The 70,933-nt window shown below is 41.4% G+C and overlaps 5 protein-coding genes across 9 annotated transcripts in view; 4 read left to right on the top strand and 1 right to left on the bottom strand.

The window, feature by feature from the left end:
* myo7ba (myosin VIIBa) overlaps positions 1-6,076 on the top strand; it is a 33,234-nt gene extending 27,158 nt beyond the window's left edge. The window contains exons 44-48 of the mRNA XM_074636666.1: positions 623-808; positions 4,424-4,540; positions 4,753-4,836; positions 4,924-5,043; positions 5,144-6,076. Of these exons, the coding sequence (XP_074492767.1) occupies positions 623-808; positions 4,424-4,540; positions 4,753-4,836; positions 4,924-5,043; positions 5,144-5,239 (603 nt within the window). The 3' untranslated portion in view covers positions 5,240-6,076. The remainder of the gene's footprint in view (positions 1-622; positions 809-4,423; positions 4,541-4,752; positions 4,837-4,923; positions 5,044-5,143) is intronic.
* A 2,313-nt stretch (positions 6,077-8,389) lies between these two features.
* Positions 8,390-12,703, top strand: gpr17 (G protein-coupled receptor 17). Of its 2 annotated transcripts, none has more exons than XM_074636677.1 (2): positions 8,390-8,526; positions 11,540-12,703. In XM_074636677.1, the coding sequence occupies exon 2, from the start codon at positions 11,549-11,551 to the stop codon at positions 12,566-12,568; it is 1,020 nt and encodes a 339-aa protein (XP_074492778.1). In that variant the 5' UTR covers positions 8,390-8,526; positions 11,540-11,548; the 3' UTR covers positions 12,569-12,703. The 2 variants fall into 2 exon arrangements, with proteins under 2 accessions (XP_074492778.1, XP_074492779.1); XM_074636678.1 differs by having other exon boundaries at positions 8,482-8,516.
* Positions 12,704-17,082: 4,379 nt separating this feature from the next.
* inpp5d (inositol polyphosphate-5-phosphatase D) lies at positions 17,083-38,258 on the top strand. Of its 2 annotated transcripts, none has more exons than XM_074636668.1 (27): positions 17,083-17,502; positions 17,972-18,035; positions 21,401-21,536; positions 21,642-21,786; positions 22,959-23,084; positions 23,177-23,267; positions 23,353-23,430; positions 23,544-23,621; positions 23,729-23,852; positions 25,067-25,173; positions 25,560-25,662; positions 25,756-25,952; positions 26,031-26,148; positions 26,240-26,336; positions 28,595-28,733; positions 29,078-29,186; positions 29,328-29,416; positions 29,841-29,922; positions 33,858-33,947; positions 34,036-34,146; positions 34,242-34,321; positions 34,397-34,484; positions 35,519-35,665; positions 35,757-35,820; positions 35,906-36,109; positions 36,209-36,645; positions 36,739-38,258. In XM_074636668.1, exons 1-27 carry the CDS (start codon positions 17,363-17,365, stop codon positions 36,777-36,779), a joined length of 3,285 nt encoding a protein of 1,094 aa, XP_074492769.1. In that variant the 5' UTR covers positions 17,083-17,362; the 3' UTR covers positions 36,780-38,258. The 2 variants fall into 2 exon arrangements, with proteins under 2 accessions (XP_074492769.1, XP_074492768.1); XM_074636667.1 differs by having other exon boundaries at positions 36,721-38,258.
* A 1,306-nt stretch (positions 38,259-39,564) lies between these two features.
* Positions 39,565-42,132, top strand: smx5. Its single transcript, XM_074636679.1, has 5 exons — positions 39,565-39,709; positions 39,898-39,965; positions 40,351-40,381; positions 40,487-40,546; positions 41,602-42,132. Exons 1-5 carry the CDS (start codon positions 39,602-39,604, stop codon positions 41,725-41,727), a joined length of 393 nt encoding a protein of 130 aa, XP_074492780.1. The 5' UTR covers positions 39,565-39,601; the 3' UTR covers positions 41,728-42,132.
* Positions 42,133-45,576: 3,444 nt separating this feature from the next.
* bcl6aa (BCL6A transcription repressor a) lies at positions 45,577-64,082 on the bottom strand. 3 transcript variants are annotated; one of them, XM_074636651.1, is made up of 10 exons: positions 64,040-64,082; positions 54,434-54,526; positions 50,196-50,367; positions 49,876-50,097; positions 48,828-49,784; positions 48,360-48,541; positions 48,103-48,270; positions 47,885-48,015; positions 47,439-47,576; positions 45,577-46,861 (listed from the first exon to the last, which is right to left on the bottom strand). In XM_074636651.1, the coding sequence occupies exons 1-10, from the start codon at positions 64,065-64,067 to the stop codon at positions 46,718-46,720; spliced, it is 2,235 nt and encodes a 744-aa protein (XP_074492752.1). In that variant the 5' UTR covers positions 64,068-64,082; the 3' UTR covers positions 45,577-46,717. The 3 variants fall into 3 exon arrangements, with proteins under 3 accessions (XP_074492752.1, XP_074492753.1, XP_074492754.1); XM_074636652.1 differs by lacking the exons at positions 54,434-54,526; positions 64,040-64,082 and adding an exon at positions 52,670-52,793; XM_074636653.1 differs by lacking the exons at positions 54,434-54,526; positions 64,040-64,082 and adding an exon at positions 50,509-52,635.
* Positions 64,083-70,933: the final 6,851 nt, after the last annotated feature.

The raw sequence follows: 70,933 nt of genomic DNA, 5'->3' as shown, positions 1-70,933 counted from the left end.
TCAATGTAACATATTACGTCCACTAAAAGTGCTTGTTTTTGCCACTGACAGGCTCAGATTGTTATTAGAAGTGTCTGACAACATTATGGAAAGAACCCTACAGAGAAATGAAACGTTTCTCTTACCTTCCTCTTGATCCGGTCTGTTGGTTGGCTGCCACTCGTGTTTCCACCATGGATGTATTCCACTATTCCACCGTTGTCTTCCGGCAACACGTCACCTCGCCAGACTTCAGAAGGAGACTTTTTCTTGAGCTAGACTCTTTCCATAATGTCAGACACTTACAATAACAATCAGAGCCTGTAATGGCTAAAACAAGCACTTTTAGTGGACGTAAATGACGGTGCCAGCTTGCCCCAATAGCATCATATTGCAGCCGGTGAGCAGCTGCCGTCTGCAGCGCTCTCCCTCAATATTGGACCAGTTTCAGACATCGTTGTTGCTATCAGTCAGTTAGACACAAAAACATGGAGAAATAGGTTCCCCAGGTTGAAAAATACCAAAGTTACCCTTTAATGAACAATGTAGTCAAGAGCAACTTGATTTAAAGGTCAAATTTGGGCCCAAATCTGTTGGGAATTGCCACAATAGCAGACTTTATAAGATATCTTTCTATCTTCAGGAGCTACCAAAGTACCTGAGAGGCTATCATGTTTGCACCAAAGAGGAAATGGTCAACATTGCAGCTCTGCTCTTCAGGATAAAGGTCAACAATGACAACAGCCAGTTTGTCATGATTCCCAAGATGCTGAAGGAGCTGGTGCCCGCCGACCAACTGAAGGCCACGTCTGAAAATGAGTGGAAGAAGGTATGATGGGCTTTCATCTCAAGAATTCCCTTCAGTTGGATAGCTTAAAGCTGAAGTAGGCAGATTGGAGCAAATATGATTTTAAAAAGTTATTTTTATAAAACGGTCGCTATATCCTGACAGTAGAACATGAAACAGGTAACCTGAAAAAAATCATGTTCCTCTGTGTCCTCCTGGTGTCCTCCGGTGCTCCTAACGGCATCTGCAAGATTTCACAGACCGGAGGAAAACAAACAGTCAGAGCTGATCTGAGGTCTGCTGTCTAGCTGCTGTCTATGAGAGCCGGCTGTCAATCACTCGCAAACTCCAACCAAACGGTGAAACTAGGCAGCACTGATCAAATATGAATCAATATCATGTTACTGTAATGTCTATTTCTCTCAGAATCATCTCGTGTGCACGGTTTAGCTGTAAAATGAGAAATTTTGTGACCCGGAAGCCATGTTGAGATCTCTTGAAGGAACGCCAAGTACAGCCGGAGCACAGCCAATAGGAACGCTCTCTCTGAAATGACCTGTGATTGGTCAAAGTCTCCCGTCACAGGCTAGATGTTCTAAAGTCTAAAAACAGAGCCATGAGGAGGAGCAGAAGTCTAGTTTTCTCTCAGAACACTTGAATTACAATATGCTGAAAGGCTATTATGGAAGTTTTGCCCAATGATGCCAAAAATATACTGCCTACTGCAGCTTTAAAGGACACTTTGTTTTTCTTATTGTCAACACAAAACCAAAAATGCAACAGCCTCTCCTTCAATACTTTCCAACTTCTTTATCCTGTCTGTAACGCTCAGACCCCATTTGTTCTTCCTGAAGATGTAAATCTTTAACAGGAATCTACACAACTAGGCTAGCGGCTCATTGAGGCTGTACTTAAGGTAATACATACTTTGAGTGGAACCCTAACATCAGCATGCCAACACAATGAAAATATTAACATGCTGATGGCAGGTAATGTTCACCAAGTTCACCATCTTAGTTTAGCATTTTAGCATGCTAACATTTAGCATTGAGCACTAAACACAGAGTAACACTGAGGCTGATGGGAATATATTGAGTTTAGCAGGTATTTAGTCATTAAGTATTGAACAAAGTGAAATTTTGAGCTAATGATGGGGCTAGATCAAAAATCAGAGGATCACCAAAGTTATTACAATTCATCCTGAGGAGAACATGAAAAGAATTGTACGACAATCCATCCCATATATGTTGAGATTTTTCTCTCAGTACCAAAAATGTCAACCTCATGGCCGTGCTAGAAAAAATGTCAGTAGATCACCAAAGTTTCCTAAAGAGGATTCATCCTCTAAGGACCATGAATGTCTACAAAATTTCATAGCAATCAGTCCAATGGTTGCTGAGATATCAACCACTGACTGACTGACTGACTGACTGACTGACTGACTGACTGACTGACTGACAGACATTGTTATCCCACGCAGCTAGCATAGCTAAATACTGTGAATGAAACAAACTAGAGTAAATAAATAATGGGGACTCTTTTTAGTCATGGATTAAAGTTAAATTTCAGTATTTTTCAACCTGGACCCTATTTTCTATTTTTATGTTTGTGTGTCTAACTGACTATTAGGGACAATAATGTCTGAAATTGGTCCAGTATTGAGGGAGAGCGCTGTAGATGGCAGCTGCTCACAGGCCGCAATATGGTGCTATTGGGGCAAGCTGGCACCGTCATTTACATCCACTAAATGTGCTTGTTTTTACCATGACAGGCTCTGATTGTTTTTATAATTGTCTGACAACATTATGGAAAGAGTCTCGCTCAAGGAGAAGTTTCCTTCTGAAATCTGACGAGGTGACGCGTTGCCGGAAGACAACGGTGGAATAGTGGTATGCATCCAAGGTGGAAACACGAGTGTTTGTTGTATTGGAATACAGAGAGCGTAGTTTAGTGTTATCTAAAAGATTTTCAATGTCATGGCTGAATATTTAGATGATTTCCACCGTGTGGATGACCTCTTTGAATTCGATGGCTGCCCGTATTTATTTGAGCCAGAGTATACAGTTGTTCAGATTTCACAATGAGACTTCTCCTTGAGCGGAACTTGGACACAGTAACAAACAGACCGGATCAAGAGAAAGGTGAGAGAAACACGTAGCCAGCAAAAACCTTGTTTTCCTATGGTACGGCATGCCTGGCATGCACTCCTCTCTTGCGCCACACGTCTTGTGTTTCTAGCATTTTTTTAGATGCACATAAAGTTAAAATATTCTCTCCCACCGCTCGTCAATGTCACACTTGGCCCAGGCAGCCAATCAAATCAAGCAAGAGGTGGGCTTTGCTACTTTACCACTACCTCCCTGTTTTGCTGCTGGTATTGGTGGTAGGAACAGTGGAACAATGGCAAATGCAGACGAAAGGTCGATATTAGCAGTATTTAATTACAACAAACTACTGTATATGATTCAAGGTTATTTTTATTATTATTATTATTATGGCCAGTGCTAGACGTCTGCTTGAATCAATTTTTTTTCTCCGTAAATCACATTTGATCGCCCGGTTGCACCCGCGGCCCTGCACCACAGGCGCACAACACTATTTTTCCCCGACGCGCTTTTCCACGGCGTTTTTGAAGCAACGCCTCCCGATGTTATCAGGGTCTCAGGCTACATCCGCACTAGTACGTTATCCTTTGAAAATGAAAACGATCTTGGTCAAGACGAGTGTTTAGGGCCATTTCAGAATTTATCTCCATCCATACTACCACACCTGAAAACGCATGTCACATGACCATTCACGTACACAAACAGAATAATAGCTCGCATCCTGCGCATGTAGGCAGTAGTAGCATTATAAAATGCAGAATTTAACTGCACAACAGCTACTAGCAGTGACGACAAGGTCAGCAACGCTTGTAACACGTTTTCCATGTTGAAATGAACCACTGGCGGTCGAGGCTGATGTCGTTTGCGTTCTTCCGGAAAAAGTTCATGTGATAGGGCGTGACGAATCAGGGAAGAACACGTCATGACTGATGAGACCCATTCAAATAGTGAACGTCGGTGTCTGCGTCATCGTTTTCAAAGGTCTCTGAGGTTTCAAAGGTTCCGTCGGTCCAGACTAAAACGCAACCAGGAGTTTTTAAACTAAAAGGGGGTCAGCAGCGTTTTCAAACATCTCCGTTTTAGGGGCTCGAAAATGTCGGAGTAGTGTGGACGCTAGACATAAACGTAGCATAAGTTGTGAGATTTAAAAAAACAAAAACAAGTATTAGTGTGGATGTAGCCTCAGTCACCCAGGGCAACGGTGTGGCTCATTGATGTGTTTTGAATAGTTTTAATAATAGTAGTAATAATAGTTAACAATGGAGCTCTCCAGCACAGAAGAATAAGATACTTCAGACTTTGATACACAGACACTTATATAGAGTCAGACTTCATAAAGTCTCTATATCCCCAGGCTTATTCTTTAAATGTCTCATATGAACAATGTCACCATTATGCCATTCCTGTGATGCCTATCTCAGCTCTCTGAGAATATAGCCTGAAGGCTGTGGGGGTGTTGGAAAATCATTAACCTCATTAAAAGCAACGCAAATACTTCTACAATACAAGAGTGTGGTGTCATACTGTGGTGTATATCTTTTTGAATTTTCAGAGTATTCTCGCCTCTTATAACAAACATGCTGGCATGACTGTTGAAGAAGCTAAGGTGGCATTCCTGAAGGCAGTGTGCCGCTGGCCGACGTTCGGCTGTGCGTTCTTTGAAGTGAAGGTAAGGGCTGCAGTGACAGCAGCACAATCGGTGCTTTATCTCGCTATCTATAGTCCATTTGGTTGGGTCGGCGGCTCGTTTATCTGATGCCCTTCGCTCTCTGTTTCAGTCCCTCACAGCCTCTGTCACCATGGTGCACTAACTGCAAATCTGCAGAAAGCCATGCCTAAAGTGAAAGTTTTTCTAATTTTCCTTTCTAACTTTCTCTTCAGCAAACATCGGAGCCAAGTTTCCCAGATATTGTGCGAATAGCCATCAGCAAGCAAGGACTCACCATCATCCACCCTAAAACCAAGGTGAAAAAGCAATACAATGTATCATTAACAGTATTCCCTTTGACAATTTGCTCCTATTTATCACCATTTATTCTTTCTTTTGTAAAGGATGTGCTGGCAAATCACCCATTCAACCGCATCGCTAACTGGTGCAGTGGAAGCACCTACTTTCACATGACTATTGGCAGTTTAGTCAAGGGGAGCAAATTCCTTTGTGAAACGTCACTGGTAAGATCTATATAGACACATCAGCTTTAAGTAAGTGTCAGTACGTAGAAGTTTGTCCTTTTCATTTTCCTTTCTTTACCTCTGTGTCTTGTTATTAAAGGGTTACAAGATGGATGATCTTATAACCTCCTATGTCAACATGTACCTCAGAGAGAGGAGGGCAGTGCAAACCAGGAACCAGCGCTTCAACATCTGAGTAGCACGAGTGTGACGCAACTTTTGTCTGTAGCTGCAGATTCAAACCAACACACTCAACATGTAGTTCATACACACACACACACACAAACACACACACACACACACACACACAGAGGCAGAGCAGGAATAGTTCTGCTTTCAAAAGTGCGATCAACTTTATTTGTGCTCAGTGGAAAAAAAACATTGATTTATTGCATGGAAGAAAGTTGTTGTAGTTTTCTCTCATTTTATTTAAAGCTAATGTATTCAAGTAACATAATCCTAAGTGAAGAACCCACGTTCTAGGTAATGATAATTCTGTGCACACATTTCCTCCAGCTCTTAATTTATGGAGAAAAACATATGTGGTTCATGATCCACCAATATGAAACAGATTTACAAATGTGTATGATAAATTGTGAATGAATTATGGTTTCCATAAATGTTTCTTCCTATCCATAAATACCACCAAAGTTGAATATATTTACATATAGACAACCCAACTTGAATAAATGCCAGTATTCCACATAGTTCCAACTTTCTTTAATCTAATAACTTTTTATTTTCAAATACTTCCTGTGTTATATCGTTGTCTAAAAATATTATCCACATCTGGTTAACAAAATATTTACATATTTAGTTTTTGTTTGTTTAAGTTTAGTGGTATTTGTTTGTGGGTGGAAAAATTCAATTGTGGACACCATAATTTATTCACAAATCTCCATACCCATTCGTAAACCTTGTTTTTATTTGTAGTAACTACAATGGAAACTACCAGTAATTCCTCTCCATATTAATCTGCCTGCCTTAAAAACATTAAAGGTGCCTTGTGGAGTTTTCTTAAAAACAAATAAAAGTTATGCTTGTGGTTTTTCTCACCGAAATGTTCATTGCAATGTGCGCATGCGCAATAGTCACATCGTAGGACGTGCGATTCAATTCAATTCAATTTATTTTTATATAGCGTCAAATCACAACAGAAGTTATCTCAAGACGCTTTATATATAGAGCAGGTCTTAGACCGTACACCATAGTTTAGAGACCCAACAAGATCCACCAAGCGCACTGTGGCCAGGAAAAACTCCCCGATTAGTGGGAAGAAACCTGGAGCAGAACCGTGCTCTGGGTGGAAGGCCATCTGCCGAGACCGGCTGGGGGGTGGGGAGAGAGAGAGAGAGAGAGAGAGAAGCAGCTGTAATAACTAATACAAGTAGGACTGATAACACAAAACCAATAGTAGTGGATGTAAAAGAGTGATAGTACAACTATCGGAATTGATATCATTGGGTCGTCCTCAGACGGGCTTTCAAGCGGAGCTTCCAGCTGTCTCAGTCCATCATACATCTGGCTAGCTCGCCAGCACTGTCCAGCATCTCTCCTCAGTACGTCCATGTGTGTTAGTGTGGGACGTCCCTGTGATCGATGCACGTGCGTTGGTTCCCGCAGCATCAGCATGCTTGCTGGGAGTTCTTGATGTCTTTGGCAGTGACCGAGAAATGTTATTCTCCAGGCTTTTTTGCCGTGTCATCACCGTTCATATCTCTACAACCAATGTGTTTATGATTAATTGTTGACGAGAGCACAAAATTGTTTATCTAGCCTTTTTATTTTACTCTCAAGGTGCACCAGATTGATGCATTTAACTTTAAAATGTAGCCTACAACATTTAGGGTGAATAGAACTGTATTTTTTCTTATTGCAATTTATATATCGCGGTAAAGAAATATCGCAATGTCAGTTTTTCCAATATCGTACAGCCCTAGTGTGTATCCCTCAGGCATAACGTGTGTTGAATGCTTACTCATAAAACACCAAAGCCAAATTTTGTAAATTAAAAAAATCTGCCATGTTTGCTAGCTTGCAGCCTAATTCTTGACTTATTAGCACATTGCTATGTTTCTGTGCATGTTATCACTACCAACTGTGAGCTGGAGTAGCCTGAAACCGACGACATCACCTGCGTCACCTAAATGCTTGCGCGTGTACATGTGCATGCTACAAATAAAATAGGGATCCACTAGTGAAAACATAGCTCAGTAGTGCTAACAGTGGGCAAATACTCCACAGGGTACCTTAAATATGTCCGTCTTTAGAAAATGATTATGCTCTTCATGAAAAATGTATTGTTGAGAAATAATTTTTTTCTCCTAAAACTGTCAAATAAAACATTTTCCAAGTGGAAGCCGGTTGAAAATGTTTCGAGCATCTTATTTAGTCTGAGCAGCCGGGAGCCGCTCCTTCACAGCAGTAAGAAGAATGATACATTTATGATAGTAAGCACTTACACAAGGCAATGTTATTGCTTCGGGGTTACGAGACGCGCGACAGACAGAGCTGAGAAGCTGAACAAAAGCGGGGGCCTTCCCAATTAGCAGTTGGCAGTAGATTAACAGGGTAGTGATGTCAAAGCTTCTCCCCAGTCCCGCACAGATAGTGGCTCCATTCAAGTCTACAGAATAGCATTTGCATATCGATGATACAGAGCAGAGAAAGGGCCGATGTGTCTGACACACAGCTGTGATCTCCTTGTATGAAAGAAATATTATCCCCCCTCAGCCAGCGGGTACTCTCTCCACATCTGTCCGACGGCTATGTGACTGATTATTTTGGGCATTCCAATTCAAGATGCCCCCAGGAGGCAAGAGACCAACAAGGGCCTCTGTTTCCTTCAAGCATCCCCCCTTCCCTCCCCACTCTTGTTTTTCACTTGCTCTCCTATAGGGAATGGGGCCCTCTAGAACTAAACAGACCATCGACAAAAGATCATCTCTGAGACTTTAGTCATAAACTTCTAAATCAACAGCACAGTCCATCTTCTATCTGTCAGTGGGGGGTGTGTGGAGTTCACAGTAAAGGCGCCCGGTGCAACGCTAGGCCTCGTTTCCATGGAGTCATACCCAACGTCTCGTTGCAACTGAGGCATGCCATTCTTCTCCCCGCAGCTAAAATGTGCTGCTTATTCTGACTCAGGCTATTGTGGAGTGCACAAGTGGCTCTCTGAGGAGAAGGGGATGGAGAGAGAAAGGGTGGGGTCAAGGTTCAAACGAAAGGCTCCCATTGGGACTCCCTCTCTTATCAAATTTGTTGAGACACAAAAAGAGCTACAGTCTCATTCCTAAGAACATCTTGAGGGAGAGAAAAGGGGGTTATAGGACAGCATTCTTTGTGTCAGAGCTTCAGTTCTTCCAGAGCTCGCCGGTCGGACTCCCAGTCTTCACTCTGCTCCTGCGCTGATTGTCCAGCAGCTGAATTGTTCCTAAAGCAGCAAACCTTTTCTTCAAAAAGACCATTCACTGGTGAGCTCAGGTAAGTCTTCTATTTTACCTCAGATTTTGATTTTGATAACTTTATTAAAAAATTCCCTAAAAAGATTCCTTCTATTGTTTTCATAGTAAACACTGTATTTAAGTGTCACAAATGGTTGCAGTAAAACAATATATCCTTGATACTTTACTGTGCAATAGTAGTAAGTATTTATTCTGTCACTTTTGTCATGTAAACTTCAAAACAGCTCCGCATTTTGACCGATTTTTTGAGCTTTGACTCAAGATTCAAGAACTTCATTGTTGTTATGCAAGCATAACAAAATTGTGTTTGCCCTCAAATGGTGCATTGTATTTAAAAAAAGACTACACACAGATATTCAAAGAATACTGTAAATAAGGCAGGAATAAGGTAAAAGATTGGTAGTAAATATCAGCAATAAAAAGTGTAAAATAGAGCAGTATGAGTATAATAAAATAACTCTAAAATACAACTAGCAAGTGTGCAAACAGCAGCAGCAGCAAAAGTCCAGTAAGAGTGCAGTGTGCGGCACATCAATCTTGTCAGACTGAGGAGATGTCTGAGTTCAGTAGTGCCACAGCTTTTGGGAAGAAGCTGTTTTTCTGTCTATATGCTCGTGTTTGACAATCTACCATCTACATTTTAAGACTGGATCCTTCCAGTCAGTGAATACCAAGTGCACTCGCGTTTAATCCAATAACCAGATTTCACAGTTACTTTATTCTACTTGGTTTACTGTGACGGGTTTTAACAATAGAAGACTGTACACATTACAGCTGTCACAGTTTTGTCACAACAAATTGTCACCGACTAATCTCTGAAAAGGACCAACGCCAGGATGCTCCGTCTCCTCTCTGCCAACGCTCTTGCACAGATCTGCTTACCCAGATCAATGTGATGAAGGCATATTTCAGGTTTGCCTCTCTTTAGGATTATCCCTCGGGGATCCGTATTTATGGGAGCTTTTCCTTTGAGCTGTGCTGCTCCTGGTTTGTTATCCCCGCTGGGACTGCAACCCTTTTGTTTGGGGCTCCTGAGTCTGAGCCTTGGCTGAGAAATGTCCTCCGTTGTGGGTCTCACAGCTCCAGTCAGTGCAGGAGCGTAGCACACAGTGAAAAGAGCCACGCTGCTCCATGTGGCTGCTTCCTAATAGGCCAAAAGTCCAGACAGTGAGGTGGTGAAATGGTGAAAAGAGACAATCCCTTTCAGTTTTTGTTAAGGAGCCCTGCATTGGTGCAGCATCTCTTAACCACATTTCACTGTTTGGATTGTAGATTTGGGGACCCCCCCTTCAGCTATAGAAACATCTGTGGGATGACAAGTTCATCCCTGATACACATGTTTTCATGCTGTTCTTGGATCCTCCACAAATTACAAAGTGAAAGTTCAAGCCTTTTCTGGGATTAATTATTGCAGTTCACGCCCCAGTGATGTTTGTGTAGATGTTGGGCTAAAGCAGAAAAGGAGGAGATCAAAACAAAATGAGAGGAGTGGACAGTTGGAGCCTGCTGGAGTTGCCGGAGGGACGGAAGAGTGGGTGGTTATTTTTGAGGTGTGTCTAAATAGTCCTCTAAGATTGGGGAAAAAAAGTGAAATTCTTTGAGGAATGTTGGAAATGATATTTAAGTTATATTGAGTCTATTTCATACTCAAAAATTGTAACTGTCAATGAAGAGGGGAGACTCAAATATAGGCTACAGTATCCAAAAATTTGCATTTGAAGATAAGCTAGATATTTTTAAAGACATTTTTTTTTTTTTTTTTTTAACAACAGTATACTTATACAGATATAACGTGTTCTTTAGCTTGCTTCAGAGGTGTAATCGGCTGGGAGGGGAAATTTTTTTCTAATCCAACTCAGCAGGAAGTGAATAAATGTATTTACCAAATTGTGGAACTTTTAAAAAGAGATATTAACACATGGAGACATATTTTCAGACTCATATCTGCTATGCTAGCATTACAGTGGGTTTGAAATTCAACTCTGATTATATATAATTCTGTCACATTTCACATTGAATTTTAGACTAGAACGTTACATATATAGCAGCTATATACTGTATAGTAGCTTATTATCCAGCCCAGTTACACAGCAGTTTGTGAAATAGCCACTAAATTGAATGTTTTGATTCATGTACACAGACACAAATTAAACAATTTTCGTGATGGTCAGCACATAATCAAATGTAATTCACGTAAACCGGGAAGTATACAGAGTGGCGAACGCCGTGTAGGGAGGAGGTCAGGGTGAATGGGTGGGTCAATAAACACAGGACTTTCTCCCAGGAGACCAGTGTTCGTGTCCTGTGTAAAACCACAGGTCAAAGTTGATTTATTTGTCACGTAGCTTCCGTACTTAAGTTTCACCATGCACATCCGGTATTATTTAAACCCAAATCGCGATCATTTCCTACACCTAACTAAGTAGTTTTGGTACCTAAGCCCAACCAAGTCCCCAAGTTCCCCCAAGTTTCATGTAATACCTCTTTTTATATGCCCCTGAGAGTTTTCAATTCAGTCTCGATAAAAGAATTCTTGCTGACAAATCAGACTGAGGCCAGTAAATAGAAGAGTGAAGAAGTGATGACGCAGACTTCCTCAACTTAATAGTGTGCGAAGGAAGTCTCATACTTGTAGTGGTCAGAATTAAGTAATTATCCGCTCTGACGGCATGCACACATTAGCCAGGGACACTGACATCTATTGTTACCTTGTGAGACTGGCACTGTGACAAATACTGTCCCTGCCTATTGTGTGTGTGGGCGGGCAGGGAGTAGTGTGGACAGGGGTTGGGTTTCCTGTCACTGGGGTAGTTTGCTGTCTGAATACTAACAATGAACTATTTTAGAAATCAAAAGCACGTGTTTAGAAACGTCATGACTCAAATGGTCAGCCCATCTGTCAATGATTTAGTTTTGTCTATCCTGCAAAGAGACATATGTTGCTTTATTAAAATAGAAATCATTCCAAAGACGAGAATGTTTCTGAAAATTGCTTTTAAGATACATTTATAAAAAAAATTCTGTCTCCTCAGCCACCAAAAATGGAGTCTGCTACAACAGAGCTGCCTTCCCTGCTATCCAATCAGTCAGCAGAGAGCTGTGCGGCAGTGGATACAACGATTGAGAACACTCTGTTTGGATGCTTCTACATTCTGGTTTTCTTTCTGGCGCTGAACGGTAACAGCCTGGCTCTCTGGATCTTCTCTCACCAGCGGGGCGCTTCCTCTCCAGCTAACGTCTTCTTGATTCATCTGGCTGTGGCAGACTTATCGTACGTGATCATCCTCCCGCTGAGGGCCACCTACCACCTCACCGGAGGCCACTGGCCCTTCGGCGAGGTGCCCTGCAGACTGGCGGGCTTTTTGTTTTATGTCAACATGTACGCCAGCCTGTACTTCCTGGCCTGTGTGGCGGGGGATCGCTACCTGGCTGTGGTTCACGCTGTGAGGTCGCTGAAGGTTCGTCGCGTTCGCTACGCTCACATCATCAGCTTCTCTCTGTGGGCCCTGGTTACCGTCTCCATGGCGCCACTGCTAATCACCCACCAGACTGCAGAGGTGGACGGCGTGACGGTGTGTTTGCAGCTGTACAGAGAGAAGGCCTCACGCAACGCACTGATCTCACTAGCAGTGGCGTTCACCCCACCTTTCCTCGCCACCCTGTCCTGTTACCTGCTCATCATTCACAGCCTGCATCGGGGCTCCAGGTTAGAGCCGGCCATCAAGCTGAGGGCCCTGCGCACCATCGGTCTGGTCATGCTCATCTATGTAGTCTGTTTCCTGCCTTATCATATGAGCCGGGCCACTTTCATCCTGGGCTACAGCCAACCCGACATCTCCTGCCAGACACGCAGAGGCCTGAGCTTGGCCAACCGCCTCACCTCCTCCCTCACCTGCTTGAACGGTGCCATGGACCCACTGATCTACCTATTTGGAGCGGAGAAGTTCCGCGGCACTTTAATGCGATTGTTTTGCAAAGATCAGGCGGGGGTGTCAGGAGCCACCAGCGGAGAGTTAAAGGGAACACATGAGAGCTCTGTGAGTGCCAAGTCTGAGTTTTGAGGAAGAGTAATTTGAACCCGATCTGGAGCACTGTTTGATAGAGATGCATTTCCAACACAAACAAAAAATTGGTCTGTTAATTGACTGTTGCCTTTTCCTGACTGAAGATTGAAGGCTCATTCCACAATGTGGTTGATGTGCCACTGTTTTCCCCTTAGCTTGAATTCAAGGCCCAGTTCCAGTGTCCACCCTATGTCCTATTCACCCTCACAGACTTTAACTGACATACATCAGAACGGCACATACTGGTACTTCACAAAAAGTCATGATTTAGTTCCCCCTTTCGGAGGAAAGAAAACCGAAGACCCCATTGACTTCAGTGAAATTTGACTTATGTTTGGATTGTAATTTTGACAAATTAGTATGCATTCATCTCTTGTTATACAAATAATATTAAAATAATTATTTTGCCATCTTGCCTGAACCTGAGCGTTGGCGATACCTTAATAGATGAAGGCTGATCACCACCATGTCCCTTCAGTCTTCCCCCGTCCAACACAGTGGAGGATATTGCTTAGGCAGACTTCTATACATATCTGATGGAATCCCGTTAGGCTGAGTGTTCTCTGTGAATAACCAAGGTGTTAACAACCAACTGTTTGATCTATAGGCTGAGATTCAGTTGGAGACGACAGTCTGATGCTGCTGTAACGTTAATGTGTGACTGAATTACTGCAGCATCACGCTAACGTTAGCTAGCCATGCTAGTCACTGTCACCAGCATCATTTAGTGATTTAGCACACTGACTGTGAATATTCACGTATCGTATGAGACTCAGATGTCAGTGTGAAAGCCTCGTTAACCCGCTACACAACAGCTTTTCATCATTTCCTCTCCTGTGACGGCGAGTTTCTTTCCCCCAAACGAGAGCGCAGCCTCGGAGATGACACCATGCTGTTGTGGTCACTCACGCACGTGATCTGGACCGTGGCATCCTGTGTCCAGTTAAGTGTGAGACTCATATTCTTAATGTAATGAACCGAAGAAAATGTTCCCTGTTTAAAAGCAGAATTATACTTTTGTATCAAATCAGCATAGTGGGAAGGCACTATTACGCCATTATGAGACAAACAAGTAGTATACTTCCAAGAACATTCCTCCTGCCAACTTCTTCCATGTTTTGCTCACGTTTACTTTTTTTGGCTTCCGAAATTCCACCGTCATCGCCGTTGATTTTGAACACACTGGAGGTTATCCTCAGAAGGAAAGTCTGCAGAGTTGCAGACTCACGGAAAGTGTGCAACCATAATCAACATGAGAACCCTCAAACACTAGCCCTCGCCATCAAAGCCACCAAAGTCTGTAAGATTATGAGGCTTCAGCCGCCTGGAACCTCGACAAGAATTAAGTTGTTGAGTCTACTGTTACCACAAGCTTCGGATTTTTGTGTCAAACAACAAATGATGAAATATGTAAATAGTCAACTTTTAATGTATATTTCCTGTTACTGTTTTGTATCCTATGCCAAATGTGATAAATACTTATCTTTTAAAAAAAAACTGATCTAAGGTGTTCTTAGCTGTGCTAGCAGATCTGGGGATGGCAATGTTGGTTGGCCGGTCCACCACTTTGTACAGACTGAAGTACCTCAACAACTATTGGATAGATTGCCATGAAATTACAGATATCCATGATCACTAGATGTAGCGTCTTGAGATAACTCCTGTTGTGATTTGACGCTATATCAAAATAAATTGAATTGAATTGAATTGAACTAAACGATATATTGGAATAACTTTGGGGACTTTTTCTGTCACCAGTAGATCAAAATGTTACTTTTTTTCAATACTTTGGTTTATGACCAAATATTTGCAAACATATGTGTTAAGTGCTAATTAGCAAATGATGCATGCTAGCCCACTAAGATGGTGTGGATGGTATACGACTGCTTCATGCTCAAAAGTATAGCTGTAATGAGGCATTGTTTTTAGCCACACTAGAAGCTAATCTGTGCGGTATGTCGTTGGTCCACCACTTTGGTCCAGACTAAAGTATCTCTGGTACCAACATTCATGTTCCCCTCAGAATGAGTTGTAGTTGTATGACCAACATGTTCTCATCCCAACTTGTCACATATTGACGCTTTGTCAGGACACCTTGGCGTCACTTTCTATGACGCTCCACTACGGTCGCAGTAAACACGTGGTTAATGTTGTGAATTCAAATGAAAACACTTGCTTAGGTTTAGGAATAAACACAATGTTTTAGCTCAAAATTACTTCGTTTGTAATGTGAAAATGAAAATTAACGACTAACAACACATTGCCGATTTCACTCAGGACACAAACAGTGGTCTCCTGGATGAAAGCCCTGTGCTTGTTGGAACCATCCACCACCTCTCCCACCTGCCCTTTGTGTGTTTTTTTGCTCTTCAAACTACATCACTACACTCCCCGACCACTTACTCTGAGTGTTTGATATCGACCCAGATGAGTTTCCATTGTAGTTATTTGAAAGCCCAGTGTGTCTCATCAGAGACGGTTCAGGGCGGCTCAGAGGGTAGAGCGGGTCATCCACCAATCGGAAGGTCGGTGATTCGATCCCCGGCTGTCCGGCTGCTCTCGATGTGTCCTTAAGCAAGATACTTAACCCCAAATTGCTCCCAAAAGCATAGCCATCGGTGTGAATGAGTATTTAGATCAGATCCTGATGGGCAAAGTTGGCACCTTAGCAACCTCTGCCATCAGTGTATGAAATTGTGTGTGAATGCTGACATGTAGTGTGAAGAGCTTTGAGTGGTTGGAAGACTAGAAAAGCGCTGTATAAATGCAAGTCCATTTACCATTCAGACAGGAGATGGCGCACTGAGAGTCAGTTTCCTGTATCTGTGTCTTGCTGCTAGTCTTTAGGAGACTAGCAGCATGTCCTCAGTCTATTAACGCCAATGGGAGAAGTGAACTTGAACACAGATTATGACAGATTCTTTCACCCCATAGGGCGCTTTCACATGCCATAGTCCGTTTGTCTAGTCCGAATCACGTCATGATCACGCCCACTTAGGAGACAGGAAGTGTTTACCATTTTCAAACAATTGATGGAGCTTGTAATGCATCATCTTTGTTATAGAGCATCTTTCCTCTCATACAAACGCTAAAGGGTGCCTTGTGCGTTGGTACCACACGCCAAGGGGTGTGACAAAGTGTCTGTATTTGATGCCTCGGGACTGAGAACAGGCTGGCAAGACCAATACCTGCAAAACCAATGACATTCCCATCAGCCTCGGCTGTGCTTTGCTTTCAGTGCTAATTAGCGCATGTTAGCATGCCAACACCCAGAGCTAAGATGGTGAACATGGTAAGTATCATACCTGCTAAACATCAGCATGTTATCATTGTTGTTGTGAGCATGTTAGCATGCTGATGTTAGCATTTAGTTCAAAGCAGCACTGTGCCTAAGCACAGCCTCTCAGAGCTGCTAGCATGGCTGTAGACCCTTGGTATTGTCTCAATATAAGGTGTATTTTAAACCCACTTACATGTATTTTCCATGACTTTTTTCTTCTTCTTTTTTTAATTACTGGAAGATACCAGTACTATGTTTACTATGCTTGTGCTAGAAAAATCTGCATTGTACATATATTCTTCATTATCCAGCTCCCTAACTCTCCTATTCTATGCATTTTCTGTTTTGTCCACATTTCTATGATATTGCACTATTGCATGACAAACTATTAATCCTATTTTACTGTGAGTCACTTTGGCTTGACGTCATCTGCAGAAGAAGTGATGTTTGCTTAGTAAGATGTGAGTTATAAATGTACTTTGTAATTTCAAATTGTAAATAATAACTCAGTAAACACAATGATTTCATGTCCTCTGTGCATGAGATGACGTGCCTCATCTGTACTGTTGCCGCATATCTGAGACTTTGACCTGCTCTCTGTGAAAGTGTGAAACCTATTTCAAGCATATGACAGAAACCTCCGAGGCTGCAGTGACTTGTCAATGTGTAGTTCTCTTTTTGTATCATGTGACCCGTGTTGTGGTTTGTGAGCGGCTTATTTTCCTCCTCTTATTTCTGCAAGACTTCCTGTCCATCACATGAACACGGCAAGCCATTCTAAACTTGTATTTCCTGAATGTATATATTCTAGAAAACCCCTAGCTCTCCTGATTCACATTAGACGATCAAATGTTAGCACTCAGGTCGGGTCTTCTGGGTGGATATGAGCACTTGTTTAATTCTAGGTCAAAGGTGATCTGAGCTTTAAAACAAATGCATCTAGGAAACAAATGAGGCTTCTTATACTTTAAAGGTATTCACAAGCAGATTTATCAGTAAATTCTTTGACTATAACAAGTACAACATAGTAAGAATCATCATATTTGATACTTGTTTGGTTACTTCCCTTTTTCACTCCTTTCAACTCAAGTTTTTACAAATGGCTTCACTGTTTTCTGCACAGTTCACATGAACAAACAGGTGCACAGGAACTATAGAGGGACTGCTGGTTAATCATTAAAGTAATGTGATAAAGATTTGTACTCGGCAAGCGAAAGTCTGTATTTCCATTTACAGCTCTGTGGATCTGTCATGTAACAGGCAGAGCGGAGGCGCCAGGGCCCTCCTCTCTTAACTTCTCAAATGAGGAAGCTCACAGCCAAGCTAGTAGCAGCTTCCTTTTACAGCTTTCGGAGGCAGAGGATGAACAAGTGAAAAAAGGACTTAGAAGTACGCACCATGAATAGATGAAAATAGCCATTAAGAAAAACTGAGTCTACTTTGGTTTGCTGGAATATAGTTTGAGAGCGGATGCAAAACTCTTGAGCTCCGGCTCTTGGGTGAGAAACAGGATGCCAAGTTACCAACCTTGGTGTCATGGTATTATAACTCGATCCAAAGCTGAGGATCTACTTTCCAAAGCAGCAAGAGATGGAAGCTTCCTTATCCGGGCCAGCGAGTCCATACAGGGAGCGTATGCCCTCTGTGTTCTGTAAGTTGACATGACTTGTTTCTACAGTTTATTTTGATGCAGTTTCATAAAGTGGAATCTTGTTACTTCAAAAAACATTCATAATATGCAATATAAGCTGTGTATGTTCCTACTGGAAGAAAAACACGACATGGCTGTTATACTGAATGTTTTTTGACATAAAAGAAAGAATTTTTTTAATATAACATGTTTCAAAGTTAAAATATCCCCTGCTGTATCTCAATTTATGACACGTTTTGCACATACACACCGCAATGCAAGACTAGTTCCCCTTTATTTGGATGCTGTGCTACGACAAAGCAACACCCTTATATCATTTTTCAAGTGGGAACCTTCATTTAAAATGCTACCCAAACTGTTCTGAATGCAAGCTGAACACACTGAAAACACCAGCCAGCATTGTTCTTTACCCTATAATACATGCCATATTCCAGTGACAGACATTTGCATTTTGTTATTTTAACCACAGATACCAGAACTGTGTGTACACATACAGAATCCTGCCAAATGAGGATAAGAAGCTCTCTGTCCAGGTAGGTTGACCATTTGACACAAGCCACCATTGTTTTGGTCCAACGTCAGATGAATCATTATGGTTGTAGGCTTGTTGGTGTTACATATTTACAGCCTATGTGAAAATAAAGGGCTTCTAATATCAGAACTAAATGCTGGTAGGCCTGCGCAGCTATTTTTAAAGCGGCGTAACCTAATTTAAAATGTGCCGTATGTTGTTTCTAGACATATATTTGTAACAAACGTCTATTGGCTTGTAGTGACATTTTGAACCATGCCAACGGCATGGCTCTAGGGATAGCAATGTGTGCCGGTTGGTCGGTCAGTCAGTTGGTCCAGACTTAAACAACTCAACAACTATAGGAGCCACACTGAGTAAGTCAATATTTATCCAGAATATGACTTTAGCAGAAGTTATTAAGATCACCTATTATATTACTTGATATGAACTTAATTATCAAAAGTAATTTCTGATATTAAATGTACTTAAGTATTGAAAGTAAAAGTTACAAGTAAATGCTGTTAATAAAAATGCAAGCAAGTCTGAATTTTGATATTTATGAAGTTTATTCCTCTTAATGTGTACACCATCTTAAAAATGGAGGCAACATTACACCTGAAGAACAACAAAGTCTTCACAACTTAAAGGATTTCAATAATTATGGCCTATTTTCCTTCCCTTGTAGTCGCAAGTAGTGTGTAGCGTGTAGCATGATCTGACATGCAGCCTGCCTGGACTTGAGTGGAAATGGAAACATAACTACGGCTTTGAGAGCACTTTTTCATCACATGAATGATGTAACTTGCGAGCTATAGGACCACTGATTCGCCAAACTTGCTTGCTTGCAATAGCAAGGAGTAACAACGATGCTTGGGGGAAATGTACACATTTAATTTAGGAAATGTAGTGGAGTAAAAGTGAAAGTTGACAGAAATATAAAAACTCAAGTAAAGTAGAGATACTTCCAAAAAATACTTAAGTACTGTAACAAAGTATTATTACTTTGTTACAGTACACCACTGGTTGTTAGCCATCAAATAAAGGGCTACATATAGGATATACTGTAGGTCTAATAGACACTAACCGGGTCTGGTACTTCTACTGGCAGTAGACTAATAACATTTCCATCAGCCTCAGCTCCACTAATTTGTGTTTAGTGCAAATGTTAGCATACTAACACACTAAATTGAAATGGTAAACAGTAAAGGCCTACCTGTTTAGCATCAGCATGTTAACATTGTCGTTGTAAGCATTTAGCTCACAGCACCGACTGTCAGTAGTACAGCTTCTAGCGAGCTGCTAGCATGGTTTTAGACCATTCGTTTTGTTCTTGAATCAATTACATCAAAATAGAGCTGAGAACTCTTGTGTTTGTAGTACAGTATTATTTTATATATGGATGAGTTTTCTGTCATACCACTGGATGACAAAGCTACTTCTGACCAAGCTAAGTGTCTCAATGTGTAAAACTCCTGTATGAGGGTACAATAACAATTCTGTAATGCACACATCCAACCCACTTTCAAATGGCAAGAGCTTTAATGTCACAAATACTTCCTATTAGAAGCTGTAGTCCTATTATTGGTATTCCTAATTTTATAAAATACTGATTCAGTGTGTGTATGTATAGTGGCTTTACTGAAAAATCCCCACTTTAAAAGTGATGCTTTAAAAGTGATTAGTGACTGGTGCTGAGGCAGGAACTAAGGAAAGTACAAACATTTTGTTGGGAACAATAAAAGCAGATAAGGGGGTGCTTTATATTGGCTTGATATCTGTCTTCTGCCTTTGGTATATAAATAAAGTGTAAAAAAAAAAAAATAATGGTAATAATTACATTGACCTGGAGGAAGGGAAAGCAGTTGGTGCTTGTGAGTTATAGGCAGATATAATTGAGTATCATCAGCATAGAATTAAAGATAGAGCAAGTGCACATGCACATTTACCATTTAAGTTTTTAATTTTTAATTTTTAAATTATTTCTGTTTTGGAGAATGGACAAGCATGAAAACATTAATATTACATGTATTCAACAATCGCATGTGGTCAAAAATGGTGAAATGTGCCAATGCTTGAATAGAGTGCTCCAGGGATGACGTATTTTTTCAGGCCAACCGGGAAAAGTTAGCATTAGTCTGAGTTCCCTCGACAAAAAGCCAATGGGATTTTTACATTGGGTTTTGGATTATTGCAAAAATGAAGCTCTCTGGTAAACACACGGCTATGATACTTACACGTTTTGTCCAGGAAGATAATCTTGACAAATATAACTCCTATAATACTTGAAGCGTGAATGCAATAGGCAGAAGTAAAAACTTGTTAGCAACTACCTTTTTTAAGACACATAAAGGCTTCAAAATTCAGGAGTGGGGTATTTATTGATGTATTTAATGTCTGGTTTTAGGACTCATTCCTTAAGCACTATTTAGGATTTTAGGATTTTATTAGGATCCCCATTAGCTGATGCAGAACATCAGCTACTTTTCCTAGGGTCCACACAAAACATAAAAACTTGTGAGACTCGCTGCCCGACGACCTTTTTTAACCTTAACCATTCAAGGTCAATGCCTAACCTAAACCATTCGAGGTCAATGCCTAACCTTAACCGCATGAGAGTTTCGTAATTTGCGGGTTACCTTCTCTAGATACAACCCCTAAAAACATGGCAACATATAAGATACTTATGGACAAAACAACCAAAAATTGGGCTAGTACTTACGAGTATGAAGTACCAGCATGCTAGATTTCTGTCCAACTAGTAATAATAAATCAGCCTTGTCACTTACACTTACACAAGTACTCATGGTGTAGGTCTACTTATTGTAAGCATCGGGCAAAATAGGCCTGTTTCCTGCTCAAACAAACAGCAAGTAAAGGCAAAAATGTGCAATTATTTGAGGTATGTGGTCTAGTTTGGTCAGAAAACTGCAGCTTGTGCCTCTAAAATCTACTGTCAAATGGTCGGAGAGTATTTAGTAGTAAATGTTGGTAATTTGTACCATCCAACTGATAAATCTTGTGCTCAATCTGTGCCCCCGCATGCAAACCAGATGAAAACCAATGATCAGTAAGATAATTAGAATAAACTGAGTAAATGGACTATATTCAAAAATCTGTTAAATTTTTTTAAACTCTTAAAACAGCACTAAACGGCTGCTTAGGGAACATAGCTGATGACATGAATGCAGCTATAGTCTGCTGGAGGAAGCCACAGACGGTGCAAGTAGACATATCTGACATCACATGGGAAGTAAAACTGAAAGATTATGTCACCTGGTTTAGTAACAAAAACAAAGGTCTTCCAGAAAACAACAGCACCACATAACATTTCAGTTCTTCTGAGGTCTGAGGACAATAATGTGTCTGCTGTGATCTGCTCCTCAGGCATCTGAAGGAGTTCCTATTAGGTTCTTCTCTATGCTGCCTGAACTGGTTGAGGCCTATTACAGTCCCAACATGGGTCTGGTCACACACCTGCAGTACATCGTCCAGAGGGAGGAGGAGGTAGACGAGGAACCAGGTCAAACAACTTCACTTCATCTGAATGGTGGCTATAATGTCAAAATGTCCCTGTCAAAGATTTTAAAATTCCTAAACATCCCTACTGTACATCTCTGTCCTGCAGAATCCAATAATCTTCCACCGCAGCTTCCACCCAGGAACTTCGCAGCCAACGATGTGAAAGACAATGACCCCAAGTCTTCTGAGCAGGCCTGCAAGTCCTTATCAGACACCTACCTGATGAGACTGCAGAATATGGACTTGTCCATGTATGGTCACATTTGCAGATTTTGCACTGATGCAACTCAGCCAGATAATTCATCATGCAAAGTTTCTGATAATACTATACAGTGTGTAAAATGTGTTGATTCCTGCGATTATGGGCGCTTATTACGACACTGTGATGTGATTGGTTAAATTTAACTGATGTGTGAATATAGAATGTTTCAGGGCTGCAACCCGGAAGTTAGCATCGCCCTGGTTTCCCTCTTAGCGATGCTAACTTACACGTTTTGTTCAGCAATATAATCTTCACAAATGAACACCACTTTTATGATTTTCGAAGTATAAATTAACAGAAGTAAAAAGCTAGTTAGGCTGTAAACAAACTACACCACGGTCGCATGATTTCAACGTCACATAAGCTTCCAACTTGTAATTTGATTTTGCATGCTTACGTCTTCTACAAAAGTCTTTCCTCTTAACGTGACAACTAGTGTAAATCTACAAGTTTGAGTTAGAATAGTTTAGAGCGCGAGTATAAACTCAATGGGGTTGTTAATGCGGATTAGTGAGTAGATGAGTTTTAGTGTTCAGCGTGATGACGTTTAATGTCCGCGACGACCTTTGTAGTCTCAGAGAGTGGTGCAGGGATGGCATATTTTTGTAGGCCAATCCAGAAGTTAGAATCGCACAGGTTCCCTCTACAAAAAGCCAATGGGGTTTTTCCATCGGGTTTTGAATTATTGCAGAAATACTTACACGTTTTGTTCTGTAAAATTATCTCCACAAATGAACACCACTTTTATGATTTTTGAAGTGTGAATGTAATCGGCAGAAGTAAAAAGCTAACATTAGGCTATAAGCCGAATGAGCGCGGGTATACACAACGAGGCTGTAAAGGCAGACGAGTCGGCGTGATGAGGTTTTGTAGTCTCATTTAGCTACTTGTTAGCAACCGCCTTTTTGAAGACAAATAAATGCTTTAAAATTCACATTTTATGTCGTAGAGCAAAACGTTAAAATCTTTTCAGCTTGTGTTAACCACAGACCTTATTTCAGGCATCTAACTAAGAACTCATTCAAAATACTCGTCGACTTTGAGACGAGGGAATCGGAAGTGCTAAAAAGCTAACTAATTTCCAGGTTTTAGGACTCATTTCTGCAGAACTTTATAATCAGATAACAGTGTTTAAAGTGTTCCTGTATTTCATATTTCTAGAATACCAGAGGAGCATCAACTGGCTATCCAAGAATACTTCAGGACCTCAATCTGCTTGGATGCTGATTCCCCTAACCTCCCCGGGCTAAAGAAGCTAACAATGACAATCTGCAAGAATCTAAACAGGTATAGTTACCAGTCAACAGAATATATTATATACAGTAGATCACAATGTATAGGGCTGATTTAACCATGCTCTGACTGTTTTTGTGAGACAGTGAAATTTCCCGCGTCCTACCAGTTCTGGAAGTCTTTCATCGAGCGTTGGACCAACAGCTCTCCCCAGGGATTGGACAATTTCCAAAACAAGTGGGTGACACCCTTGAACCTTTGCCGCATTATCAACCCACACAAAAAAGCCCTTATCATCCTGTATTATTTCCTTTATTTTCAGATTTCTGGCGATTCTGGTCAATCTATAGCCTTCAGGCTTGAGCGACTCACAAAACTGCTCTACTCAATAGAAGATAAGGTAGAGTACTGGGGCTTAGTTTACTGACTGACCATGAAAAACCTTGGTTATTGGCATACCCAAAGTTGGTGCAAGTTACAGATGACAAAGCACTTCTCTTTTTCTTTTTTCAGGCTAAAAGCTCTATGTTTGAGTCGGTTGGATGTGAAGGAGGTCACAGGAAATCTCTCATACCGCTTGTTACGTTTGAGGTGCTTCTCTTAATTAGTTACTGTGTAACAATGCAGGAAAATAAAAAATTATGTAAAATGTTTGGACATTTGTGGTTTATTTGACCCGTTTCCTCTTTCACTTGCAGGTCAAGCAAGAATCTTTGGCTATTCCCACGAAGATGTTCCTGAAAGTGGATGTTGAAAGTGGGAAGCTCTATCTCAAGAAGTCGAAAGATGGGCCTGAAGACAAATACTTTGTGCATAACAAAAGTAAAAAATCACATTACTCTCTCACCTCATTCCTTTGTGTTTTTAGCCATGCAAGCAATGTGGCCCGAGCGATGGTTAGTCTGTCAGTTAAGTCTGAAATATTTCAACAATTATTGGATGAATTTCCATGGAATTTGGTTCATGGTCATTCATGACCATGAGAGGATGATCCCTCTGACTTTGGTGATCCTCTGACTTTTCCTGTAGCGCTCAATCAGGTTGACATTTTTGTATTTTAGTGAAATGTCTCTACAACTATTAGATGGATTGCCATACAATTTTGTACAGACATTCATGTCTCCCTCAGGATAATTTATTATAACTTTGCTGTTCCTTTTTCCTTTTTTCATCTAGCATCATAATCAGGTCAAAACTTCTGTACTTTGTGTTTAGTTCTAATTAACGAAGGTTAGCCTGCTAACATGCTAAACCAAGATGGTGAACATGGTAAACATTATACCTACTTCATCAGCATGTTCATTGTCATTGCGAGCACGTTAGCATGCTGAAGTTAGCATGCTGACGTTAGCACAAAGTTCAAAGTATACCTTCACAGAGCCACTAGCATGGCTGTAGCCAGGTTAATGCTCACCGTAGTGTCCCCGGGCGCAAGGCTGCACAAGCCCAAAATGACATAATTGCATATTGTGCATAAAGTGTGAAGGCTATGCAAGTTGTCGCAGCGCTTGGTTGTGCACCTCTGAATTTCGTAACTAGGTGCCCCCTGCGCATGCATTGCTTCGTATGTCCTCTGGCGTTTTGGAGAATACTGCAACAAACAACGCATTGAGCATAAATGCCTTACGAGAATGCACAAAGACATTTATGCTCAATGCGTTGTATAAAACAAAGCTTTACATCGAATTCCCACCAGGGAGCAGCGAAGTGCACAATAATGTCATTTTTCTAGCCTATTCATGTGTTTCAAGCGGAAAGAAATTCTTTGTAATATATGTCAACATGTCACAGGAGTCTCAGGACTCTGTTTATTGATTGGCTGTGGGTCCTCTCTGGACGCACTTTGTCGATAAAGTTCAACTTTTCAAAACTTTTGTTTGGTGGCACTTCGCCGCAGCTTTTCATAAACATTGTATGGCAGCTCGCTGCAGGCCGCACCTCACCGCTGCTCTGGTGTGAATTCGGCGTAACGCTTACAACTGCTGTAAATCTTCAACACGGCTCATTTTAATAAGAGTACTGTGATTATTTTTCAGTCCTGCAGTTGGTGAAATCCCAGAAAATGCACACCAAACTTGTAATCGTGGCGGAGACAGAGAAAGAGAAGATTTCTCGTAAAGAGTTTGTGTTTGATGACACAAAGGTAACAAACATCTGATCAGTTGGCTTGGTCCTGATTTAGCTTAACGCCCCTGGAAACTTGTTTTTAAATCAAGTATTTATCTATAATATTAGCATCAAATCCACAACTGTCAACACATTTTGATTCAAGTTGTTGTGTATGTCCTATGTGACACACCTTTTTCCAAATTATGCCACCCACTTCAAACCAGTGAGAAGAGCACAGAGACAAACACAAATACAGTAACCTCATGTGAAATAACCAAAACTGTTGTAATGTTGTCACTGTATTCATTTTGGAGCCTGTTGCTTATAGTAAGTAAGAAGCTGTCAGTCATATGTAATTCATGAGGTACAATGTTGAAATGTGTTCGTTATCAGAAATCGTGATTTTTTATGTCTCACCAGAAAAGGGAGGGTTTTTGTCAACTTCTTCAACAAATGAAGAACAAACACTCTGAAAAGCCTGAACCAGACATGATCACAGTGTTTGTTGGCACCTGGAACATGGGTAACAATGCTAACATCTTAAATGTTTGAATTCATTTGAATTCATGACTGATAATGTAACGATACAGTAAAATACTTCACCATGAATCCTCAGGAAATGCTGGTCCTCCCCACAACATCAACTCGTGGTTTCAGTGTAAGGGCCAGGGGAAGACACGAGACGACACCGCGGATCACATCCCGCATGATTTTTATGTCATTGGGACCCAGGAGGATCCTCTGGGCGAGAGGGAGTGGGCAGACACAGTGAAAGGTGTCCTGAGGAAAATCACAAATATCAGCTTTAAACAAGTGAGTGACAAAGTAACAAAGTTACAGCTGAATGCTGGTGCAGAGCAGTGATGCATCACATCATCTTCTCCCCTCCAGGTGGCGATCCACACTCTGTGGAACATACGGATTGTGGTCCTGGCCAAGCCTGAGCACGAAAACAGGATCTCCCACATTTTTTCAGACAGTGTGAAGACGGGGATCGCCAACACTCTGGGTAAGCAGTTCCACTTCTCCACACGCCATTTAATGAGCTGTCATAAATGTTCATTGAACAATTAGCCATCACTGTGATGTTTGTTTTGTAGGAAACAAGGGAGCAGTGGGAGTGTCCTTCATGTTCAACGGTACATCGTTTGGATTTGTCAACAGTCACCTGACCTCTGGAAGTGAGAAGAAGCTCAGGTGAGCTACAAATTACAGTCTTAACAAAGCATACATGCATGTATAGGCCTACATGTCAGTTTACAGTATATTCAGTATATACAACAGCTTAGCTTTAAATTTGGCAGATATGTACATGTTACAAAAAAACAGTGTATATTTAAACAATGAAATATCAAATATATAGTGACATTTAATTGATCTTTATTTAGCTGTTTATCAGCGACAGCCTGTGTTTTTGGTCTTTGCACCATTGAACACTTGGCACACATTTAATAATTCACCGATTCCCAATTCCCCACGTATGTGCACGTCCCTTGTCCTTGAGGAGACGTGCATTTATATGATACCCAGAGCATTAATAGAGCAGCAAACAACTATTTGCTGTGTAAAGATATAGAGGAGTAAAGTCTACCTGAGCAGAGAATGAAGTCGCTCTCCCTCGGTGTGTGCTGTAATCAGAGCTTCTCCGTGCTTTGTTTACATAGCCTGCGAGTGCCTTTTTGAGCATGTTAGGGCATTTGAGCATGCCCCACTGGCTAGCTCACGGCTCTGCACTGCTCTTATATGGCGGCTACAGCTGATAACGTCGTCACACCACTGTCACACCACCGTCACACCACCGCCCTGCACTGGTTAACACTATTAGCTCTGTCAGCAGTGTTGCTGTTGTTTTCACCGTTAGCGCTGTTAGCACAGTTAGCTACAAGTCGCAGGTTCAGCTGTCGCCATGTTGAGAGCCGTGCAGAGGCAATAGAAATGCTCCCAATTTTGCATTTTCATCTTTAAAGATGAAGATAATGTTATGAAGATAGAAGCTTGTGTCTGTGAACGTCCAACTAATTTTACACTCTATCTAAATTATTTAGACAACAATATTATATATTGATGTATTTGTTTGTATTTTTGACTCGTGTGATAACCTTTACTAGATTTTGTTTGGCACTGTACTGGTGCCACCACCGCCGCCTCTGCATGTTTTTTGGGGGAATCATTTAATCTATATTCCAATTTATAGTTAATATTCTGCTTAAAAAAAACATAAAGATCAGTCAAAGATAAGACAGTATGTGCATTTTCTTGTGAATATTAAATATAACATTATCTGCCAGGAAAACTAAATGGGATTTGAAATGGTGTGAGTTTATTAATAATACAGTAATCTACATCTAATTTTACGCATGACAACATGGGGTATATGGCGTTCCGCGTTTCCGTCCTGCCTTCTGTCCATTCGCGTGTCACACTCTCGTTTCCGGAGCAGAACTCGAAAAACTATTTAAAGGGACTGTTTGTAAGAATCAGAAATGCTTGTTAACAGCGACACCTGTGGCCGTTAAGTCAACAAAAGTCAGCGTCGGGCTCGAGCTTGCTCGCTCTAAATAGACATGAACGAGCATCGCTCAAAACAGTGGGGCGACACACGTCAGCTAAAAGCACAATATCACTCTATATTTCAGCTGCTTGGCAGTAATGTTAGCTGACCAGACGAAGGTCTCTCCATGAATCAATGCTGATCCTAGTGTTGGCTTTTCCTGCCTCAGCCTCCCGACCGCAGCCGGAGGGAGACACCGGCACCTGGTCGGAGACGATAACGTTTCTCTCTGCGGAGCCCCGTCACTTCACTTGACACGGAAAACCTCTGTTGGTCTGGAGGAGCTGCAGCAGTTATTTCTGCACAAACGTCCACTGTACATTCACTAGATATTCTCAGAGCTAAACTAACTCTTCTGCAGTGTGGAGTGTGCACGCGCATGCCTGTGAGGTGGAGCGAACTGAGTGAAGGCAAGCAGGCAGAGGAGCAGAGACTCCAGCCACGCGCGAGCGCGCATATGCGAGCGCGCATGGGAAACCGACCCGGGTGATTTATATGTGTAAAAAGTTACAAACAGTCCCTTTAACTTAAAAATTTCAAATTTGGGATGATGGTTGACAGTGTGGTCTAGTTGTGCCTTTTGTGTGTTAGAAGTCCATGGTGCACAACATTTTTGAAAATTTTCCAAAAGGACAAAACCTTTGGCCCTACTTTAGGTCAAGTAGTGAGCGGGGGTACGTGAGCATGCTCACTTTTACCTTGTTCCACCTTTTTTTGTTTGACTATCATTATTATGGAAATCACAAACAATTTCATCATAATGCCTTATTTGTAGGCAGGAAATGGTGTTCACATAGTTTTTTCATTTTAACTTTTATCTCTTTATCTATTTTTTGTCGAAGAACCTCTGATTTCATTGTATCATATTTTGACATTCTTGCAATCATTTTGGCTGTATCTGCAGACGCAATCAAAACTACACCAACATCCTGCGATTCCTGAATCTGGGAGATAAGAAGCTCAATCCATTCGACATCACACATCAGTTCACCCACCTCTTCTGGCTTGGTGATTTGAACTACCGTGTTGAATTCCCATCTACAGTGAGTTGTTGTTGAATGCAGTTTGCATTATAGAAATGACAAAAAAGCAAATGTAATGTGATGTAACATACTATATGGACTTGGAACCAAATTAATTGAGCTTCTATTGTTATAAATCTTCCTTATAACAACATGCAGACTCAAAAATAAATGATGTGTCTGCTTTTTACATTTTATGAAATGTGTCTTGTCATGACATATACTTCAGAAATGAGAGATCCAGCAGTGCTGTAATTCAGTGAGTGGTGCATAAAAGAGCATGCTGGTTGTCAGGTGTCTGAGCTCTCAGCTGCTAACACTTTTAGGCAGGAAAAGTCACTACTTTGCGCCGTTTCCCCTCACAGGATGCTGAGTACATTGTGACAAAGATCAAACAGCAGCAGTACCAGGAACTCCTCAGTAAAGACCAGCTCAGCATGGAGAGGAATGATGGAAAGGTCTTCTTGCATTTCGGTGAGCTTTGGAGAATACTTAGCTTTTGCTGTATGTCATTATCAGCTCTGTTCTGTTCACTGCCTGATGTATTCATTCATTGTCAGCATACGTCAAATATAAAAACACGTCTTCTTAACAGAAATTTCATTTTGATTGTAGATGAAGAGGAAATCACGTTTGCACCCACGTATCGCTTTGAAAGAGACACGCGAGATAAGTATGCCTACACAAAGGCCAAAGCCACGGGGGTAAGCTTATGTTTAGTCAGATGTCTTTTCCCTGTATGGCTCCTGTCGTGCCCAAAGTGCAGAAACACTAAAAGCAACTACAGCATTGAACACAACTCTCAGTTGACACAGAACATGGTTTTTGCTTTAAGCCATCTGGGTCAAAAAGTCCATGTGAAGATATGTTGTGGCTCATACAAAATGTATGATAACACTCATCTACAGGCAACAGGATCAATTTAACTCATTTCCCTTTTAGACATATGGAAACCTTGTGAATTTTGATCCATACCAGCAAAAATGTTTGATCATGTTTCTACCATAAATGACATGACCTCTGGTACATAACCTCCCAGCTGCTTTTGAATGCTTAAACTGCTATAAAGCCTGGTCTGTGAAATCTGTATTCAGTATTTATGTATGTATGATGACTTTAACTCTACAGACAAAATACAATTTGCCATCATGGTGTGATCGTGTCCTGCGGAAGTCATACCCTCTGGTTCATGTTGTCTGCCAAGCATATGGTGAGTAATTCAAAAGTCATAGCCTTTTTGTAGTGCTTTATTTTACGGGGTCCATCAGTTCTGAATCATTTCCTAGGAAGGGTTCTAGAAAGAACTATGTAATTTGGTATGAATTAAACATAAAATAGAGACCGCATTCAGTATTTACACCAACCTATTCCAATTAATTATCTTTTAGTTGGTGCGTGGCAGGTTGATATATTGGCTTATTGCAGATATAGGATTCTGAGGCCAGGGGCTCTGACAGCTTTGGTGGACTCAGGAGGGGGACAGGACTCCCATGTTTGAAAAAAAACAAAACGCAGCAAAAGTGCCCTCTCTATGGTAGATAAAACATGAAGTGCCCTCTAGGGGGCCCTTCCAGTGGAGAAAACATGATGAAGTGTCCTCTAGGGGGCCCTTCCAGTAGAGAAAATGTGATGAAGTGCCCTCTAGGGGGCCCTTCCAGTGGAGAAAACACAATCCTTCTAGTGAAGAAAACATGATGAAGACTCCTCTAGGGGGCCCTTCCAGTGGAGAAAACATGATGAAGTGCCCTCTAGGGAGCCCTTCCAGTGGAGAAAATGTGATGAAGTACCCTCTAGGGGGCCCTTCCAGTGGAGAAAACGAGATACAGTGCACTAATGGGTGACTTTAAAATGGAGAAAACATGATTTAGTGCTATATAGACTGCCCTACATGCTAGAAAACATTCTGTGCAATGGTGCCCCATCGCATGGTTGGTGCCCTTTTTTATTTTTTTTCGCCCCTGCCCCTAAGACAGCCTGAATCCGCAACTGTCTGACAGGCATATTGGTCGTACATACATTGTTTGCTCACCAGAGAGCACTGAAAATTTCCTTATACAATTGTGAAATGTCCAACTTAGTACATATCTCGGCCCCAATTCTTAAAAACCTTAAATATCAATATTGGTATCAGCCTCAAACATTAAACAATGGTCAGGATTTAGCAAAAGTATGAAATTTGTCTACGGACAAGCATTAAGTTCAACAAATATGGAAAATAAATTTTCTAATGAAACATTTATTTTTACTTAGGTTTAAAGGGACTGTTTTTAAGAATCAGAAATGCTTGTTAACAGCGACACCTGTGGCCATTAAGTCAACGAAACTCAGCGTCCTGTTGCTGGCGCTTGTGCTTGCTCTACATAGACATGAACGAGCATCGCTCAACACAGTGAGGAGACACACGTCAGCTAAAAGCACAATATCACTCTATATTTCAGCTGCTTGGCAGTAATGTTAGCTGACCAGACGAAGGTCTCTCCATGAATCAATGCTGATCCTAGTGTTGGCTTTTCCTGCCTCAGCCTCCTGACCGCGGTCGGAGGGAACAGGGGAGACACCGGAGTTTTGGTCGGAGACGATAACGTTTCTCTCTGCGGAGCCCCGTCACTTCACAAGACACGGGAAACCTCTGTTGGTCTGGAGGAGCTGCAGCAGTTACTTCTGCACAAACGTCCACTGAACATTCACTAGATATTCTCAGAGCTAAACTAACTCTTCTGCAGTGTGGAGTGAGCAGCATGCACGTGAGAGGTAGAGAGGTAGAGAGAGAGAGAGAGAGAGAGAGAGAGAGAGAGAGAGAGAGAGAGAGAGAGAGAGAGAGAGAGAGAGAGAGAGAGAGAGAGAGAGAGAGAGAGAGAGAGAGAGAGAGAGAGAGAGAGAGAGAGAGAGAGAGAGAGAGAGAGAGAGAGAGAGAGAGAGAGAGAGAAAGAGAGAAAGAGAGAAAGAGAGAAAGAGAGAAAGGAAAAAGAAAAAGGAGCGTGGTGTGAGTGAAGGCAGGCAGAGGAGCAGAGTAGAGCAGAGACTCCGGTCCTGGAGACCAAAGCTACGGTCTGGAAAGGTCCATATTTCACTTCATCATGTTTTCTTTAAAGGGGCACTCCACCAATTTTACACATGAAGATCAGTTTACTTGTCATGAGGAGCACAACTTAACCTGTGAAAACATTTGTATAATATTCTCTTTGGCTCTAAAGAGAGCTTTAGAAAACGTTTGGATAGGCATGGGCCTTACATGGCAGGGAGGTTCTAACAAAAGACAACCCATACTAGAGACTGAAACCTTAGAATGAGCCCTTCATATATTTGTAATAAATATGGGTTTTGTTTAAATGTGGCAGGAAAACACTGCCACTAAGTCAGAACCTTCAAATAACCACAGAATACAAATATATACATACATACATATACATCTACATTTAACAACCGACCGCCACAGGGCAATGCCAAATTCTCGTATGGTTTCAATGTGTAGCCTCCGCCGAGAAGAAAAGTTAGCCCTGTTCCAGTCGGCGCTATCACATGGGTCCAACATTTACCCATTGCTTCTTTCAACAAGACATAGTTAGCTTTAGCCATTTCTGAAAACCCACTGTAAACCTCACGAGCCCTACCTGACAGAAGGAGCCCCATAAATTTCAACCTCAAGGGTTCATCCCAATTATTAACATCAGCAGCCATTTCAAACTGCTCGGCCCAATCAGCCCATTCTCGTCCTGTAACGTTACCAGTAAAAGTGTCAGGCATAAAGATTGGACGGGGAGTCACAGCCTGACTATTAGGGAATGTTTGTCTGACTCGTACCTGCCTCTGCAGGTCGAAGTGGATTATTTTCAGGTTCCGACATTTTTACATTTGATCCCACCGCTGCCACCAGTGTAATAAATATGGGTTTTGTTTAGATGTGACAGGAAAACACTGCCACTAAGTCAGAACCTTCAAATAACCACAGAATACAAATAATTTATATACAAAATACAGTCAATCTTTATTATTGAAAACCCCACAATTCATAAAAAAGGAAGGAGGGATACGTCAAGAGACTTGCACGTCCACTGAGCATCCAAAGCTCTCACTAAGATGTGAAATCACACCGTTCAACACAGGGCTAGACTTCTAGCTTAGGGCTCACCACTCGAACACGGCACGCTATCACCCTCTACTGGAGGCACTTCAACCTAACACTGGTCAACCCACACAGCACAATCACAGCAATCCACAAGTCACCAATTTAAGGTGAGAACTCCCTACTCAGGGTCGTAGCTTATCTCCCCAGCTGCTCACCCTCCCCACTCTATTAAAACACTTCTAAAATATAAAACACAATAACTATCTAATAATATACTTAGCTCGCCAGGACAGGACAGGACTGTAGTGAGCCTGCACGATCGATGGTGGCTGCTGGGCGTCGGCGCTGCTTTCGTGGGCGAGCACGGGGAGCGATGGCGGCTACTGCACCCTCTATGACCCGGCCCTGACGATCTACAGTAGGGAACAAACTTCCCCTCCTCACACTGGAACAGCTAAACCCCTATTCTGGCTGGCTTCATCGCCTGCAGCTCTAAACAGCTACGAACGACACCCTAGAGTGCCAAGCCACCGTATAACAGATGCTCCAACCTCGACTCCCCTGTTTTGACTGCCTTTTGTCTCTCAAATCCGAGTCTCTCGTGCCCGCAATAGGGCACACCTGTTGTCAATTCAGTTAATCAGCCCATTCACATCACAATATCTACGTAAGGAGCGGCTCCTCTTCACGGAGTCTGCCATGTTGCTCTGCCATGTTTCGACAGTAGTCCAGAACGGACAAACCAAACACTGTTAACTTTTCCTGTTTGGGCCGAAGTCAGTAACGGTACTCGGCTCCCATCGCCGCCACTCTCTCTCCTGCTTCACCACTCACTTCCCACATCCAAATGGCTTTAGAGAGGGCCATTCTCATTTTTGCGTTCGGCCACCATACCTCTCCAACACGCTTTGCAGACTGGAGAGGCATTAGTTGGTTGCAATCTCCTCACCTCACCACTAGATACCGCCAGACCTTACACACTGGAGCTTTAAGTGAAAGTGTAAGGCAAAAATGCAGGAGTGCCCCTTTAATTATATTCTATGAGACAGACTCATTCAGCCAAACTTTCCAACTTGCAGGGTGCACTAATGACGTCATGACAAGCGACCACTCACCATTATTCGCCTCATTTGAAGTCGGAGTTGCCTCACAGTTTGTCTCCAAGCAAGGTATGATCACCATCATTACAGCTCACTGCAGATGACTTTATATTATCCACTCTAAAATTATAGGATGATGTCTTTTTTTTTTTTTCAGACCCAAACAGTGCACCTCAAGGTGGGATACAGATCATGAACTGTGTGGCCACCTTGTTGACTAAATCAAAAACCAAGTTCTTCATTGAATACCATTCCAGCTGCTTGGAGAGTACGTTTCATCCGTATGGTTGACCGTATCACATTGGATTCTGCTTTGAAATGGGCTGATATGTTCATGACAAATATTTCTTTAAATGTCCACAGAAACGGTCAAGACTTCAGAGGGAGAGAACACGGAGCATTCAGACGGGTCCATAAAAGTTTGGTTCGGCAACCAAGTAGAGGTAAAACTAGGAAGGAGCTTTCAGTGTGGAAGATGACTTGTTCTAGTGAGTAATCAGCATTTGTTGTCTTTTCAGCTCACTCCTATCATCTCTGACCCAGAGTACCTGCTGGACCAGCACATCCTCATCTGTGTGAAGTCGACAGACAGCGATGAGTCCTACGGTAATGAACTTGCACACAGTTTGTAAAGCAGATGCATTGGGCTGAGCAGCACTTACAGTTGCACCCGATTCAACTGTTATCAGGCCATTAAATAGGCCTTATTGGTCGCTATAAGCAAAATAGATGTGGGTCAGTAGGGGCCTACTACGTTGTAAAATTGAAAGCAAAACTTAAAAGCAACACGTTCTAAAACGCAAAACTGAATGAAATGTTACGTTTTGAACGGAAAACAAAATGACTTTGTTAGATTTAGGCAAGAAAAACAGTTAGGTTTAGATGAAAACAGTGTTTTGGCTTAAAATAACTACATTTCAAAAGTGAAAGTGAAACTTAAGACTTGTGAACACAAAGACAACTATACATTGCTGGTTTCACACAGGATGCAGACTCTGGTATTCTGGGTGAAAACCCTTTGTTTTGTGTCCCATCCATCACCCCCCCGACCTCCACCTGAAATGGGAGTCTCATGCTGTCTATACCAGTGGTTCTAAATCAGGGGTCCGGGGACCCCCAAGGGTCCTTGAGGGAGTTCCAGGGGGTCCCCAGAAAATGGGCAATAGTTTATTTTCACTAGTTAATTCACTATAGAAGTGAGGCCAATGTGAGTAAGAGTCATAAGAGTGACTATTCTGATCATTTCCTCCATGGTTATTTCCTCAACTGTAGTTGGCAGCTATAGAATTCTGGTCTTAATCATATTTAACAACCAAAATCTTTTCAGATGGAGGTCCCTGATGTGAAATCTTATCAAATGGGGGGTCTGTGACCACATGTGTATCAATTTAGGGGTCCTTGACACAGAAAAAGGTTGAGAACCACTGATCTATACTACAGCGCCTGACTTCCGCTTCTGCTCCTGTCATAATTACTGCGGTCGCTAGAGGTGATAGATGTGAATAGATGATAAAACCTAATATTGGGTGTAGTAGGCCCATATTGACCCACCTGTATGGTGCTTACAGCGACTGATAACACCTATTTTATAGCCTGACAACAGTCTTATCGGCTGGTTTGCTGGTGTCTTATTCCCAAAGGAGAGGGTTGCGTTGCGCTGCGAGCCGCCCAGTTCTGCTACACAGAGTTTCAGGTCACTCTGACTCACCACGGAGAGAAGACCGGCACTTTGACAGGCGGCATCCAGTTACGCACCTCTGAGGGCACACCCACTGAGAAGTTATATGGTGAGTCTGGAGATCAGCTCAGGACTTACTCACTAAATGCTTCCTACTTCGGTTCTTGTAGCACCAATTATATATAATACTCTGCTTTCAGATTTCATCAAAGTTGAAAAGGACGACACTGTCACCTCAAAAGGCAAAGGCGGTGACGCAAACAAGTACGGCATTTTTTCACTTGTGGTTACTTCAAAATATCTCAAACATGACTTCCAGGTGTGACATTTTCTGTCTTCTGGTTGACAGGTCTTCCGTCACCCAAGCACATGATATTTCTAACCCCAGTTACATGGGAGTGTCCTTCAGAAGTGGCAATGTGATAGATAAAGGTTGGAGTTACAGCATGCCACCAAAAAATCTTCCAATCGTCGGACAAGGAAGTAAAGACGTCAAGAAAAGTGGCTATGATGTGGGTACCCGCAGTCCCACAGGAAAACCTTCAAATCCTTTGTAAGTGCCTGTTTCTGGTCAGATTCAATCTCAATCTAAAAATAACATGAATAGCTGATATGATTCAGTAGAAAATGAACCTGATCCCTTGTTTCCTAGGGGTGAGGATGAAAAGGTGTCAGAGATGTTTGACAATCCGTTATACGGTTCAATGGGAAAATCACGTGGCAAAGACCAAGACCATCAACAGAAGGACCACCTCACCCCTCCAGATCCCATCTTTACGACCCCCAAACCAGCTGACGGAGACTCCGATCGCCCCCCGCTGCCCACCCCACGCAACCGCTCCTACACCTGCTCTGAGACCAAACCTCAGCCTCCAACCCCCATCGCCTCGCATCCCTCAGCGCTCAAGAAGCCAGTGGTGCCCTCGCGCTCCGAAGGGGGGATGGCACACAACCGGCCTCCTTTGCCTTCCAAGTCCCGGCCGGGCGTACCGGAGCCCCTGAACCCCAGAGACTACAGGGACAGCTCCGAACTCCCCAGCAAACAGAGACCGCCAGCGAGACCTGGCCAGCCACAGCCTCACAAAGACAGTAAGGAAAACTCTGTTTCTCTTATGGCAAGACTCATTTGTCTTAAATTCCCCATAATACATATGATGATGCAAGCTCTTTGTCTTTCTGCAGTGCATCCTGAACTTCCCAAGATGGGCCGTTCTGTGAAGTGAGACCAGGCTGCAGCGATGGTCGGCACGATTGTACAGCTTCCTGCTCTGCATTATTGGAGACATTAAAATACACAGAGTAAAGGCCTCAGCCAGTCACTCCCTACGCCACATGTATTAGTTATGAGTGACTATTCATTGGTAATGAAGGAATAGTTTTACATTTTGGGGAATGTGCCAGTTCATTTGCTTGTTGAGAGTTAGATGAGAAGAGCGATACCACTCTCATGTCTGTATGCTAAATATGCTGTCACAGCCAGTTAGCTTAGCTTAGCATAAAGACTGGAAACTGGGTTGCCTGGCTCTGTGCAATGGGAACAAAAGTCTGACAGCCAGCACCTTTAAAGGAACAATGTGTAGCATTTTGGGGGATCTAACAACAGAAATGGAATATAATATTCACAACTATGTTTTCATTAGTGCATAATCACCTGAAACTAAGAATTGTGTTTCATAACCTTAGCATGAGCCCTTCATATCTACAAAGGGAGCGCGTCCTCTTCACCAAGGATGGTGAAAAGAGGAGATGTCACAACATCATATCATTGCGGCACAACACGTGCAGTAAAATCTGGTCTGCACTCACCGAAATTGAGCCAATAGCAACGCACAAACGTAGCTCCATAGCACGTAGCATGTGTTATACCCCATGACTCAAGACTGAATCCCAGCCTCTTTCAATAAGCCTTGCTCTTCACGGAGTCCACCATGTTGCTCCGCCATGTCTCTACAGTAGTACAGAACAGACAATCCAAACACTGGCTCTAGAGAGAGACTCTCACGTTGTTACATTACCTGAAGGCCACCGTAGTTCTCCAACACGCTTGTGAAACTGTGGTAACGGGATCCGCAGAGTGCAAAACTGTGGAATGGCCAGCTGCCATCTGACTTCCGTTGCTCCTAAAGTAGTGTTGTTATGGTAAGGATGGCCTCTGAGCGAGGCATTACCATGGTTTTGCACTTTGCGGCTCACGTTACCGCAGTCTTAGAAAAAGAGAAGTGAGCGGAGGGGTACTCAGATGGTTGTAATCTGCAACCTCACCACGAGATGCCGCCAAATCCTACACACTGTACCGTTAAAGCTCAATAATGAACATGTTTAACACGGTTTAACAGAGCCAGGCTAGCACTTTCCCTCTTGTTTTAGTCTTAATGCTCAGCTAAGCTGGCTGTAGCTTCATATTGCACGTACTAACTTGAGCACGGTATCAATCTTCTCATTTAATTCTTGGCAAGAAAGGAATTTTTTGCATTTTCCAAAATGGCAAACTTTTCCTTTAGAGTGATATAAATATTATAAAAACATTTTCAGATTCCTGCTAAGCTCACATTAAAGAGTGGGTTTGAAATTAAACTGCTTATAAATAACTGTTACATTTCATGTTGAGTTTTACACTATACAGTAGCTAACGAATGTTTACCGCACAGTATTATCTTGCACAGACATTAAGATGTACAATAAATGCTCAAATAAATTCCAAACATCAGCTTAATTTCTTTATTTTAGATCCTTACCACAACCTTATGTCACAATCATGGGCTGGGAAACTGTGAATTAATACATCATATATTATATATTTTTTTATTATTGTAGTCTGCAGCAGAGACCAGTCTAGTGCTGCAACACTCCAATCATCTGCTGTTGCCTAAAAGAACTGCATGCAGAGTGAGAATCACAAGTTATCCAAGCTAGTTCAAATGTTTAAATCATAGAGGACATCCTATGTGATGATATTGGAAAATATATAGCCATCGACTCCTACATTTTCTTATGTTATTTCGTTCAATCAGATGTGTTTAAATGTGGACTGCACTTTGCATTCACAAATTACATAATGGTTGCTTCTGTGCACAATCAAGACGACCTCTAAAAGAGAATTTCCTACGTAGTATGTCTTGAATAGTACTTTAAATTTCTCAAATGACTATGACTGTGTTTTTTACCCTTATGATTGGTAGTCTAGTCATTCCACCTCCAAGGGGCTGAGGAGGTTATGCTGGGCACATGTTAAGCACTTCTCCTCCCAGAGAGATGTCATTTAGTTCAGTGGTTCCCAACCTGGGGGTCAGGAGGACCCTCCCAGGGGTAAAAAATATATATTACAGGGATCATAAGACGAAAGAAGACATTTACGTTTGCTGTACAAAACTGCATTAATGTTTTTCAGAAATCCCTCAAAGCTTTGCTGTTTGTCTTGCAGATTAATGGATAATTGAACCTCTTAAGGCCTATACAAAGTACTGAGTTACTTTTTGGTCCTAAGCTATAGACATATGTAACCATTGACGCTGGGTTGCAAGTAGACGTTGCCACATTTTAAGGGGTCACAAGCCAAAACGATTCAGAAGCAGTCTAATAAATCCCAAAGTCTTTTGAGCCTGTTTAGTTTTTGGTCCTGTGCCTCCAGATCCAGTGTCCTCCTGCTGTTTTTCAATATTCCAGTCTGCAAATCCAAAAACGAGTTGACAAGCCCAGCAGGTCTCTACCAGCAGACCTGAGGAACTCTTTAGAATAAGGGATATCAGATACCAGCAGACCTGAGGAACTCTTTAGAATAAGGGATATCAGATACCAGCAGACCTGAGGAACTCTTTAGAATAAGGGATATCAGATAGCAGCAGACCTGAGGAACTCTTTAGAATAAGGGATATCAGATAAACAGTTCGAGACTCTATTAGATACTGTATGTTTGACTTCACAGTCATGCTATCATGCTATAATGCTCTATGGTCCCACCCTTCACTAAACAAGCTACAATAAACTCCTGTCCGGTACTAAAGTCGAATGGTCACTCGTTAACACTGAGCGCACATCTGGCGCCCCCATGTGGAGCTGCTCAGTCATTACACCCTGCTCCGTCGCAGTAATAGCACGCAGAGTGATACGTCATCAACGCCAGACGCACAACTACAAGAAAGCAACAGCAATAATGGTAAGAAATCAATGTGAACGTATGAATGTGTTTCCAGTTTACATGGAATGTCCTATTTGAAGAGTCAGTGAGGCGTTGAAGTCGTCCCACTTCACTGCATCGCTTCACGTGCTTTCATGTGCTAGCTATGTGGACGTTAGCCCGATGCTAAGCTAACAGTAGCGTCATCATGTCCTTCTGTTCTCCAGCTCTTCTACTCGTTCTTCAAGTCTCTGGTGGGGAAGGATGTGGTGGTGGAGCTCAAAAACGACCTGAGGTTAGTGGTGATCACGCCGTAACACACTTTGTTTGATTTAGTCACCTGACTTGTTTTAGTTGTGGATGAACAGCCAGTCAACCCGCATCAACAGCTAGTCAACCCGCATCAACAGCATCAACAGCTAGTCAACCCGCATCAACAGCATCAGCAGCCAGCAGTACCATTAGAAACCCGCTCTCATGTCACGTCCCTGCAGCAGTAGTAGGAACCTGTTCCAGCTGTTTGCAGTGGAGCTGTTTAGGATTGTAATCCATTCCAGTACGAGTTGTTTTGGTTCTGTTGTAAAGCAGCTGAATGATGCATTCACCTCCACTTTGGTCCAACATGTTTCTAATGTGAAGATGGGATGTACTAATCTGTATCCTAACATCTCTCTTTTCAGCATCTGCGGAACACTTCATTCTGTTGACCAGGTTGGACATGATATTCTATTTTCCTTAAATTGAATCAAAGCTGTTACATTTTCTATCTGACTGCCCAGTTCTGACTTGGAATCCTTCTCTGCTTGTGTGTTTCAGTACCTGAATATTAAACTCACAGACATCAGCGTCACTGATCCAGAGAAATATCCACACATGGTAAGTTCAGCTGTCTGGCACCTGTCAATCAGTGTCCTTTCAGCTTTTAGGACAAGAACTCGTTCTCATCAAGGACCCTTAATCTGGCACAAGTTAGACCACGGACCCCCATTTGATAAGGTTTTGTCCCAGGGTACCCATCTGAGAGCATTTTTGCTTTTAATGTTTATTACAGAAAGTGTATGAAAGCCATGACCAAAATAGTCCTACATTCTGTTATTGTGTTACTTATGGATGGAATTATAGTGAAAATAAATCATTCCCATTTTTGCTGACTTATGATTTATCCCAACTTTTATGAGAATTGCTTATAATTATGATTTTGAAATGAAGATGTTTCAGAAGTCTGCTACAGAAAATAATGCATTGCTCTTGTTTGGGGTCTGAGAGACTCTAGCTGTAAAACCTGCTTAAAGACAATGGATTTTTTAACATCCCAAATACATGCACAAGTGTGTGTGTTGCGAGTCCCCGCACAGGTGCATGTGAGGATACATCGGAAACTAACGGACTCTCAGACGCAGAGGTCCTTTATGTATGTAATATGTAATAATGGAATCCATGCAAAATGAATATATTACTATATACAAAAATAATTTGTTTTATGTTTTTAAGGAATTTATTTGAAATACGTCCTTACTTGGTGTAATAACAATACTTTGTGGTCATTTCCGCAAGTTGCACCTTCATCAAATGTGCAAGCTGAGTTTGTGGCAAAGTAAAGAGATAGCACTTCAATACTTTTATACATTTTAGGTTTAATGAGGTCAGAAAAAAATTTAGATTTTTGATATCATTAATATTGTTATTATACCACGATAAATGGGAAAGTAAAGCCAATGTCAACAAAACACCCATGAAACTTGTATTCTATTAATAATTTGAGAGTTGCATGAAATGATACGCTTCGGGGGAAAAATAATCTCAAACGCAACTATCTGCTAAAATATTATGGGACAGATTGTGCATTGCTTAAAGCTGATTTCCAGCATCTCTGACACCTTGAATGACGATTATCTTCAAACTCTGCAATGTCTTGTTTCAATTTGCCCCAGCTGTCTGTGAAAAACTGTTTCATCCGTGGATCTGTGGTCCGGTACGTTCAGCTGCCTGCAGATGAAGTGGACACGCAGCTCCTGCAGGACGCTGCACGGAAAGAAGCGATGCAGCAGAAGCAATGATCCACCTGAAGGATGGGTTTAGTCGGGGGGTGGGGGAGGGGGGTTGTGACAGTGAAAAATGAGTAGTTTTGAGTTAAGTTCATTTAAAGATGATACGGTTTGTGCAGCTCTTGTAATTAAGCAGCATTGGTCATGTTCCTGTACTTTCACAGAGAACTTAATTGCATTCCTGACATTAGAGATCAATAATTTGCAAAACAGTAATTATTGAAAATGATCTTCACCTCACAGGCCATACAGGAGGCCTCATTTGATACTGTCTTTTGTTTAGTTTAAAAGAAATCTAACTAAATTCAATTTTGAGCCCATTAGAGGTAAAGATCTGTTGTTGCTTACCTTTAAACATTATTATGACTTTGTTTTTTGTTTTTTATGCTACAAAATAAAAGGCTATTTTATTTACTAGTTGATCATGTTATTGTCATTTATAGGGATGTTTTTGTAATTTTTCAGTTTAAAGTGTTTTTAGATTTTAACTTTGGCCTGTAAAGTTATTATTGGAGAAACTGAAAAGAAAACTTTATTGCCATGAATTGTGATCATGGAAGAAAGTATTCTTTGTAAATGACCGCATTTATGGGAAATAAAAGCCCAGTCTGCTCTGATTGGTCAGCTAGCCCACTCTGTTGTGATTGGTCAACCGAACCGAACTCTTCTGACTCCGCTCCATCTAGCATTGTTTGAGGGGGTGCCAAACTAGCCGCTAGGTAGGTATTATGCAAATGTGTTACTTGGTGACATCACCATGTTACGGAAGGAAAGGCGGGACTTCAAGCGAGGAATTTCAGGCAGTTCAGGAGCGGTGTTTCTGTGGGGGAGAGGAACTCCCTTTGGCCTGGACTTTGGGCTTTGTAACTTTGCAGACCTTTTACGTGCACAAAAAAACTATATAACACACTAAAGGAAAAAGCACAAACGCATAATAGTTGCTTTTTAAAAGTGACAAACAATCGCGACCCAATTCACAATAGGCCTTATCTATAAATCATGAGAACAGTGAATTATTGGGTAAATGAACGTTCCTGAGCATTTTTACTGCTGTTTCTGCATCACTTTATATAACCTTGATTAGATAAATCAGCCATTTAGAAGAGAGATACATCTGATAAATCACAACTTCATTTCATGCTTGTGTTATTGAAAACATATATAGTATAAATGTTAAAAACTTTATAAATGAGACCAAATAAATGCACCTAGGTGGAGTTAACAAGCTCTCGTTTATTCCCTCTCAATATAGATTCAGTGTTATGAGAAGGCTGCACACTCAGGCTCCCTCGTGTGGCTCAAAGGTGTACTGCAGATATAAATGTTAAATCAAAGACCATGGAAGAAATTCTGCATATTTCACATTGCACATTACCTGTGGATCCTGACCCAGTCTTTGGGAAGGACAGATATAGAAGTTTAATACATGTGGTTTATCCATAAAATCAATATAAGCATAATTAATTTGTTATAATCTTAACCCATTTGTGCCTGCAACTGAAACTTTTAATATCCTTTGGTGGAAGTGTTCTCTATGTGAAAAAACTTAAAAAATTGGTCAAACCGTTTGACTGAAAAGTGAGTTTTTCTTCTCATACTATATCTAGTCTTTGGGCACATGATGTGATACTGTCTTTGCAATAGACTCCATTATATTTTAGGAAAAAACAGTAGTCCCATGTGGCCAGAGATTAGATATAGTATGATAAGAAAATGTCTGTATCTCAGAAACTACAAGGAGCACACTCGAGTATTTGGTATCTATGAACGCATAACAAGTTGATATGCACACAGTGTAAAAATATGTTTAATTTGGAAAACATTTAATAAACACAATTTTAGCATTTTTTTTTATAATTTTTCAAAAATCATGACTTTGATTATTATTAAAAGTGTGATTTTTCATATTATCTAAAAATGTTGTACTGTTAGATACTTGTCCAAAGCATGTCCATACCAAGACTTTTGACCAATCAGAACAAATGTAGTATTTTCTTTCCTTATCATACTAAATGTTTTCTTTGGGCACAAATGGGTTAACGGTTCATCTTAGCTTTCTACTGGAAGATGTTGCAACTGCAGTTTCCCCATACGATCATTTTAAGCAAGACGTTTTAACTTTTGGAAGAAGAAATAACTCATTCTTCCTCTTACAAAGCAAAAGTCAAATTTATTAGTAATAAAACCCACTGTTGCTCACTTCAATACACCCAGGTATCTGGCTGCTACAGCCTGACATGGTCAGGTATGACCAGTAGCTACTATTATTGTTAGCTAACATCAGCACACTTTAGATAGATATTGTTGTGTATCTGATATTACTGACTCAGTTCTCTGACTTTAGCCTCTTTTCTTGTGCTCCTGTTTCTACCATTACCCTTTGAGTGGCTGTTATTGAGCCAAAGTTACATCGTCTTGCCTAGTTTTGATCTTAAGGATGAGTGAAGGTGTGGTAGATGTAAGCTGCAACGATTAATGGATTAATTGTCAACTATTACATTAAACTTCAAATATTTTGATAATCAGTTTGAGTAATTTTTTAAGAAAAAAAAGTGAAAATGCTCTTATTCCAGCTTCTTAAATGTGAATATTTTCTGGTTTCTTTCCTCCTCTATGACAGTAAACTGAACATCTTTGAGTTGTGGACAAAACAAGACATTTGAGGACGTCATCTTGGGCTTTGGGAAACACTGATCAACATTTTCTGACATTTTATAGACCAAACAACTAATTGATTCATCGTGAAAATAATCAACAATGAAAATCAACTTTAGTTGCAGCCCTAGGTGGATGGCTTGTCGGTGGGAGTAACCTTTATCAGCGGTTTTGTGGATTGTAAGTACAAGCTGAAAAATATGAGCAGAAACTGTAAAAAGTTCTATTCTCCCAGCATAAAGAGTGAAGCTGAGAAGTAACTGGCTCGTCCTGTTACTGCAGTATTTACAGCAGTTTTCACAAGCGAAGAGATGAGTATGTGACAGATGTGGATTTTGAGAGGAGGCAGTTCTTTCCTGGGATTCAGTGTTGGTCAGGACAGGAGAGGTCCAGCTATATTTGTACTTTATTTTGCAGGACATCTCTTTTTTTATTTGCTATGTATAATAAAAGTATTTTGTGGATACAGTGAGATTAAGTAGTGATGCACAGATACCGATATCGGATCGGATATCAGACTGATACTGACTCAAATAGCTGGATCAGATATCGGAGATCTATTCAATTCAATTCTATGTTTATATACTTTATATATTATATATTGAAATTTACATTCTTTTTTAAGTTTTGACCAATTTGTTGCTGCATTAAAAAGGTTTACACTAGAATTATAATTCCTGATAATTTTGAAGATTTTTTACCAAGTTGCAAATTTACAATTTATCATTTTAATAATAAATATCAATTCAGTAAATATGTATGTATTTATCTGTTACATTGTGTTTTACAAATGTTTAAGTCCAGCCTCCATGTTGCCTTACACATAACAGAATGATCCCAGTCACTTCCACACAGTGAGGCATACAGCTGATTAATGAAACACTGATATCGGATCGGTACTCGGTATCGGCCGATACCCAAATCCCAGCTACCAGTATAGGGACTGAAAGAGTTGGATCAGTGCATCCCTAAGATTAAGACTAAAATTCGGTAAAGGTTGAACGTACCTGCAGGTCAAACAAGTTTGGAACTTGTATAACTGTTTATTTAAGAGTTTTATATTGTGTTGTATTTGATCTACAAAAGTCCTGTCGTTTTTATTGTAGCCATCTAACAATATTTCTAGAAACATGTTCAAACTGTGAGCCTGTATATCCAGCATCTTTTCTCACTGTAATATGACAAACTCAGTCTGGTGTTAATACATAGAAATCCAATACCTTTATTTTACATTCATACATCTATAACATTGTACAATAAGTTTAATGCAGTTAAAAAAAGCCCAATCCAAAAACAAGTCCTGAAGATTTACAATGATGAAGTTGCATGTTTTAAGGTTGGTGACAAGCATTTAAAAATATATACATACCATCTCACACACACTGAAAGGGTGGGTGGGGGGGTGGGTATAGGACAAGTATTGTCCTTGAGTTGTACCTTAATGGAGCTGGGCTGAACGGGGAGGGATTCAGACACCGTAGAGAAAGGCACATTGAATACACAGTGTATGTACAAACAAAAACCTCAACACGTACACGACTTTACTGTAGGAGCTAGAACAATGAGCAAAAACTGTAAACCTTCACTTGTGGAAATAAAAAACAAAAAAGTCACATCTATACAAATACATTTAAAGCAAAATATTTTCTCGGTCATAACAAAGCCGTACCTTGAAATGCATCTCAACACTTAAGATTGGCTCTGCCAGCAGAGAGCAATCCCACAGATAGAATAATTACACAATATGTCACAATATTTATGCAGTTGCCCACTTTATGTGCACCGACAACTGGTACCTCATGCATAACCTCATCAGACAGCAGCAGTCATCTGATATGTTTTAGACTAAATCCAATCATTTTTTCCTCCTCTTCACATGAATATGGCAACTTGACATGGTGCAACATGTACGTACATCTACGTAAAAATGTATAGACAGCTCTATACAGCCGCAAATCTTAAAATATATGTACCACCCGTCGATCAAAATTTTCAATACTTTCAGAAAAGTAAGTTCTCTGATATAAAATACTGTATTTTCAAAAAACAGATAGTTTACATTCCATCCTTCTCAACAAAATAAAGCTTTATATACGTACCTTCAAAGCTTAGAAACACTCCCAACATACATATATATATATATTCATATCTATATAGAAACAATAAAGTGACTAAGACGCCGTAAGTGGCTCTACGTTCACATGTAGTGGAAACCCGTTTAGAATGGCATACACAGCCAATTTGTCTAATGAACACAGTGTGGCACTACAATTTTGGATGATTGTACAAGTTGGGGTCTTTTAAATGCCAAGGTCAAGATTGCCTCCATTAAAACCGTTCTCCCAGCTCAGCACGCCTTCGTCAAGTCAGTGGGCATGTCCGCCGTCGACATGCGGTACTGGATCTTTGTGTTGGTGATGGCGCCGTGCTTCTGTCGAAGGTGCAGCCGCAGCTGACTCTTGTGACGGAAGTGCAGGTTGCATTTCTCACACTGGAAAAGGAAAGAGGCAACGTTATTTTAGGGCGTTTTGTGAAGTTATTATTGTTGTGTTTATTAAATGTTGTTAATTTTAGTCTTAATTCAGTCCCGATACTGGTAGCTGGACTTTGGTTATCAGCCGATACCGAGTACCGATCCGATACCAGTGTTTAATTAATAAGCTGTATGCCTCACTGTGTGGAAGTGAATGGGATCATGCTTTAATGTGTACGGCAACATTAGGCTGGACTTAAATATCACTTTCCTAACTTTGTAAAACAAAATGTGACCAATAAATACGTAGATATAAATTTCAAAATTAAAAGGAATAACAATTCAAGTGTAAACCTTTTTAATGCAGCAACAAATTGGTCAAAACTTTAACAGGAATTAAAATTACAGTATATAATGTATAAAGTATATAAACATAGAATTGAATTTAATAGATTGGCCCCATTGTCACCAATATCCTATCCAGCTATTTGAGTCAGTATCGGCCCGATATCCGATCCGGTATTGGTATCTGTGCATCCCTAATAATTGTATGATTTTGTAACTTTAAGAGGGGAAATACAGCGTATCAACCTACATGGTAGGGCTTCTCTCCCGTGTGTATGCGCAGGTGGCTCTTCAGGGTCTGCAGGTGTCGGAAGCGCGTTCCACAGATCTCACATGGATAGGGCTTCTCGCCTGTGTGGATCAGCACATGTGCGCGGAGATGAGCGACCTGAAACACGAACAAAACAAAAAAACAAAAAACAGCTTGAATCACTGACTGATGGAAACAGCATCTATGCAAACTATCATCGAGTTCTTCTACACAGACACACTTTGATGGGACTTTACAGACGGCACACGTATCCACTGTGTCAAAGCCAAAACACCCTTAAGGATGTTCTTCCCTGTAATTATGGGTGCTTGTGTTAAGCTGAAAATTACTATACCCACCCCTAGTTGCAGTTCAGAGATGAGTATTGGTGCTATTAGACTATACAATAGAGAGGGAAAATGTTTGATATGCACGGGTGTTATTACCTGTACAAAACGAGCTCCGCACGTCTCACATTTGTATGGCTTCTCTCCTGAGTGGATGCGAGTGTGAGTCTTGAGGTTAGCTGGTCTGTTAAACTGAGCACCACAGATATTACAGCGATACGGCTTCTCTCCTGAGAAGGAAATAGAAGAAAAGAACGTTAGAATTCAGCAGCAAAGGAGCCGAGACTCGACAGACTATAGATAGATCTCTGACGTACCCGTGTGGACGGTCTTGTGGCTTGCGAGGTTGCCCTTGTAGCGGAAAGCAGCCTGGCAGCGGTCGCACTTGTATGGCTTGTCGCTGTGCACTTGGAGCATGTGTTGTTTCAGCGCTTCGTCTTCAGCGAACTTGGAGTCACATTCGTTACAGAAGAATGTGCCGTTTTCTGTTCGTGAGAAATCATCGTTAAAGTCATAAATAATACATAATGATTTTGGATTTGTTACTGACATTTAATATCCGTCCTAAACTCACCACAACTGGAGTCTGAGTATTCCGAGTGCAGCTCTGCCATGTCCTCTGCTAGACGGGACCTGGAGGTGTTGGGACACACTTCTGAGTGCTGTGGGGACGGTGTGCCGCAGGATGAGCAGTTCAGGCGGCTCAAGTAGTGCGGAGGGTGGCTGTCACCGTTCCTCAGCGACCCCTCCAGTGCACTATAGACACAAAACAAATACTTTGAGTCAGACGTAAAACACACACTTCTAATCAGACGTAAACTAATATTTTAAATCAAATGTGATTCCAGATAAAGTTTCTAAAATGATCCTGGTGAATGTCCAAAATCCAGAACAGTAAACTGGATTACAGAAAACAAAAGTATTTAAAAAACATTGGCTCATATGAAATCTTCGCCCAGGACGTCATTCAAATTGATTCACATGTCAATTTGACATTTTCTTTTTGCAAAAATAAGCAGCTGTGTATCTGAAAAAGCCTCACCTGTTAATGATGTTGTTGAGACGACTGGCCTGGGGCACGGGTAGGTCCTCGCTGTGATCACTGCTCTTGCTCGTGGTTTGCGGGTCGAGGTTCTCCGAGTCACTAGGATGGAGGTAGGGCTGCAGGCCGAGGCGCTGAGGCGAATGGAGCAGCCCCGACTCCTCTTCCTTGGCGCTCTGATTCAGCACGATGAACTTGTACTTCTTCCAGTTGCGAGACTTGGGGTCCTGCGTGCCTTGCGGGGCTTGCGCCGCGGCGGCTTGGGAAGAGAGGCCGGCGTTTTTGCTACTGCTGGACTCCGTTGGGGAGTTGGGCTGGCAGTCTGATTTGAGGGGGCTCTGCGGGCTGCTCATGAGGCTCTTGCGTCCGGCCGAGGAGATTCCCAGCGGGTAGTGGTGGTGGATCAGGTCTTCCTCCGCCTGAGGAGCGTGATCTTTCCCAGAGTCTCTCTGGTGCTCGAGGGCCAGCGCAGGAAACGCGCGCTTCCTCGCGCCGAGAGCGATGGACTGGCTGACCCCCTCGTGGCTTTCCTTCCGCATCTCATCGTCTCGCCCTGCCTCCCTGGAAGCGTAGGTGGTGGAGTGAATAATGCTGGAGGAGCTGGTGCCAACCGCCCTGGTGTATTCTGCCCTGATGATGTTGGCGCCGTCATGCGGAGAACAATGCTTGTGGTGGATAGCACTTTTAGAGAGGTCAGCAAAAGCATTTTTGGCATCAGTCAGCTTGCAGAGAGGGAAAGGGAATCCTGGCATGGGAAACTGCCCGTAGAGATGGTAGTTGCTGGGGGTGCTGACCCCGTTGAACATGTTGGAGCCGTAGGGTCTCCCGTCCCTGAACGGAGCTACGCGGCTGTGCAAACTGTCAACAACATCATGGGGCCGGTAAGCATGGACATCCTGAGATAACACCAAGGGACTGACCAGGAACTCATCTCTGGGCAGCTTGGCAGACGGATCACTGCGGAAAGATAACAGAGAAGGTAACAAAACCACGACAGATGCTGATCGTGATGAATCTGACCGATGTAATGGAACCCCGTTCTGCCAACCTGGATTTGATGAATCTGTGGCAGGTGTCCACAACATGGTCCATCTGCAGGTAGATGGCCGTGTTCATGATCGCCATGATCAGACTCTCCTTTAGCGTGAGACGGGACGTGTACATGAACTCCAGCAGGATGGCGAAGCCCTCTGGGTCCACCTTTGGGTCCAGACTGATGGCGTTAAGGTTGCACTTGTGGGAGTCAGTAAAGATGCTGTAAAACAGCCCACTGCAGCCATGAGAAAGAGAAAGAAACACAGACAAAGGTCAGTCGCTTCATCTTTAAACTGTGGGAGAAATATAACCTGGCCTGATTAGAACACACACCTGCAAGCCATGAGAACAGTCTTGTGTGCACGAAACTGCTGCCTGTTAACCAAGATAGTGACGTCCGTGAGAATATCTCTGCTCCGCAGTCGATTCAGGTTGAGCAGGACGTCACTTGCATGGCGCGTGAATTGTATGCAGCTGTCTGCTGCGCAAGCCATTTTGTCAAGTTCTGCAAAAAGAAAAAAAAGTTTATTTCATGAAAAATAGTGCCCTGGTGAGTCAACACCACAATTCACCCCTCTGTATCAACGCCGGAGTAGAGGCAATCTTTAAGTTAATTCATTGGGCTGAAATTATTTATGATCCTCACCAGGTCTTCATATGTGTGGCAGATGAAGAAACAGATACAGCGTTCCTCCAGAAGGAGGCGCCATTTACTAAATAAACACTGTCTAGACATTTAAATTTCAGCCTTTGGAGTCATCTCTCTCCCCCTCACTTTCTCTCTCTCTGAACCACTGGCTGACAAGTTAATAAAACAAATGAAGATGAAGGGAAAAATGTATCACATGATTCTAACAGAGCGGAGCATGAAAAAGTATTCATCATATAATATTATACATTTTAACATTTATTTATTTATTTTTCTTTCGGAAATAACAAAAATAATGACTCCGTCGATTTTAATCAAATAAAAATAGCACTTATTTAAGTAGAAAAAAACAATAGATGCCCTGAGTATTATTTTAAATATTTTTTATTTAGCGGTTTTATTAATCACTTATCAAAAAGAGCATTAGTAGCCGTGTCTACTTATTTCTCTGAATTCATTCTAGCGGAGAAAAGTTTTTTCTTCTTCTTCTTCTTTCTTCCTCTTCTTCGTCGGATTCTCACTATGAATAAGCTGATAATAAAATAAGAACAGTAAATTCAGTAATTTTCAGCTCGTTTATTTCTGAAAACTTTTTTGTCAAACAAATAACTGAATTTAAATTTCAACCGCAAGATGTCCTTCACCGTGATTGAATGTTCCTAATAAACCGATGCAGCTGGCAGTTTATTAGAATGACAACAGTTGTCCCTGTTTGCTGGGATCCGACCTGAGACCAGCAGCGCTACATTCTCTTTCCTTTGCCAATAATAGGTCTTTTCAGGCACTTTAAGGGAGTGAAAACTATTATTTAATTAACTCAAAGCAGCTTCATAACAAGCACGCTGATTTATGACAGTATCCGCAACTCAATGTGAAGATTCGAGTCTGTAACTGGACACGTCCGAAAATAGAAGCAGAACAGAACGCAGCCTAAATAGGCTGATGTGCTGTGATCAGCCGGTAGTGATTTGACTGAGTTAGGACCTGCAGTCGGAGACTAACAAGCAGTGGCCTGATGTTTGAAGCAAGAATTAACTACATGTTCACTCAGCAACTCTATGGACTAACTTCAGTCAATCTGCCGGCGCCTATCAGAGTAGTAGCTCGTTCAAAATGACAGCACACACATTTTTGTCAGCCCAAATAGTAGCTCCTCAATATCTCTCTTGTTTTCAGGTTATTTGATGGGCCTAAACAGTCGAATTGTAACTGTCTAACCGAAACTCCGTGACAGAAATAAGGCAACACTTTGCAGCAACTCTGAACGCATCTCAGTAACACCTTCACACTCGGTGGCAGCAGCTCTGGAGCTCAGCATGCAGCGGAGTGGAGACAGTGGAAACACAACTTAGTGCGACGACGTGTCTTGTAGCCTCTACCGTGGAAACACACGCACACGCACACACACACCCTTCAGCACTAATGTTTCCGCTACAATGTTACGGTAACACAGGGGCTCGTTCGGCGCCGCCTTTTGCGCTCCATTAACCGTCGGAGCGGAGTAAAGACACGGTGAACGTGAAGCCACCATGCTGCCATAAAGACACGGTGAACCTGAGGGTACCATGCTGCCAGCAAAGTTGGTCTGACAGCGCGCACGAGCCGCCGACGCCACCACCACACTGTGTTGACACTTGAACGTTGCACTAAGTAGCATGAAATCAGAGCGCTTTAACATGAGAGGCTGCGCTGCTGCGCTGCTGGCTCTGTTAACACGAGAACCATGGGTAGAACCATGGACCCGGCTCTGGGTAGCCTTCACAGAGCTCAAAATCTGAATTTCCCTCGCTCTAAAACGAGCGTAATTACAGCTCTACAACATGACTGTGTGTCAGTGCGGCACTGGGAGCTCCAGCGAGTGGAGGGAGACTAGCCGTCTGTCCCACTGCCTCAAACGCAACCAGCAGTGCAGTGCAGCCGATCTGTCAAGAGAGCCGCGCGCTGCCTGTCACTACTGGAGCCACTTCAGTTTCGACTGCGCGCCAGCAGACCCAGTCCCAGTCCCAGACACACACTGTCCCGGCTTCACACACAGTCCCGGCTTCACTAACACCCAAACAGCACAAATGGACAAATAGCTCTTCTAAAACACCAGCAACACACAGTAGATAACAACTTCGCGCCAAATTAGAGGAAAAAAAGGAATTTAAAAAATCACCTGGTAGCGCTTTCCTAGAAACTTCTTGCATCACCACTTCTAAGAAGCCCAGTTCTAAGAATCAGACGAGCTCAATTCTCGGAATTTGAGCCCGAGACCGTACCACTTTCGCGTGGCGGGGGTGTGACGTTTTTTTCGCTTGTGGTGAAAACAAATACTTTCCAAAGCGGTATTTCTAACGCGTATTGCACTTAATGATTTTTACAGTAAACTCTGCTTAAACAAAATGTTTAAATGAGAAGAAAAATGTGAATTATTTGGTAAAATAACGCAGGAAATAGTTTTATAGTTAACCAAACCCCCCTGCTTTTGGTTGAATCCGCAGTCACAGGACGTCGAGTCGGCGACGTCACGAGCTGCTTAAACCCAGCCCCCGAAATTCTCCGAACTAATTTATATTCCATCATTTCAGCAATGTATCGTCCCGCTGCCGCTCAGCGCATTATACACACAGACCGACCCTCCGTATACATGCAACCTACAGCACACACACACACACACACACACACACACACACACACACACACACACACACACACACACACACACATATCTTAATTAGGCCCACGCGGACAGGTCGATGTGACAGGCGCGTGCTGTTCTTCTCATGCAGAATTGCTTTTTTAAAGGCAGAGTTGCTGCAGCTCCGCTGACTGACTACATACTGACTTCATAGACGGAGAACGCTGCGAGTCACCATCGGGGGGTTTGTTGAAAAAGGAAAGCTTTAATAGATTTATTATTCTTTATTATTAAGTCTATAGGCAGTCAGCTGAGCGTGTGCGTGTGGATGGGACTGTTAAATGGTTCGATGTCAGTGCATGGTGGGATTGTTGGCTCCAGTTTTACATCCTAATCAGCGCATATAACGGTGTCATATATTCGCCTTATTACCGCTATCGGGTTAAAGACACTGTTTTTTTTCAGACATTAAGATTTGGACTAATTGTAGGTGCGATCTGCGGTCCTGTAATAACTTTGTGATTACATAGAAAACTTGTTGCATGAAAGTGAACGCATCACAAATCTAAAAGCATGAGCAAAGGATAGCGTGCATAGAAATTTAATGCAATCAAGGCAGAATCAGGCATATGGGTATGATGTTTAGGGTATTAATGTTTAAAATGCCATGAGATCTATTATACATATTGCGAAATTTAATGTCATGGTGCTTTATGTATAACTCAACTGGACTCCTCAGCAGGCTCTACCCTCTTAAAATCACAGGTTTTAGACAGACTTGAACCTCTTGTTGTGTCTTTTTAAATGTTTTCTGCTTCCTTTTATTGAAAGAGTATGATGCCTGTGAAATTGCCCATGTCAGATAATGTGCCCACTTACAACAAAAACATAACTCATTGAAATGCAAAGTGAAAGTTTCCTGGAAAATTAATTGAATGCATTGCTGTGATTTTGTCTCCCCCCCCATTTAATTTAAGGCATGTGTACTCCCTGTTGCATCATTTCTCAGAGTTGGGTGAGAATAAACAGTCTTTTTTATACTTTTCAGCTTACTAGTGTTGTGTTTTATACTCCATGCTCTTTGAGTTTGAAAAGCAGCACCAGCCAGTCTTTTGGCACGGAAGAGAAAGTTGAACTTTCTTCCCTGCACGGAGCTGAGAAATGGTGTGAATTTGCATGTCTTTTACCAGTTCGTAGATGGTTTATGGTGTCTGGTTAGGGGATGTGTATACTGTGTGACAGCATCTGAAAAGTGTATTAATTTCATGAGTTGTGGGGAAGTATTTACTGTCAGTGACTCACCGTGGAAACTTTGTTTGTGGTGATTCCAGACCGCGGATTCCCCGTCTTTTCTCATTCCGTTCAGCCCTTGGCACAGAAGGAGCATTTGCTGAGCTGACAGGACACGACAAAGACAAGTTTACACAATTAATTAGAAGATATATTAGTTTACAGTACAACAGTGAAAGTGTAAACTCAATTATGTATCTAAATATATAATTTATCTTCAGTAGTTGTAATGCTACACAATAACACACAGAATCTCTGGTTAGATTTAAAAGCTCTGGTGGCACTATATCAATTAAATAGTGTAATGATTAAGTTGATGTTACGGAAGCCCTGAAAGGCAAGCAATACTTTTTTTTTCAGGTGATCCATTTTCTAAGTCTGATCTAAATTATTTTGTCTCCTGTGTTTATGATTTAAGAACAGGTAAAAAATAATGTTTTATCAGATAATCTTAATAATAAAATAAAATCACTTGTTTTCACACAGGAAAAAAGTAACTTAGAAAGATTATCATGGAAAAATATGTTTGTTCTTAAGTCATAAACAATGGAGAGAAAACAATTAAGATCAGACTTAGAAATCGGATCACCAAAAACAAAAGTTCTCGCTTGCGTTTCAGGGCTTCCATATAATATTCATGTCATTGTAAAGATCAAACAAATATTGAAATATGAGCTCTTATCAGTGTTCTTAATAATAACAATCAGTAACACAGCACATCCAATGTTCGAACATATAGCATTGTCATCTGTATTTGTATTTTATTTTGGTAAATATCCACATTTGTGACTTTAAATACCTCCACACCTATTGATTATTATATATTTTATCAAGTCTTTCAGGGATATGTTGTAACTCTCTCATGATATCATAGTTTTGTTTTGATGAAGATGAACAGGGAAGTGTAAAATGAATTTTATATATATCTAGATGATCTTGATTCTCATGTAAAATATTTTTTTTATTTTAAATTATTATTTATCTTGATTAAAATGTTTCTCTCATTTTCCACAAGACACTTTTTTGAGAGACATTTAAAAAATATATACTTGATACCAGTGTCATAACACAGTGGTGGTGACATGAGGTTTAATTAACATCAGAGACATTAGAGTAGTCAGGGTACAACAGACTGTCGCCTTTCTTTTCTTTTTGTTTAACCCTTTAAGTGACGCCACCACACTCCACTATAATGTACCCCACAGTTCCCTGTGGATTGCCCGAGCATCCGCCCATCTGGATCCGGCATCCCACTAAAAACACTCCAGGTGTTTACAAACCATTTGGGGGGGGGGGGGTGTAGAAAAAAAAACTTAAGACACACGCTTTCACAGCAACCTCCAGATTCAGCACTGCCAAATAAAGCTCCAAACAAAGAGCAGCGTCAACTTTATTTCAATCCACTTGGGGGATGTTTAAGGCGCTCCGGCACAGTTATGCATAATGCACGGCCATAAACCATCCAGGAGTTAGGAGAGAGATGTGTAATTTACCAAGGCCCCATGCTGTGCCCGGCTATAGAAGGAGGAGATAATTACTGCAAATCCTTGGCAAACTTTTACTCAACCAATTCCTAGCAAAAATCAATGACCCACTTAGAGAGGACAGAGGAAGAGAGCAGGGTAGCAGATCAATATCAATCTGTCTAAACTGACGGGGCACATTGTCACATTATGAACAGTGTATCGGTTAATCCTTGATCTCCATTCAGGCTGCATAATTAAACAACGGGTCATGACGTTAGGGTCTTGGTCTCTTTGTGCAGGCGGCACGCTGTTCAGAAACAATCCCAGCCAAAGCAGGTTGTGACAGTGATTCAAGTCGGCCCCGGCCAGTAACAGCTGCACATTATACAAAAAAAAGAAGCTTGTACAGTTCTGACACAGTGTGAAAACATCTCTAAGCCGTATCATTGCCTACACTTGGTGCATGATAGGTCATTGAATAGAAATGCCCACTGACAAAAGCCCGAGGCCCGGAGGTTGCCTCACTTCTTTTTTTTCTTCATAAACTGCACACTTTTGTCTCGTTTCACAGCAAATTTCTGCCAACTTCAGTGTTCATTGTCAGCAAAGATGTGAGTGTGGAGTTTTGTTCTGAGAGGCATGATGCAACCGAGCTGTAACACCAAACAGATAATGCTGTTAGCTACAGAGGTCTTTTTAGTTCCTTTCTTTAAAAGAATTTCTTTTCATATTGTTAAGTTTCACTTTTTTAACTCTATGCATCCCAGAAGCATTTTTTTTTTTTTTTTTACTTCTTTTGGCCGCAACACAGTGGCCCTTTGTCAAAAACCATTCCTTCCGCAGGTCTGGATTGTGACACGGCTACAGTGTTGTCTGTAAAAAGATTTGTCCTCTAGTCTTATTGTATGTATTCATACATTTTTCCCTTGATCGTCTATTTGTGCAGATCATTGAAAACAAATGACATGCATAATTTATAACGTCAGTTAAAGAACACGACGTGTAATAAATAGATGCAGTGAAAAATTCACTGATGCCACTTCAAAGGTTTTCTGAGCAGGTAATGATGAGCGCACTTTACTTGGAAGCTTGCCTTTTCCTTTTTATTTTAATTAACCGGCAAACTGGCAAGTTCTACTCTGACATGAAATCATGTCTGTTTGCAACAATGCCGCGGCGTGTCTCTGCACTTACACACTCCAGGTTGAAAGATGGCTTTCATCCCACTAGACAAGGTTAAAGCTAGAGTTGGTAAGAGTTGGTAATTTTCTTCAAAAACATTTTCATTACATCCCAACAGCAATCAATAAATCAAATGCTAAATGCAAAAAAATAAAAAATCTGGTATCTGTGGCTGTCCCAGGACTGTGATAAGTCTGTCCAATCATTTCATTCGGCCTGAATGAAATGTGTTTAATAAATAATAAATAATGCAATAATGCTCAAGGCATTTAGCATGCAATAAGTATGCCTTTCTTGATTTCCATGTGTCTTTTGTATGTCATGTATCGTGTACTGACTGCAATGTAAATGCATCCACGTATAAATGCTACGGTAAGAGTTAGTGGGGTATTATAAAAAGCGAGAAAGACCACTTATTGTGGGAGGATGGGAAGGTGGATGGGCCCATCAAACATTGGACAACGTTAGAGAGCGGTGTAGAGTTTTTTTTTGTAAGTTACGTTAATGTTTTTTATAGATGTTTATGACGTGTTTTCCGTAGTTGTTTCCGTACGTGTTTTACTTAGTTTACTTACTTATTTTAAGGCCATGTGTGACATTTTTCCTTATCCTAACTAAGTGGTTTTCTTGCCTGAACCTAAGTTAGTGGTCTTCTTGCCTAAACCCAACTATGGATTTGCGTGGCGTACAAATGACACGCGAAAGCAGCAAGCAAATGACATGTGAAAACGCTAAAATGCATACTCATGACATGCGGAATGTCCGTGTAATGTTGTGGTATTTATACGCCTCCGCATGAGACAGGGTTGGATCATTTTGGGGGAATATCATAAACGTTTGTTTGCCACAGAGCGTATTTTCTGCAATAATCCAAAACCCAATGTCGAGGGAACCCAGGGCGATGCTAACAAGCTAGCAGCTTGTGGAAGACTCCGGTGACACGCAATGAGTGTACGGGCAGAGTGAGCGCGCGCAAATAGGTAGGTAGCCCGTCCAATCATTACATTTGGGCTGAATAAAATGATTGGACGGGTTTATTACGGTTCTGCGACAGTCACAGATACCAGATTTTTTTTCTTTCTGTATGTCAAAGCATTTAATTTATTGATTGCTAACAGGATGTAATGCAAATTTCAACAAATAGAACAAAAAATTTATTGAACAACACCCTACCTTTAATATAATTGAGTATGAACATGTTTTGGCAGAGCACTTTATTTAGATTGTTTCCCTCTTCTTGAATACTTTAATAGTGAACTCAGACGTTATGCATGTATTATAAAGCAGCAGCAACAACAGAACAAGTGGTCAATAACGAGGCTCTCTGGACACGTGAGAGCTCACTTTGGAGTAAGTTTGTGCAGTGTGCCTGTGTGGATAACCTTGAGTTCCTGCTTATGCAAGCTACATGCTAAGGCTATAGTCAGAGCAGAGGCGTGATGGTAGGCTAGAATTCCAATTTGGTCAAATCAAAGCATGTAGATTCAGGAGTTTCTCGAGGCCAGCTGAGAGGAGCCAGGAATGCAGCCTGCGGAGTCGAACTCGATGGAATTTTCCACGCATTCCAGAAACAGTTCCTTGCCAGTGTGCCATCTGCTGGATGATGGGTCAGTTACTTCAACAAAACACGAGGAGATATGCTGTAGTACAAACGTGCAGTAATAGCTACGATCATTACAAGTCTTCCTCTTTTCTCTCACATGCAGGGCTGCATAACACAGGAGTTCCAAGAGCACACGAGGAAGAGTTGTTCAATTTGGGACAACTTCTGCACAGATTAGTTTCAAAGTCATGTTGTGTGTCTCTACAGGGACTCAGCTCGGTGTTTTAACAGAGGTGTATCCACTCTCAGTGATAGGGAGCTTTAGCGCAGAGATTCAAACGGTAAACAAGTGGCTCTTATTTCTTTGCACCACCCTCAGTAATGATCCAATAAGAATCATCTGTCTGAATCAGCCCCCCTTTCCCTGCACTGCTGTCACAACACCTATTAGTTAGTATCAGGCTGTAGATCTGGATGTGCTGGGTGTGTGTTGGGAACGTTGCAAGGCTCCTTTCTCATATCACAGCATGTTTTTTTGTTTTTTTCTTTGACTTTAGGAACGTGCATTCTCCTGCTTACAAAACTACCCGTACTGTACAGAAGTGATTAGCAGGCAGAAAGTGAACAGTTGAAATAATGATCTAAATTTAAGCCAAAAAAGGGTTCAATTATTAGCTGAAAGTCGTGGATAAATAGTTGAAAGATTCAGCTTCTGCCACTTCAAGTGGTAGTAAGAATGCAAACCAAATTGGTCTAAACAATGACAATAAATTGTATTTAAAATAGGGCTGTCAATCAATTCAAATATTTAATTGTGATTAATCGCATGATTGTCCATAGTTAGTCGCAATTAATCACAAATGAATTGGACATTTTTTATCTGTTGTACCTTGAAGGGAGATTTGTCAAGTATTTAATCCTCTTATCAACATGGGAGTTGGCAAATATGCTACTTTATGCAAATGTATGTATATATTTATTATTGGAAATCAACTAACAACACAAAACAATGACAGATATTGTCTAGAAACCCTCACAGGTACTGCATTTAGCATAAAACAATATGCTCAAATCATAACATGTCAAACTGCAGCCCAACAGACAACAACAGCTGTCAGTGTGTCAGTGTGCTGACTTGACTATGACTTGCCCTAAATTGTATGTGATTATCATAAAGTGGGCATGTCTGTAAAGGGGAGACTCGTGGGTACCCATAGAACACATTTAAATTCACATATCTTGAGGTCAGAGGTCAAGGGACCCCTTTGGAAATGGCCATGCCAGTTTTTCCTCGAAGAAATTTTGCGTAAGAGCGTTATTTAGCCTCCTTTGCGACAAGCTAGAATGACATGGTTGGTACTAATGGATTCATCAGGTGTTTTAGTTTCATATGGTACCAGTATCTTCACGATAGCAACGCTTGAACCTAAAACTCACAAGTTACATTAATGCGTTAAAGAAATTAGTAGCGTTAAAACAAATTTGCGTTAACGTGTTATTATCGCGTTAACTTTGACAGCCCTAATTCAAAAATATAAATATAACAATATCCACTTTTTTGTAGTGTTATTTTACATCCACTTTAAAATCAACTGAAATGAAAATATTTGGAAAATAAAAGGTAGTGTTGGTGAAGGGGTGTTTAAAGTTCATCTGCTGGGAATGTTGGAGTATGTCAAATAGAAAAGGTTGTATCTATCCAAGCTGTATCTATGTAAAATGCCTGCCGAGATGCTCAAAGAATGTTTCAGCATGTTCATTTCACACTGTGATCGAACATAATGGGGATATTGTTCAACACTTTGGTGACAAAGCGGTTTGTGGAATAGTCACAAAATTCAATGTATTGATTGCTTACATAGACACGAATTTCACATTTTTTTCATGATGGTCAGCACGAAATTAATTCATATGTAATCCACCTAATTTTGAATCGGGAAGTATAGAGAGCTGTGTAGGTAGGAGGTCGTGATGGATGAGTGGGTCAAAAAACACAACTTTCCCCAGGAGACCACTGTTCCTGTTCCGTGTGAAACCAGATGTCAAAGTTGATTTATTTGTCACGTAACTTCCAAAATTAAGTTACGCCACTTCCGGTGTTATTTAAACCTAAACCAGGATTTTTTCTTAAACCTAACTAAGTACTTTTGTAGCCTAAGCCTAACCAAGTCGATCTATTCCTAGACCTAACTAAGTATTTTGTAGCCTAAGCCTAACCAAGTCTATCTTTTCCTAAACCTAACTAAGTAGTTTGTAGCCTAAGCCTAACCAAGTCTATCTTTTCCTAAACCTATCTAAGTAGTTTTATTTTGAAAAGACTGGAGCGGAAATTGACACGTGTGTCACGTGTTGCTCGACTGGAAATTTGTGTCTATGTACGAATCAAATAGATACAATTTTGTTACTATTTCACGAACTGCCGTGAGACTGTGTTGGACAAGGCACGTAAACTGTGACGATTTCATTTCAGGCTTGTCATTTGCACTGTTTAGGCAATACAGGTGACATTTCTTCTGTATTTCCATTGTAGCGGTGGAATCTTCCAATATCAACATGTTTATGGTGAAGTTAACTATGAAGGCCACTAAACCAGTTTTGATTCTTCATTTTGTATTCACAAGCACTGTATATTGAATCTGGACTATAGAAGTAAAACATAATGAGTTTGTAGAAAGTCGCTCCACATAGTCACAGTCAGTTAACTGTTGCAGCTCTCTCTCGCCACTGCACTCCGGCCCAATTTAGCTTTCAACTATTAAATTCTCCTTTATGTTACATTGCTCCCACCGCCAGGTCAAAGTAGCTGTCTGCATCTAATGCCAACTGCTGATACTGGTCTACGGGGCTGGTTAAACAGGAACTACACACACCTAGCTGCAGGCCACGGTTCAACAAGAAGCACACACAAATCAGCAGCAGCAGCAGCAGCAGCAGCGGCGCATTGAGCACATCCACCACCTCAGCTCTCTGTCTCTACTGCTGCTGTGTTAGAAAATATGAATAGAATCATGGGTAAGGCATTGTTACATTTCTTATTAAACATATATATTTCCTCAGATGCAAACACGAGAGGTCAAGTCCAGTGCAGTTACATTAAAAAAGGGCTCTAGATGAGCTTTCATAATTAGATTTCATGAGAGAAATCTGGCATTAGCCCTCAGTGTAGAGATCATCATCAAACGCTCACAGCCTCCATTAGTATATAGGTGTATTTTCATGTCAGGTTTTTTTTTTTGGTGGGGGGTTGGGGGAGTTGTTCCTCCAGCCAAAAGCACTAAATGGATTTAAATCCAACATGGAAACATGGGATTGGTGAGGATGAAAGCAATCCCACCAAGCCCCAGAAGTAAACTGCTTTACCCAGAAAAACTCTGGGTACTGACATGAATTCAAAAAGAGATAATTCAAACAATTTCATGAAATTTCAAAGAAAATATATGCAAATTTAAATTGTTGTTTTGCAAACAAAGAATACATATCTTTTAAAAAATAAATAAATACCATTTCTCTTATCTTTATATATAATTTATATCTAATTTCTGAATATAATCTGTGTTAGTTTTGCATAAAATGTCTGATTATTTTTATTGAATTTTTTTCTTCGTCTCGTCAGCGCCCACACGCTTATTTCAGCTAATACATGAAGCTTTCTCCCTCTAAAAGTCTGGAAAACCTCCCACTCTTTATGTTTGCTAGAAACAAATCAACTCACATAACCGTCAGGCCTCATTAATCTGCATTTATGCACGTTTGAAATGGGAAAAAAAAATGAGCATATTTTTGGTTGCAATTAATTCTTTCTAATGCATCATAGTTAGCAGCTACTGGATCCCTCAGTGCTTTCATTAAAAGTAAAAAATGCCATGTGGAAGTGCTGATGCAAGAAAGCAGAGTGACTCCTCCTGTGTTCAACACATCCGCATAATTGTTATCTGTTCTACATCTCTTGATATCTGCTGCACTTTGAAATATTTTGTGCTCTGTGTGCATGGGACCACAAGCATTTCTTGATATAATCACATGTGAATTTAGCAGAAAATCCACCTACCAAATTTCCTCAACCGTAGTATTGATTGCATTGTGCATTAATGATATGTTTTAAGGAGACTTTTGATGGTAAAAGCCTTTTTTGACATAAAGATTTAAACACTAACGTGTTTTTGTCTTTTATGCAGATTCTCGAAGGGTACAGCTTACGTGAAAATCAAACAGGTCTCTCAAATCACTCAGATGTCTATTTTACATGTTTTAACCTACCATAGTTAAACCCATGGGGACATTATTTATTGCTTTCGGTACTCCCATTTGCTTATCAGATGTCAGTTGTCTTATCGTGACCCCTGTGAACGTTACTTTGCATGCTCACTCGTGTTAATGTTGTGACTGAGCAGGCGATTGAGCAGTATATTGATCTGATCTCTGAGATTAGCCGACCATCATAACAGCGGTATGGAAATATAATGCTCTATCACTTATTTCAGTGCAGGAGAGTTTCTGGCCTTTTTCTGTGGATACAGTTTGTTCATGGTAGACAAAAGAATGTGAACAATTTCATGACCAGAGGTAGATATACTGAAATTATGTTTTTAATATAATGGCTTTACTGGAAAGAAAAAGCCTTGTGTCCTTATGTTGCAGGACAATATATGATGGCTGTCAATTGATTAAAATATTTAATCGCAATTAATCGCAAATGAATCACACATTTTTTATGTTCAAAATGTACCTTAAAGGGAGATTCGTCAAGTATTTAATGCTCTTATCAACGTGGGAATGCTTTATGCAAATGTATGTACTGTATATATTTATTATTGGGAATCAATAACAACACAAAACAATGACAGTTATTGTCCAGAAACCCTCACAGGTACTGCATTTAGCATAAAACAATATGCTCCAATCATAACAACAGCTGTCAGTGTGTCAGTGTGCTGACTTGACTATGACTTGTCCCAAACTGCATGTGATTATCATAAAGTGGGCATGTCTGTAAAGGGGAGACTTGTGGGTACCCAGAAAACCCATTTACATTCACATATTTGGAGGTCAGAAGTCAAAGGACTCTTTTGGAAATGGCCATGCCAGTTTTTCCTCACCAAAATTTAGCGCAAGTTTGGAGCGTTATTTAGCCTCATTTGCCGGCTACAACCTAAAAACCGCAAGTTGTGTTAAAGCGTTAAAGAAATAAGTGGCATTAAAATGACTTTGCATTAACACACTATTATTATGTTAACTTTGATGGCCCTAATAAAAATCCAAAATCATCGTCCAATCAAGTATGTCAAGTATTTCCAAAATCTTTATATTAATTTAAACTTTTTCTTTAATTCAAGGAATTTTTCTTTTTCATCTGTCTCGCAATGCATTGATGAAATATTGTCATTGTCAGTTGCGCAGGCGTTGAGAAACAGAAGAAAGATGCCTTACCTTTTTTTTGCTGGAAGGAGTGAGGCATGATGGGATCTGTAGTAGGAAATCAGGAGGAAGTGCTGCACCTTGAATTCGAAGCTGTGAGCCCAGTTCAGGAAGCGAAGGGGCCTCTTCCAAAAGTCTTTTCAGTGAGCGGTGCCAGTCACTAAGATCAGTCAACTTCTCTACCTGACTATAGTTAGATCCAGAGCACAGCCACAACTCTCAACCCACCTTACTGTTTTCACCAGAGTTGTATTTTCTGGCCAGCAGCTGGATGTTCCGGGATGCAGAGTCTGACTGGTGCCCGAGCCCTCCTCCTCCTGAGTGGCAGCTAAAGCTGGAGGGATGAAGCTGTCTTCAGTGTAAAAGGGCGCAGAGTGTGTGTCTCGCGGTGGCGGAGCAGCTCTGGTGAAGCCTCATGTCTGTCAGTGTTCAGCAGGACAGGAACGCTTCTGGAAAGGCGGGCACGGTAGCAAGGGCTGAAGTGAGTCAAGTCGACTGAGCACGCTTCATGTTAGTGAAACGGTCCACAGGGCATCTCCGGCTCTCTGAGCTGATAGGCCGCCTGCACTCTAGCGTTCATTGATTGTAGCACTCAGTCGCTCCACTTTTCCACGAATGCTAAAACCGTGGGGCAGGCTCAGTTTTGGAGGAAGAAGAGATTAAACAGCCTGTAAAATAATCCCAGTTTTCCTATATATAATTCATTTGAATGAAGAGTCTAAAATCCCATTAAGCCACAGGAGCACAGACCAGACAGTGCCTTTAACGTGGAGGAAACTCCTGGAGCTCAGGCCATCTGCCAGATTACAGTTTTTCATATACGCCAATGACACATTGTTTTATAAACAGAGCTTTTATACAACAAACATTTCAGTGTCCTGCAGCATTAATCTACCTAAGCTTATCTCAATCCATGGAACTAGATATTGCTCTTTATAACTTGTCTAGTGGAGGGGGTTTATTACATCACACCAGCTGTCACTTCAATCTGGCACAGCCAATGGGAAAGCCAGCAATGCGGCTGAGGGAGGAAACTCCTGAAAACAGCAAAGCATTATTTGGGGAAAATGGCTAATATCAGTGTTATATTTGTTTTTTTTAATCACTTGTGGCAATATCAAATAATTAGAGCTGCATGTAATTATTTTAATTTGTTTTCACCCGTGATAAAGCCCTTTACTGCACATGAATCCATAGTGTTAATGTAAAAGCAAGAATTTGAGTGAGCATATCAGCGTGTAATCGCTCTCGACACCTGATGCTGAACTCAGATTAAATGAATACACATGCTGTCCGTGCAGATAAACTCACCTCAAAGAAATTCCCAAAGCTCTTGCTATTAACAGCCATATATATATATATATATATATATATATATATATATATATACAGTATATATATATACCGCATTGGCCGATTCAGCACATCCTTGCGATACGTCAACGTCGCCCGCCATATTGGGGAAGGCGGGACTGGCCTGTAAACAAATACAAGTGAACAGGGGAGCTGACCTTGTTCTGGTTAAAAAGCACAATAATGTCTACATTTCTCAACTGATTTTAATAAGTCATTTTTATATTCAAGCATTTATGATGTACGTGGAGTAAAATAAGAAAGTTTTGTCTCCAGTTACTTAAAATCTTGATTCTAGGCTATAATCGCTGCTAGCTGTGTATCAACGTTAGGCCTAATGTTACATGAACTGAATTATAACCTTAACACCTTTTAATTTTACCAGTGGGCAACTCCAGGGTCTGAGAAGTGAAGCCAATGTGGAAGTGGCTTAAACCTGCATTCTTTCTAATAGCCAGCAGGGGGCGACTCCTCTGGATGCTAAAAGAAGTCTGATTGTATAGAAGACTATGAGAAAATGAGCCTACTTCTCTCTTGATTTATTACCTCAGTAAACATTGTAAACATGAGTTTATGGTCTCAGTCGCTAGTTTCAAGTCTTCTTCAATACAGCATGATATTCATTTAGTAAATTATGGTTCCATTTAGAGTCAGATAGACAGATGATGCTTTAGGGCGGGGCTACCTTGTGATTGACAGGTCGTTACCACGGCGTTGTCCGGTCTGGGAGTTGTCCGTGTTTCCATCTTAGAACTTTAACCCTTTCACAGTGTGTTTTCAGTGTTTAGTGTTTTTCACTAAAATGTCTTATTCAGCATTCAGTTGTTCTTAGCTTCACCCTCTCGTGTCACTTCTGGTTGCAAAAAAACAACATGGTGACAGCCAAAATGCTGAACTCGAGGCTTCAACACCGCAGTCCTCAAACCAATGGGTGACGTCACGGTGACTACGTCCACTTCATACAGTCTATGAATTTTACTTACCTTAAAATAGCGTTGAATTAAAAAAGTTAGCTAAATATTGCTTGTTAAAAAACCCATGACATCAGCTTTAATGTTTGCGATATTAGACACGTATCGTAAATGTTGTTTTAAACAGGATATTATGTTAGACATGAAGATCTATAAGCTAACATTAGCTTTGGTCAAGGATTAGCTAACAATAACAAACGCTAGCTAGGTCTTATCTGATGACCTATGGAAGCACACGTTTTGTGAAGATGTAACTTAAACTGTAATGTTGATGATGTGAACAATTCTTAAAGGAAAATGTGTCATGAGAGTACGGCTTTTTAATTAACTATTGAATCCCACCATATCAACGGACAGACCGGCCGGTGATCCATGTTCTTTTCACCAAAACCTTTTTTACTCTACGTAGATATCCATAAATGCTTGAATATAAAAATGACTCATTGAAATCGGTTGAGAAATGTAAACTTTATAGTGCTTTTTATCCAGACGGCAGCTCCCCCATTCACTTGTACTTGTATACAGGCCAGTCCTGACCTCCCCAGTATGGCGGCGATCCTAAGGCTAATGTGGCATCTACATGTGTGTATGTATATATACTGTATATATATATATATATATATATATATATACGTATGTGCACAGTTTTACTGTGTCAGCACCAGGCACTGTGTTGCTTATGAGTGCTGCCATCATCACAGAAAAATAAGAGATGCATGTATCAGAATGCACACTTACTGTATACACTTATTCACAAGAAGAACCAAACATGAGAGGGAAATGAGATGTTATATATGAGTGTTTGACAGATCTGTACAGTATGTTCGTCGCAGCCATGGAGATAATCCATTGGATGAGTGGACTAATATTCAGCCAATCCTACTAAAGCCAAATTAGTCCCAACACATTTCCATCATGTTTCAGAATAAAGCAGCCCCAACAATCTGAGCTCTTGGGATAGTGACGGCAAATGACCGGTGAGCCCTCAGATCCCCGTGATCCCGGGATAAACTTCTCATGAAGAAGCTTAAACCTCTGAACTGACACACAAAATGAAAGCCAACAACAGGTCACAGCGCCTCAGAGGAAAACTTTGATTACTGTGTTGTCCTCTTACTGTCACCGGCAGCCACGGTGAGGCAGAAAGAACCTGGGCAGCGCTGGAGATGAATGTCAATAAAGACATCAAGACTGAGTGGAGTCCAAGTCATCGACCCCCCCTCTCTCCTGCTCTGTGGGGGCTTATAAGAGGATGGCTTCTGTAGAGCAGTGTATGAGTGACCTTAATCATCAGAGGGATATTTGGGTTTTATTCGGCAGCGGCGGTCATCACTGTGTTTGACTGGCAGGCATAAAAAAATGAGAGGGGGGGGGGGGGCAAGGTCGGTTTGCAAAGTGTAATCCATATCATCCCGTTACAGAGGCTGCGCTGCCATTGGCCCGGGGCCAAACAGCGCCAAACACATTTTTGATGTTGATAATGATGTCGGATTATGCTGTCATCTGATGTAATTTCGGCCCGCATCAAATTAACAAAAGAGGGATCAAGCAAATTCTTTAAAAGGGACCATTTCTTGTTGCAACCTTCTAGATGTAAACATGATTTCATGAAGTGTTTATTTTGGGGTTTTTATAGCCCAGAGAGACATCATCATATTTCTGCCTTTGCCTTTCCCTCCGAAATATAACATCAACGATTCACAGCATCCTCGCTCTCTGCAGCATGCCTTGCAGTAATTCACATCAACAGGGTCTGAAAAAAAATAGTCTGGAAGTTGAAAACAGTGACCCTGCACTGTCTGCAGAGGAATTTAACACCTACTTTCTTTTCCAAGAAAAACATTTAAAGGTACAGTGTGTAACAATTAGGGGGATCTATTGGCAGAAGTGGAATATGATATTAGTAACGATGTTTCCATTAGTAAATAATCACCTGAAAATAAGAGTCGTTGTGTTTTCGTTAGCTTAGGATGAGCCCTTCATATCTACATAGGGAGCAGGTCCTCTTCATGGAGTCCGCCTTGTTGGTCTGCCATGTTTCTACAGTAGCCCAGAACGGACAAACCAAACATTAACTTTTCCTGCTTGGGCTGGACTCGATAACGTTGCTCACTTCCGTCACTCACTTCCAACGTGTACACACACACACACACACACACACACACACACACACACAGCAATGGCTCTACTCCAGATGGCTCTATAGAGGGCCATTTGCGTTTTTGCGTCAGCCACTGCAGCTCTCCAACACGCTTGGCAGACTGGAGAGGCTTCAGTTTGTTGCAATCTCCTCACCTCACCGCTAGATACCGCCAGATCCTATACACACACTGGACCTTTAAAGGTCCAGTGTGTGTAGGATTTGGCGGCATCTCGTGGTGTGGTTGCAGATTGCAACCAACTGAGTACCCCTACGCTCACTCCTTCCTTTCTAAGTAACTTGAGCAAAAGACTGTTGACGAAAACACAACCATTCTTAGTTTCAGGTGATTATACCCCAATGAAAACATAGTTATGAATATTATATTCCATTTCTGTTATTAGATTCCCCGAAATGTTACACACTGTTCCTTTAATTAAAATGTAGCCCTCAGTGAGTGAGGCAGACTGAATTTATAGATTATTAATCAATCTAGCAAGTTTGTCAGTGTCACTTGGATTCTTTCCAACACATATGGATTTGAAATCACAGACTTCCCATAAACAACCTGCTGTATTGCATTGCTGCAGTTTCCTGGACTGTTCCAGGTCGTCTGTGCGTATGATAACCTTTCCGAGGCAGTCAACTGCAGGTAATTATCACATCAGAAAAGGATAATGCTTGCTTGTCATTATCACTTACCTGCTATCACGTAGATCTGTAATCTAGCGCCACTACGAGCCTTTGTTGTGCCAACATGGAGTTCCCCGGTAACCACGGCGGCTGCTATCAGCTCTAATAAAGGTCACAAGTGCCTAATCTCATGCTTTGCATTAGTTGGCATTTATAGAGTGGAGAGAAAATATACTTCTGAGAGACACACAATGGATGATTTAAAGTGACAGCTCTGTCTTAGACATTCTAGGATTGTCTTTCTTTAGCAAACACACTATAGAGTCTGTGAGTGCTCAGAAAGCGTGATCTTCAGTATCAGGAATAAAATGTGTTTGAGGCATTCAGATGCGATATTTCATTGTGTCAGTATTCTAGTACAATGACGGTCTGTTGAACGTTGATACCGGCAAGAACAAATATTCAAAAGAAAGATCAAATTCAGTGTTCAAGTTACAATCACATAGATTCTTGTTGCTGTATTATGTTAATACAGTTGATCAAAACTAGCTTATATATGTATCTCCTTTTAGCTCAAAGATCTGTTAAGCCAAATTCCGTGGGCGCTCATCAACTGTGACATAATAGGTGAGGCTCTTAGTCTAAGTAAGACTAAGGAGACTAAGGAGAACCAGCAATAGCTAACGTTAGCTTTGTACAGCTTTGTGACATCTTCCGTCCTTTCTTGGACCACAGACTGTATATAAAGATGGACGACGCGTCTCCACTTCCTCCCACTATGTTCCTTCACTGTACAGAAGTGAAACCAAAAAATCCCAGATATGGGAGCTGCCATTTTGAGATTTTGACGTCATTTGGAGCCAGAGTCTGCGCAGTAGTGATCGGGCGGTGGAGCCGCCGTATCGAGGTCACCCGCCCTTACCAGTCGCGAGCTGACAAGGCCGCAGCTTGTCAGCGAAAGAGACACAGAGCTGTCAATCATGACGTCTCGGCCCCTTTTTATAGCATCAAATAACTAATTACAACCAAACTTATCAGATAAATGAACACTTGAACATACATCAGCGTGATAAGGGCCATATTCAGACCTGGTATTAACATGCATCCTCAGTGATCCGATCACAAGTGGACAGCTCTAAGTACAGGTGTGAACACACTCAAGACGCATTGAGGATGCATTGAGATCGAAACTTTCAGACCACATTCAGAGGTGGTCTGGACCACATACGACCACATTCTTTTAGCAGTGTCTACGTTAATGTGTCTTGGGCCATATTAAGGACCGCCTACTCATCTGATGTCCAGCTTGGATCCGCCGGATCACCGCGCCCCTCAGGTGAACAGACAGGCAGACATGGGCGCTTGTCAGCATGGAAACGGCCTCTGTGCTCTACTGGATCCTGTCGGTACAGCTGTACTTTTTTAAAATATGGGCTTGTCGGAGATTTTTGTTCCGCTGCTCTGCGCGGAGCTGACACCCGACTGCCCGCCTATTCTCTGTCCTCCCCAGCTCTATGGAATGCTGTACCCCACTGTTGTCTGGCAAAAGCAGCTGTGCCGACGGCGTGGAGGTCCTCGGGGACCGCCGGTACGATAATCTTTTATTTTGATGTTAAAGGTACTGTTTGTAAGAATCAGAAATGTCTTGTTAACAGCGACACCTGTGGCCGTTAAGTCAACTAAAGTCAGTGTTGCTCGCGCTTGTGCTCGCGCTACATTGAAATGAACGAACATCGCTCAACACAGTGAGGCGACACACGTCAGCTAAAACCACAATATCACTCTATATTTCAGCTGCTTGGCAGTAAT

Source organism: Sebastes fasciatus, chromosome 5 (assembly GCF_043250625.1).
Source record: "Sebastes fasciatus isolate fSebFas1 chromosome 5, fSebFas1.pri, whole genome shotgun sequence".
In the NCBI taxonomy this organism is placed as follows: domain Eukaryota; kingdom Metazoa; phylum Chordata; class Actinopteri; order Perciformes; family Sebastidae; genus Sebastes; species Sebastes fasciatus.
This window is presented reverse-complemented; position numbering and strand designations above follow the sequence as displayed.

Excerpts from the sequence above, each read along its gene's own strand:
- bcl6aa (XM_074636651.1), bottom strand. The coding sequence starts at position 64,067 with ATGCCTCACTCCTTCCAGCAAAAAAAAG. Across the intron at positions 50,368-54,433 it reads CCACAAACAAAGTTTCCACG|AACTTGACAAAATGGCTTGC; the intron begins GTGAGTCACTGA and ends TTCTTTTTGCAG. Across the intron at positions 48,542-48,827 it reads CTCAACAACATCATTAACAG|TGCACTGGAGGGGTCGCTGA; the intron begins GTGAGGCTTTTT and ends TTGTGTCTATAG.
- smx5 (XM_074636679.1), top strand. The coding sequence starts at position 39,602 with ATGTGGAGCTGCTCAGTCATTACACCCTGCTCCGTCGCAGTAATAGCA. Across the intron at positions 39,966-40,350 it reads GAGCTCAAAAACGACCTGAG|CATCTGCGGAACACTTCATT; the intron begins GTTAGTGGTGAT and ends CTCTCTTTTCAG. Across the intron at positions 40,547-41,601 it reads CAGAGAAATATCCACACATG|CTGTCTGTGAAAAACTGTTT; the intron begins GTAAGTTCAGCT and ends AATTTGCCCCAG.
- inpp5d (XM_074636667.1), top strand. The coding sequence starts at position 17,363 with ATGCCAAGTTACCAACCTTGGTGTCATGGTATTATAACTCGATCCAAA. Across the intron at positions 21,787-22,958 it reads CAGAATATGGACTTGTCCAT|AATACCAGAGGAGCATCAAC; the intron begins GTATGGTCACAT and ends TCATATTTCTAG. Across the intron at positions 33,948-34,035 it reads ACAGTTTGTCTCCAAGCAAG|ACCCAAACAGTGCACCTCAA; the intron begins GTATGATCACCA and ends TTTTTTTTTCAG.
- gpr17 (XM_074636677.1), top strand. The coding sequence starts at position 11,549 with ATGGAGTCTGCTACAACAGAGCTGCCTTCCCTGCTATCCAATCAGTCA.